Raw genomic sequence first — 72,089 nt, 5'->3', positions numbered from 1 at the left:
CACTGGTTCCATTTACTTTCTTCATACATGTGTATTTTATGTTGTTTTCTGTTAATGTACCTTTAGTTATCCTTCCTGACTTACTTTTACCTTCAGTTCAAAGGTACATGATTCTCCTCAGTTACCTCACTATGAAGGTAAGAGACTCCTCCTTGCAGCTGACTTACCTATGACTTCTCTAGCTGCTTCATCTGTAAAAGCTGAAGTCCCTCAGTTGTCTTTCCTGTGAATGTAAGGGTCAGCCCCCAGATTCAAGCCTACACCTCTACTCCTGCTTACCTATCAGCCACCCAACACAGATTAGTACAAGTATGTATTTTTTAAATGTTATTTAGAATAGGGACACTGAAAAATTGAGAGGGAAAGGGGAGACACAGAGACAGAAAGACAGAGACCTGCAATACTGCTTTGCCATGTGTAAAGCTTCCTCCCTGCAGGTTGGGGCTGGGGGCTTGAAACCAGGTCCTCGAGTACTATACTGTGTGTACTCAACCAGGTGCACCACTACCTGGTCCCTCTCCACAGGTTCTAAACAATCACCAAACTATCACAGGGTACCATTTCTCATTCTCTGACTAGTTCCCTAGACTTGTGCTTCATTCCAGCCTTCCAGATCTTTCTATGGCCTGATCCTTCCTTCACACAGTGGCATGTTTCCTTCCTACAGCCCTATGTGCCACTCTTATTCCAACTCTTCTATCATTGGCCCCCTAAATCACCTGATCCTGATGTCATATGTGTTCATTCCCAGGTAGATCTAATATAGCTCATCTTCAACCAGAGCTTTTTATAAGTTACAACAGTCATAGAGATTTGTAATAATAAATAAATAAATAAACAGGTTTGGCATTAACTTCTTCTGGCTTGTGTATCTCACTTAGCAGCACAGAGAAAAACAAGAAAGAAAGTAGTCCCTAGAGTCTCAAGGTCAGCTGCAATCAAGAATTCATTATAGCTGCAGCTGTTGTTAACACCACCAATGTTTCCTGGCTGAAACAGGCACTTCTTCATCTGGATAACTATGATAAAACCTCAATAACTACCAAGTGTATGACACATAAATTAGAATCTAACTTATATGGCGTATTGCACCAAAGTAAAAGACTCTGGGGCAGGGTGGGAGAATACAGGTCCAAGATGGATGACAGAGGACCTAACGGGGGTTGTATTGTTATATGGAAAACTGAGAAATGTTGTGCATGTACAAACTATTGTATTTACTGTCGAACATAAAACATTTATTTCCCAATAAAGAAATTTTAAAAAAGAATCTAACTTATAGTGACTGATAAAATATTGCTTAAAATTAAGTGGACTGATAAGTCAGTAAGCCTTCTAGTTTTATGGCAGAGTACATGATTTCAAAAGTGTCTCAGAACATAATTTCATATGAGCAAGAATACACCTATCTGAAAAATGGTAACTGACTGCAAACATAAGTCACTCGCTTTATAATTATGAAATGGTGAACTTCTCCTGTGTCAAAGCATCACTGTTATCAGGCTTTTCATATTTTCATTGCAACACACAAGAGTTAATAATTTCCCTAAAGAGGGGACTGTAACACAGACCAATTCAGAGGTTAAAAGAAAAACAACTGAACTGGCTATGTCCTATGGGCCCTGTGCCTTTTCTATGGCGTATCAGCAACCACACAGCCCAGAGGAAGAAATGTCTGGGTGTGGAAAGGCAGGCAAGAGGCACTGGGCGGCCCTATTCTCTTCTTCCCTATGGTTTCTCTCAGGTGAGATATGCTGAAAATATTTCCATGAGCCCAAGGGAAGAGTCTGCAGTAGCCTGTCAAAGGTCAAATGCTTCCTGGATAACTTCCTGCTTGGACTAGTTTCCGCTAATATCCTGATATGGGCTTGTGCCTGAAAACAGGAGGATGGCCCTAGTGCTACATAAGTAGATCATGGGGCCAGGAAGTGGCACACCCAGTTGAGCACACACATCACCATCACAAGGACCTGGTTTCAAGCCTCTGCTCCCCACCTGTTGGGAGGAAGCTTCATAACCAGCGAAACAGAGCTGCAGGTGTCTCCTTTTCTCTCTCCATCTCTCTTTCCCTTTCCTCTCAATTTTTCTCTACCCTATCAAATATCAGGAAAAAAGAAGAAAAAAAAACAAAAGGCCAGTGGAAGTGGTAGATTCGTCATACAGGGACCTAGCCCCAGCAACAACTCTGGTGGCAATAAGAAAATAAATAGACTTCCTGTTCCGGAGGCGGAGCTACGAGCAGCAGATCGCTTTCTCTCCTCTCCTCTCCCGGATCAACTAGGAATACCAAAGGAGACCACCCGGACCGAAACAAGACAGGACTAGAATGACCACAGAAACCCAGTAAATCACCCGTGAGTACAAACACGCGTGGCTGGTGACAGAGAGGAGAGAGGGGCCTAAGGAGAGATTAAGTGACTGCTAATAGTTCAACAGTTTATCAGTGGAGACACCACCTCCAGTCTGCTCCACAACAAGGGGACAGCTGAAGGGAGGAAAGGACTCCCCAGAGACTCACCAAGTGCAACTCTGAGTCTCTATTGCTACTACCCTCAGAATCTGGAGCAGCAACAGGGAGGGACACCAGGGGACAGAGATCTAACTGGGAAACTCAGGAGAAGACCTATACCTCGGTGGCATAGCTGAGGGGCTGTGAAAGTCTCTTTGCATAACCACTGGATTATCTCTGCCACACCCTGCTTTATCTCTTGGTCAGGAGTCAGTGATTAAGCTAAGAAGCCTATTGACAGTTTAAAAGCCCTCAGGCTCCCATAGCCTACAGGGAAGAAAAAAAAAAGAGGCTTTTACACCACTGAGCTCCAACTCAGGGATTGAAAAAACTGTTAACTTCCACCACGGTAAAACCTTTAATTAAATTACTTAGACACAAGTCAATCCAGGCAATAGTGATCAATAATTTGAAAAGTATTGATAAAGGGAACTCATAACATAGTATATAAAATGGTTAAAACAACAAGAAAAAATATTGGAGAATTGAACCAGGACAAGAGTCCAGCTAAAAGTCCTCCAGAGGGTGAAGCACAAAACAATGAGTTCAACAGCCAAACATTAGCTAAGGAAATAATAACAGGAGTGAGTAAAGAATTTGAAAAAATTGTAATCAGAAATGCAGGAACAACAAATGAGAATATGGAAGAAAATTCTAATTATCTCATGGTTATTAGAGAGCTGAAAGCTGAAATCGCTGAGCTAAGAAGGCAACTAGCTGAACCAGCTAAAACAGTATCAGAGCAGGGCAACAAAATAGATGAACTCCAGAAAGTAGTAGAGGGCAGACAGAATAGAATCTATGAGGCTGAAGACAGAATTAGCAAGATTGAGGATGAATTAGAGACAACTAAAAAAGAAGTAAGAGATCTCAAAAAGAGATTAAGAGATGCTGAAAACAACAACAGAGTCCTATGGGATGACTTCAAAAGAAACAATATACGCATTATTGGCTTACCAGAGGAAGAAAGAGAAGGAGAGGAAGAAAGCATTCTCCAGGCCATAATAGCTGAAAACTTCTCTAGTCTAGACAACACCAAAGACATAAAGATTCAAGAAACCCAGAGGGTCCCAAACAGAATTAACCCAGACGTAAAGACACCAAGACATGTCATACTTAGAATGGAAAGGAATAAGGATAAAGAAAGGATCATCAAGGCTGCAAGAGAAAAACAAAGAGTCACCTACAAAGGAAAACCCATAAGATTAGCAGCAGACTTCTCCATACAAACACTACAGTCCAGAAGAGAATGGCAAGATATCTATCGAGTGCTCAATGAGAAAGGCTTTCAGCCAAGAATACTATATCCTGCTAGACTGTCATTCAGACTAGATAGAAGCATCAAAACCTTCTCAGACAAGCAACAGTTGAAGGAAGCAACCATCACCATGCCTGCCCTGAAAGAAGTTCTGAAAGGTCTCCTATAAACAACCAGACCACCACAAATAGGACATATATCAAAACACTCTAAAACTCTACAAGAATGGCGTTAAAATATCTTCAATCTTTGATATCAATAAATGTCAATGGCCTGAATTCACCTATTAAAAGACACAGAGTAGGAAGATGGATCAGAAAACACAACCCAACAATATGCTGTCTACAGGAAACTCACCTAACTCAACAAGACAAACACAGACTGAAAGTGAAAGGATGGAAAACTATCATACAAGCCAATGGTCCACAAAAAAGGGCAGGAGCAACTATTCTCATATCTGACATGATAGACTTTAAAATAGATAAGATTAAAAAAGATAGGAATGGACACTACTTAATGCTCAGAGGATCAGTCAATCAAGAGGACTTAACAATTATTAATATCTATGCACCCAATGAGAAGCCATCTAAATACATCAAACTTCTACTGAAAGAGCTACAGCAATATATTAACAGTAACACAATCATAGTAGGGGACGTCAACACCCCACTATCTCAACTTGACAGATCATCAGGAAGAAACTCAGTAAAGACATAAGGGAGCTAAATGAAGAGATAAACTAGAACTATTGGACATTTTCAGAGTCATTCATCCTAAGAAACTGGAATACACATTTTACTCAAATCCACATGGATCATTTTCAAGGATAGACCATATGTTAGGCCACAAAGACAGCATCAGCCAATTCAAGAGCACTGAAATCATCCCAAGCATCTTCTCAGACCACAGTGGAATTAAACTAACACTTATCAACAAAAGATTAGTAACAGTCCCAAAATGTGGAAGCTCAACAGTACACTTCTTACCAACTTCTGGGTCAAAGAGGAAATCAAGGAAGAAATCAAAATGTTTCGAGAGTTCAATGAAAATGAAGACACAAGCTATCAAAATATTTGGGACACAGCTAAAGCATTCCTAAGAGGGAAGTTCATAGCTATACAAGCACACATTAGGAAACAAGAAAAGGCACAAATAAACAGCCTGACTGCACATCTTAAAGACCTAGAAGAACAACAAAGGAATCCTAAAGCAACCAGAAGGACAGAAATCACTAAAGTTAGGGCAGAAATAAATAACATTGAGAACAGGAAAACCATACAAAAGATCAACGAAAGTAAATGTTAGTTCTTCGAAAGAGTAAACAAAATCGACAAACCTTTAGCCAGACTCACAAAACAAAAAAGGGAGAAGACCCAAATAAATCGGATAGTAAATGAAAGAGGAGAAATCACAACAGACACTGCAGAAATTCAACATATCATGCGAGGCTTCTATGACCAACTATATGCCACCAAGCTAGAGAACCTGGAAGAAATGAATGATTTTCTAGATACCTACCAACTTCCAAAACTAAGTAAAGAGGAAGTGGATAACATGAACAGGCCCATCACAGCTAATGAAATTGAAACAGTTATCAAAAATCTTCCCAAAAATAAAAGTCCTGGACCAGATGGTTTTACAAATGAATTCTACAAAACTTTCAAAGAAGAACTAATACCTCTACATTTAAAAGTCTTCCAGAAGATTGAAGACACTGGAATACTCCCTGCCAGCTTCTATGAAGCCAACATCACCCTGATACCAAAAGCAGACAGGGACACAACCAAAAAAGAAAACTACAGACAAATATCTCTGATGAACATAGATGCGAAAATATTGAACAAAATTCTAGCAAACCAGATACAGCAGTATATCAAAAAGATTGTTCATCATGACCAAGTGGGGTTTATCCCAGGCATGCAAGGTTGGTTTAATATATGTAAATCAATCAATGTGATCCACCACATCAACAAAAGCAAGACCAAAAAACATGGGTCGTATCAATAGATGCAGAGAAAGCCTTTGACAAAATACAACATCCCTTTATGATCAAAACACTACAAAAAATGGGAATAGATGGAAAATTCCTGAAGATAGTGGAGTCTATATATAGCAAACCTACAGCCAACATCATACTCAATGGTGAAAAACTGGAAGCATTTCCTCTCAGATCAGGTACTAGACAGGGCTGCCCACTATCATCATTACTATTCAACATAGTGTTGGAAGTTCTTGCCATAGCAATCAGGCAGGAGCAAGGAATTAAAGGCATCCAGATTGGAAGAGAAGAAGTCAATCTGTCCTTATTTGCAGATGACATGATAGTATACATGGAAAAACCTAAGGAATCCAGCAAGAAGCTTTTGGAAATCATCAGGCAATACAGTAATGTGTCAGGCTATAAAATTAACATTCAAAAGTTAGTGGCATTCCTCTATGCAAACACTAAGTTAGAAGAAATTGAAATCCAGAAATCAGTTCCTTTTTCTATAGCAACAAAAACAATAAAATATCTAGGAGTAAATCTAACCAAAGAAGTGAAAGACTTGTATACTGAAAATTATGAGTCACTACTCAAAGAAATTGAAAAAGACACAAAGAAGTGGAAAGATATTCCATGTTCATGGGTTGGAAGAATTAACATCATCAAAATGAATATATTACCCAGAGCCATCTACAAATTTAATGCTATCCCCATCAAGATCCCAAGCACATTTTTTAGGAGAATAGAAAAAATGCTACAAATGTTTATCTGGAACCAGAAAAGACCTAGAATTGCCAAAACAATCTTGAGAAAAAAGAACAGAACCGGAGGCATCACACTCCCAGATCTCAAACTGTATTATAGGGCCATTGTCATCAAAACTGGAACATGAATAGACACACTGACCAGTGGAATAGAATTGAGAGCCCAGAAATGAGGCCCCGTACCTATGAACATCTAATCTTTGACAAAGGGGCCCAGACTATTACATGGGGAAAGCAGAGTCTCTTCAACAAATGGTGTTGGAAACAATGGGTTGACACATGCAGAAGAATGAAACTGAATCACTGTATTTCACCAAATACAAAAGTAAATTCCAAGTGGATCAAGGACTTGGATGTTAGACCACAAACTATCAGATACTTAGAGGAAAATATTGGCAGAACTTTTTTCCGCATAAATTTTAAAGACATTTTCAATGAAACGAATCCAATTACAAGGAAGACTAAGGCAAGTATAAACCTATGGGACTACATCAAATTACAAAGCTTCTTCACAGCAAAAGAAACCACTACCCAAACCAAGAGACCCCTCACAGAATGGGAGAAGATCTTTACATGCCATACATCAGATAAGAGTTTAATAACCAACATATATAAAGAGCTTGCCAGACTCAACAACAAGACAACAAATAACCCCATCCAAAAATGGGGGGAGGACTTGGACAGAATATTCACCACAGAAGAGATCCAAAAGGCCGAGAAACACATGAAAAATTGCTCCAAGTCTCTGATTGTCAGAGAAATGCAAATCAAGACAACAATGAGATATCACTTCACTCCTGTGAGAATGTCATACATCAGAAAAGGTAACAGCAGCAAATGCTGGAGAGGGTGTGGGGTCAAAGGAACCCTCCTACACTGCTGGTGGGAATGTCAATTGGTCCAACCTCTGTGGAGAACAGTCTGGAGAACTCTCAGAAGGCTAGAAATGGACCTACCCTATGACCCTGCAATTCCTCTCCTGGGGATATATCCTAAGGAACCCAACACACCCATCCAAAAAGATCTGTGTACACATATGTTCTTGGCAGCACAATTTGTAATAGCCAAAACCTGGAAGCAACCCAGGTGTCCAACAACAGATGAGTGGCTGAGCAAGTTGTGGTATATATACACAATGGAATACTACTCAGCTGTAAAAAATGGTGACTTCACCGTTTTCAGACGATCTTGGATGGACCTTGAAAAAATCATGTTGAGTGAAATAAGTCAGAAACAGAAGGATGAATATGGGATGATCTCACTCTCAGGCCGAAGTTGAAAAACAAGATTAGAAAAGAAAACACAAGTCAAACCTGAAATGAAATTGGAGTATTACAGCAAAGTAAAAGACTCTGGGGTGGGTGGGTGGGTGGGGAGAATACAGGTCCATGAAAGATGATGATGACATAGTGGGGGTTGTACTGTTAAATGGGAATCTGGGGAATGTTATGTATGTACAAACTATTGTATTTACTGTTGAATGTAAAACATTAATTCCCCAATAAAGAAATAAATTATTAAAAATAAATAAATAAATAAAAAATAAATAAATAAAAAATAAGAGAAGTGGGAGTCAGGTGGTAGCGCAGAGGGTTAAGCGCAGGTGGCACAAAGCGCAAGGACCAGTGTAAGGATCCTGGTTCAAGCCTCAGGCTCCCCACCTGCAGGGGGGTTGCTTCACAGGTGGTGAAGCAGGTCTGCAGGTGTCTATCTTTCTCTCCCTCTGTCTTCCCCACTCTCCATTTCTCTCTGTCTATCCAACAATGACGACATCAATAACAACAACAATTACAGCAATAAAACAAGGGCAACAAAAGGAAATAAATAATTTCTAAAAAATAAATAAAAATAAAAGAAGTAGATTACCAAAAATTTCCATTGAAACTCTTAGCATCCAGGACAAGGAGAGGGGTAAACAGGAGCTTAAAAAAAAAAAAAAAAAAAACCTAGAAAATACTTTAACTCTTTAGCTATTCATTCCATTTTTACAGCCGAAATTTATAAAATTTATAGTAAATCAGTTAATTTATTTTATAAATTACCTATGTCCCTACAACATTCAGCACAAAAAAAGCAGACTAACAAGGGAAATTTCTATCTGATACTGGGGAAGTACTGTGAATTTTGTTGGGCATCTTAACAATGGCATTGTGATTATGATTAGCAAAAAAGTGTCCTAGCTTAGAGTTGTATATTGAACCATACGAACATATGACATCAAAGAAAGGGAAAGAAAAAGCATAAGTAGCAAATTTTGCTAAGTTTTTAATCAAGGTGATGTGCTTGTTAAATGGGGTTTGTTGTTGTTGTTGCTAATTTTATTTTATTTTATTTTTTCTACCAGAGCACTGTTCAGCTCTGTCTTATGATAGTATGAGGGACTGAACTTGGGACTCTGGGGCCTCAGGCATAAAAAAAAACCTCTTTGCATAACAATTATACTACCTCCTCCATACCATAATAACAAATTCTTAAGCTACAAAATTTTACGCAAACCACATTCCAATTTGAGAGAAAGTGTGTGGATAAGAAAATACTACAAAGTTATGTGTCCTGGAGCTCCACCTCCCCAGATCCTTACTCCACTAGGGAAAGAGAAAGACAGGCTGAGAATATGGATCGACCTGTCAACACCCATGTTCAGTGGGGAAACAATTACAGAAGTCAGACATCCCACCTACTGCACCCCATAACAATCCTGGGTCCATACTCCCAGAGGGATAAAGAATAGGGAAACTATCAAGGGAGGGGATTGGATACAGAGTTCTGGTGGTGGGAATTATGTGGAGTTGTGCCCCTCTTATCCTATGATCTTGTCAATAGTTCCAATTTATAAATAAAAATTTTAAAAAATAAAACACTACAAAGTAAAACAAGCATTTATCTCTTGTTTGTGTGATGTCAGACACTTGTATTTTTTTCTTTGTAATTTAGAATTTTCCAACTCTAAAATAACCATTACATTTCAAATAAAATCTCTCTAAAATAGCCATTACTTTTCAAATAAAACAGACAGACTAGAAACATTACTGCACTAGATTTCAGAATATATAGAAGAGGTAATGCGAATATACATTTTTTTCTTTTCCCTTTGTTTTTCTTTACCAGAGCACTGCTCAGCTCTGGTTTATGGTAGTGTGGGGGATTTAACCTGAGATTTTGGTAGGTGAGCACTTTGCCCCTGGGCTATTTCTCCCTCCAACAGAACCTGGGATTTTGGAGCCTCAGGCATGAAAACCTGTATGCTATCTACCCTCACTTCATTTTTTGGTTCTTGTTCTTTTCTAAATACACCATTTTCTCACCACAGTGTTAAAGAGAACTGCAAAGATCAATTTTAAAATAACTCATATGTCAAAAAAGCTAAATACTAACTAGTTTTTAGAGCATAAAATTGGAAGACTGCTTATATCCACATAATCATGTACTTCTTTTAATAATGTTTTGGTTTTTTTAATTAAGCAGACACATTTCCCCAATGTATCTTTACTTAACATAATGTTCTCTCCAAAGCTTCTACTTACTTCTTTTTCAATATGTCAGCTTTTTACTATGGAGTCTTTATAGCTTCTCTTTTATATATCATTTTCTTTTCTTTTTATTTTTTAAACCATTAGAAAGTATTTAAAAATGATTTAAAAGATTACAAGATTTAGAAGTATAGTTCTACAGCAGTCCCACCACCAAAGTTCTGTGCCCACCCCTCAAAGATAATCACCATAGTTCTTCCAAGGTCTTAGATCACATATCACTTTCTACAACTGGTGACTATCTTAAGAACTAAGCTAAAACCTCACCAATGTATCCCAGAACCACACCTCTCCAGAGCCCTACCCCACTAGGAAAAGATAGAAATAGGCTAGGGGTATGGATCAACATGTCAATGTCCATGTCCAGCTGAAAAGCAATTATAGAAGCCAGACCTTCCACCTTCTGTACCCCATAAAGAATTTTGGTCCATACTCCCAGAGAAGGATAAAGAATAGGGAAGCTTCCAATGGGGAGGATGAGACACGAAACTCTGGTCAGAACTGTGTGGAATTGTTATCTTACTCTAACAATCTTGTTAATCATTACTAAATCACTAGTAAAAAAATTTTTTTAAAAAAGAATTATGCTAAAACCAGGTTTCTCTTCAACAAGGTGTGCCATGATAGTTATGTATTTATCCTATAGAAATAATTCTCCACCATAGGTGCTCAAATGTCTTTTGTGTCAATAGTCACCAGACATGTTGGAATTACTACACAATGCTTTCTTTTCCCCATCCTAGATAGGGAAAAACTATTTTGTATACATTAGGTTCTTCCTATTTTCTGAACTGCAGCATCCCTACCAGTAATAGCAATCTCTCCCCTTTCATGATTATTATTATTGACAGTTTATTTCCTCCTCTTTTTTTTTTTAATTTTATTGGTACTTTGACAATGCTTTTCAATAATATAAGACTGGAGGGGTATAATTCTGCACCATACCCACCAATGAAGTTTTGTAATTATCCCCTCAATATCCCAACAATATCCCAACAATAACCACCAGAGTTCTCACAAACTCTTAGAGACAGTTTGGTGGGTGGGTGGGGTTGTTTTAAACCAGAGAATAGCTCAGCTCTGGCTTAAGGTGATGCCAGGAATTAAACCTGGGAGTCTCAGAGAATTATTTTTGCATTACTATTTTACTGTCTCCCCAGACCCCACTTTTTTTTCCCCTCGAAATTCACGTATCTCAATTCCCTGTATTCCACACGAGTGAAAGAAACCATCTGGTAACTGCAAGAATTTCAGTTAGAATCTGTACACACACGGCAATTTCCAGCAAAGTGAAAAAGATGTAATGTCAATTACAAAGATTCCTTCTCCACCACTATGTTTATGCCTCAAATATTGTTCTTCTGAAAGAAAGCCAAAAGGAAGTTTACTTTGCACCTTCTTGTACTTTACTTGGCTGTAACCATTCCGGATTTTAGATTAAGTAAAAAAGTCTTTCCACAGATCTAAATAAAAAGGTCAGAAAGACTCAAGTTACTCAAGGTTCTGACATGGAAAAAGCACCAGTTTTCTGTAAGATCTAATTCTAAGGCTCCAATGAAGTTGGGACACCATTATGAAAGAGATCTGCATGGTTTGGGGTTTGGAAAACAGACTTTTGAAACCAGGAAGGAGGAAAGAATGAATGAGCCTAAGTTTGAAGGGTGCCTTGTGTCACCAAAACCTTGCTCACAGCTCAGCACCAATGTCAACACTATGGAAGAAGCCAGGCTGGCGCTGTGCACACGTGCGTGCGTGCGTGTTTGTGTGTATGTGTGTGTGTGTGTAATTAGGGCTTCACTACTCTAGGCCAACTTTTCATTAGAGAGAGAGATAGAGACCATAGCACTGAATGTAAAACATTAATTCCCCAATAAAGAAATTAAAGAAAAAGACGATAGCACGAAAGCTTTTCTCAGTGTGCCACAATACTGCCATATGAGGTTCAAATCCAGTTTATGGTTTGCATACATAAAAAAGCAGGCACCCTCCTAGGTAAGTTATCTTACCTGATCACTATCAATATTTTAGATCTGGGAAGGACTGTCCTTAACGATAGCTAAGTTTTTGGGTTTTTTGGTTTTTTTTTTTTCTAAACCTTTTTATTTTAAGAAAAGATTATTTACTTTGTGAAAGAGAAACCAGAGAATTGGTTTAGTATATGCAGAGCATGGGACTGAACCGAGGACCTCAGACATGTGAGTTCTGTGCTCTGCCACTGAGCCACTTATCAATGTATTCCTACCCCCTTTTAAATCAATCAATCCTCCTATAACAATCAAATAGACAAAACTAAGTAGAACTGAACTAGTTGGGGGAGGGCTGGGACCTGCCAGTTTGGTACTCCCTGCCCCCACCCCCATAAAACAGTGCTCCTAGCTGTAGTTTGAATATCAGTAACTCTGTAAACTGTATTCTTGTAGAGAAGACTACAAGAATACAGTGGTTGTCACCTTCTTCTGTGGGTGATAGGGTATGCCTCAAAAATAGCTCTCCCCCGCCTCCACAAAAATAAAAGGGGGGGTGGTGGTTAGGACACAGATCTAGAGGATTATATCTACTATAGTACTGCATGCACTATACGTACATAATTTGTTTTGTGCTGGGTGGTAGTGTGAACAAATAAAGCAGATTTCATGAGGCTTAGGGTAATTTCTCTACAGTATTTGTCATTTTGACATTACTTTTATAAAGAAATGTTTTTTTAAAGCAGAAGACTTTAACTTGTTCACTATAGATAAGAAAATGGGGCCAGAGCAAAACTTAGCAATCGCTAAGGATGTAGGCTGAAATAGCTTCTACCTCCAGAGAAGCAGCAGATTATAAAAACCAAATCTCTTAATTATCCTTGTAAAACTATGTTTCTGCTATGTGGTCATTCTCAAAATTACTAATTACTACTGGTTATAGGACAGATATGAAGATACATTTTGAATGAAAAAGTAGTAGAAGTAATTCAGCAAATGTTTACAGACCAGTTTACAACTACAAATCCTGTTCCAAGTGCTAGTAATACAGACAGCAAGGACATAGCTGCCCTTGAGGAACTGACAATAATACTGAAGAAGACATCAAAAATTATCCCTAGAAGTCAGAATGCGAAAGCATGGACTATCTAACACCACTGCCTTGGGATGCAGAAGAAATGAGCATTGTTCAGATAGGATATGTGTAAACCTACAGAGTGTACATCTCTTAAGCATGGAGCCACTGCCTGTCACAACTCCAAGGACAACCTTAGAAGGTGACCAGTGGGCCCCAGATCAGACTATGTACTTTTGCCATTTGGGGAGCTACTCTCTTCCCTGACCACGCTTTCTAGTCTCATTCCCAACTCTGACACCATCTCCCCACACAATACATTTAGGCCCACGTGCATGTTAGCTGTCAGGCTCAAGCAAGAATTAATAGACTTGATCCTTTTGGAATATACCTAAAATACCCTTCCTAACTTTCCCAAAATGGATAACCCAAATCTCATCTGCTATATATAAAAATTTGTTCTGCTTTATATCTTAATGCTTTTTCAGCCACCAAGTTGCAGATGCTACCATGATGCCAACCTGACTTCCCTGGGCAGACAACCTCACCTAAAAGTCTTGGAACCCCACCTCTCCAGAGCCCTGCCCCACTAGGAAAAGACACAAACAGGCTGGGAGTATGGGTCAGCCTGTTAATGCCCATGTCCAGTGGAGAAGCAATTAACAGAAGCCAGACTTTCCACCTTCTGTACCCCATAATGATCCTGAGTACATGCTCCCAGAGGGATAAAGAATAGGAATGCTCCCAATGGAGGGAGTGGGCTAGAGAACTCTGATGGTGGGAACTGTGTGGAATTGTATCCCTCTTATCCCAATGGACTTGTTGTTCATTATTAAAGAGAACTCTGATGGTGGGAACTGTGTGGAATTGTATCCCTCTTATCCCAACGGACTTGTTCATTATTAAATTTAAACAAAAAGAAGAAGGTGACCAATAGCAGACAAAACAAAGGCTGCTCCAAGACTCAGAGAAGGTGGATTACTTGGTGTGATAAGATATGGGGGGCTCTGAGGGAGAAGGGAGATGCAAGAAACATGACTAGACACTGAGGTCAGGGAGGGATGGGCTTCAATTAGGTCAGTATACAGTGAAACTGAGCTTAAATTCAGAAAAAGGAATCTAGCTGAAGTCTGGAAAGTGAAGGAAAGAGACAGGAGGAAAATTAAGACTTAAATTTGAGGAAAGTCTAGAATTGGCCCCAGAAATGGGAAGGAAACAGGGACTGAGATAGGAGATTCCACAGAGGCCTGACAACACATCTCTCAAATGGGCCCCCTAGTTTAAGGGAGTCTGCGTCAGAGCCTTAGTTACAAAACCAAAGACTTCAACAGCATCAGTGTCTCTCCCAGTGACTTCAGCATGTGTACCTTCACTCTCCCACGCCTGGAGTTGGTCTTGATCCCGGGTGGCACTGCCCAACACCTCACGGGGGACAGGTTCCATCCGTGCATCTACCTTCTCTTGCTGAGAAGACTGGTTAAATCCTTCAATGGCCTTTTGGAAAAAAGAATTCAGCTCCCCAAAGTTCATGGCCTGGAGCTCTGCATAGAGTTCTCCCTGCTGGGCTTCGTCCAGTTCATTCCAGAACTGCAGAAGGTGCTCCTGCCCAGCTTGGGACAATCTGAGAGTGAGATCATTGACATTCATAGTGCTCAGGTAGCCACACTTTGTGAAGATAGGGCTCTAAGTGTTGTACCAGGAAACCTGTAAGAGAAATGAAATAAACAACAGGTCAGAATCTAAACTCTATAGACTCAAGGTTTTCCTACTAAAAATAAAAATACATAAAAAACCCTTGAGGTTCAGGTCAATGTCTGCCTTTCCCTCACACTGTGTGTGACAGAATGATCATTTGCTCTTTTTCAGCCACCAGGTTCAAGATACCATGATGCCAACCTGACTTTCCTGGGCAGACAATCCCAACATATGTCCTGAAGCCCTGCCTTCCCAGAGCTCTGCCCCACTGGGAAAAGAGAGACATCTGGGAGTATGAATCAACCTACCAACACCCATGTTCTGGGAAGCCCTGCCTTCCCAGAGCTCTGCCCCACTGGGAAAAGAGAGACAGGCTGGGAGTATGAATCGACCTACCAACACCCATGTTCAGTGGGGAAGCAACTACAGAAGCCGGGCCTTCCACCTTCTACACCCCATAATGATCCTGGGTACATACACACAGAGGGATAAAGAATAGGAAACCTTTCAAGGGAGAGGGTGGAATACAGAGTTCTGGGGGTGGGGATTGGACCCTTCTTATCCTATGGTCTTGTCAATATTTCCATTTTATAAATAAACAAATAAAAGAATGATCATTTGCACTATATACCAGGCATTGTACTTGGTACTACTGTACCTATGTGATCTCATTTTATAACAATTCTGTGACATGGGCACTATATGTATGCATATATATACATATACATATACATATACATATACATATACATATACATATCATTGCTTTACAGCTCAGGAGAGCAAAGCACAGAGGCTGGGGCATGTATGAGTGGTCAGACTCCAGGACTAACTCCTTACTATACTGTCATTCCAGACTATTCTTCTGACCACTAAAATATTACAGCTTGATATTTCAGCTGATCTTCTTTCCTTGGCATTAGATGTCCAAATGTACTATCCATTGCGCCACACAGTCACATTCCTTTTCTCCTTAAAGATGAAAATAACTACTGTATTCAGAGCACAACAAAATTTAAGGAGGTAGAACCACCTATAGTCATAGGAAGTGCAATTTATTTCACAGCATTTTCTACAGGCAAGTAATAAAAGCATGCCCTGGGGCCAGGTAAAGGCACAATTGGTTGTGTGTACACTATCATGCACAAGGATCCAGGTTCAAGCCCCCAGTCCCCATCTGCAAGGAGGAAGTTTCCCAAGTGGTGAAGCTGTGCTTCACGTGTTTCCCCTCCTCCCTCCCCCTTCCCTCTCAGTTTGACTCCACCCCAAAATAAATAAATAAATACATAAAAGCATGTCTATTCTCCTAAGAATTGAACCCTAAAGGAATACCAGAAGAAAGAATACATACAGAACAAAATCAAAAGAGTAGGAGCAAGTCATAAAAGCCAAAAGTAAAAAGAAAAAGAAAGCAAACTGCAGAACTCTAAAAAATGCAATCAAAGAGTAGGAGCAAGTCATAAAAGCAAAAAAAGAAAAGAAAAAAAGAAAGCAAATTGCAGAACTCTAAAAAAAATGAGAGTGAGGAAACATTTCATTTACTGGCCAAAGAGAAGTAAATGCCAACACACATAATCCTGTGTAGAAAGAGCTCATAGGGAAGCATGATAGAGGTGAGCATCAAAGCAGATGATACAGATAAGATTAGGAAGCACAAGGTGCACTTGTGTGGAAGGTCCCGCTGGAAGAAAACTACAGGCTCAAGCAGAATGATGAACAATAGTGCAGGGGAGAGCTAACTCATGAAAAGCTTGGTTAAGGGCACCTAAATCAAGGATACCCTGCAAAGACAGTCACACTTAGTGCTAACATTTCACCTACAAGTGGCAGTACAACTGACTGTGTTACAGACCCTGTTGATTTAATCCTCAAGTGACTCCTTAGGTCCTGTTGTTGGGGTGACAGAAGACGACTTTGAAGCACAGAGATAACTCACCCAAGGCTCTAAACTGGCAAAGTGATAGAATTGGGGTTCAAATCAGTCAAACTGACTCCTAAATCCACACTCTCACCCATTAATTTAGACTAGCTCTCAGGAGCGAGTAGAAACACATTAGTCATAACTTTATTCAGAAATATGAACACTACTGGTGTTTTTCATTCTGACTCACTTTACAGAGATGAGCTCACAGAAAATAAGATGGAGAAAGGAAGAATATGCTCAAGTTAGCTAGGTGGAGAAATCTGTAGGTCAAGCACATACTTCATTTCAAAAGATATTCTTACTTCTTATTCTGCACTGGGCATGAGGAATCAAACATTTCTTAGAAATAAGTCTAACCCACATTCACTTAAAAACAATTTTAGGAAAGATATTACTTCATTTCAAAAGATATTCTTACTTCTTATTCTGCACTGGGCATGAGGAATCAAACATTTCTTAGAAATAATTCTAACCCACATTCACTTAAAAACAATTTTAGGAAAGATATTAGCATACAACAAAGACTTGCAACTCCCTTCTTGGTATATGTGTTTTCTTTATAATATACTCTCCAAAACAGAAGTGACAGGGACTGACCTCAAGAATCTTATAAAATCTATTTCAAATGAGATTCACACATATGATTGTTACGTTCTTGATTTTTGTTTTTGGTTTAGTTAGGTATCCCTCAGGGATGGAAAAACTTCAAGAGTCTGATGAAAGATACTGAGAAAGCACTCTTTACAAGTTACCAAAGATTACTATCCAAATGAAGGTCACTACAGGAAATGAAAAGGAACTAACTGGCTGTTCCAGTTGGCTATCAGCTAATATCCTCACCATTACACCTTGTTCTTTCTTCAGTCTTTTCAACCTACTGAAGTCCCACTCATTCTAAGAGGCCTGCCTTACATAATCTAACCTAACAGGAAATCTTTGCACATTTGGGAATGCAACAGAACTAATCTTTGGATCTTTTTCTTGAGCTAAGCTGCAGGTACTTTCACTCATTAAATGGAAATGCCAAAGTTTCTTCACAAAGTTCAAAGGCATAAGTGAAATCATTTTTACAACCTATGAGAAAAAGAGGCTCAAAGAGGTTAAGTAATTTTCCCAAGGTTGCACAATGTAGCAGATGGGAAAATAGGGATAATAACCCCAACTCTAATGCCCATGACCTTTCCATGGTATAGCGAAACCTCACATAAAGCAGAAAGGGTAAGTGACTTGCTTACTAGGTAATAATCCAACCTGCAATGTCATTGCAAAAGGCGATGGTGTGTGGTCCGGGAAGTGGCGCAGTGGTAAAGCTTTGGACTCACAAGCAAAAGGTCCCAAGTTCAATCCCTGGCAGCACATGTGCCAGAGTGATATCTGATTCTTTCTCTCTCTTCCTATCTTTCTCATAAATAAATAAAATCGTTAAAAAAAAAAAAAAAAAAAAAAGAAAAAGGAAGAAAGAAAAAAGGTGATGGTGGTGGTGACCAGCAATGGGTTCTGAGTCAGAATGACTGCTTCAGATCCCAGCTCCACTACTTTGTGACATGGAGTAAATGCCTGTTCTGTGCTCCAGCGCTCCTTCTCTTTAAAATAATCTATAAAGTCAGTGATCATCTCTAAGAGGAAGAGAATGAATGGATTCGTATAGTGAAAGCACTCAGAACAGTGGCTGGTGCAGACAGATATGTTATTAGCTCCCGCTAAATAGGAACGCTGTGTGTCTGACCACTGAGGCACAGTCCCAAGCTACAGCTGGACACGGCTCTGGAAGGTGACATGAAGTTTGCCAATGAAACAAGATGTACAAGAAAATCCAGTTAGTGGAAACAGTATGAGAATGGTTCAAGTAAATAAAGGTATTCAAGGAACAAGGACATTGTCTGGGTGTAGGCAGAAGATTGACCTTTTCTCTCTGCCATTGCACTTGCTGAATGAAAGCAGATGGGCCCACAACCGCCCTTCTCACCCATTTCTATAGACAGGTTACTGCTGAGTGTTTCCTTTCGTTTACTTCATTAAAGTAACACTGGTTGATAGCATCCTGTATGTTTCAGGTATCGAGCAACATCTGCATCTACTCCATTATGCTCACCGTCACCCAAACCTAGCTTCTGGTCATTAACATACAACTGAACCCTTATTATATGGAAAACTAACAACAGACAATTTAAGAAGGAAGACCATTCACATGCCATTTAATTTTTTTTTTCTTTTTTGCCTCCAGGGTTATCACTGGGGCTCGATGCCTGCACTAAAAATCCACTGCTCCTGGTGGCTGTTTTTTCCACTTTTTTTCTTTAATTGGATAGGACAAAGAGAAATTGAGAGGGGCAGGGAAGGTAGAAAGGGAGATAAAGAAAAATATCTGCTGACCTGTTTCACCTCGTGAAGCAACCCCCTCCCGGCAGGTGGGGAGCCGGCGGCTCAAACTGGGATCCTTGTGCAGGTCCTTGCACTTTGTACTATGTGCACTTAATCCGGTGTACCACCACCTGGCCCCCTCCCATGCCATTTAACAACCACAAACACAGTAAGCAATGAGTACTTACTATCAGCCAGGTGCTGATTTAGGTGATGAGAGACCCCTGAACAAACAACCCCGTATGCACTCCCATTCCAAGGAGGTCTAGAAGACTAGGGGCTGCTGGTATGCAGGTGGATTCCCAAGAATGCTGTGCAGGATTATGTGTGTGTCAAAGGCAAAGTAAGTGGAAGATAGGATTCAAGTAAAGATGACAACTAGTCAGTGATGGTGCCAGTGAGTAAGGGGGTGACACAAGGAGAGGAGCAGCTCTCGAGGCATGTGGACAGGGGGACGGAAACAATTATTTCACTCTAGGTCACGTTATGCTTGAGGAACCTAGAAGACATTCAAATAGAAATGCCAATTAGACAGCAAACAGCCCAGTGAAAGGTTATGCTGGAACTCACTGTAAAACACTTAAGGTGTTACAATCCAGGATGTGAAGTCCTATATCAAATGAGATTGCCTGGAGAGTACAGACAAGCACAAAAGCAGGACACTAAGCCCTCGACATTTATTGGGATACTAAGCATTTCTCACTTATATAGGTTTCAAGAGATATACTGTCACTATTTTTAGTTTTTTTTTTATGTCACTAAATGAATAACAGCTGAGAAGAAATGAGTTTATATTCAACTCTTTTCCAAGGAATGAGATTTTCCCTACAGTCTCATTTATGCTCTTGCCTTTGCCCAGATTTAAGGGAATATGCCATAGTGGGAAGACCAGCAAGAACCCAAGTAACAGAAGAAGCAGAAGCCCTCCTTCTAGAGAAGGTCCTATGAAATCATTTGATTCTGTGAAAATTCTTCACAAATAGAACAACCAGCCTTTCTCACACACCCTCAGAGGGTAGTCCCAAGTGAAGAGGGTATTTTATGGCTTAATGCACCTGCAAACATATGGATAGTGACATTTTAAAATCTTATTCAAGGTTTTCCTAAAAAGTCATCAGCTGCTTTAGAAAATAGAGCTATGATGACAAGATACAAAGGGCAAGCTTTGCTACCTGGACTAGATGACAAGTTTGACACGGCAGCAATGTTTGCTTACATATATTATACATGTTCACAGGGGTAGATAGCATAATGCAAAGAGATTCTCACATCTGAGGCTCCAAAGTCCCAGATTCAATCCCCCACACCACGATAAGCAAGAGCTGAGCAGTGCTCTGGTAAAAATAAATAAATACAAATGCATATATTATACATGTTCAGAACAACCATACTTGAGTGTCTAATTTATCAATGATCCTCTTGAGGGACCTATAACCACCTCTATGGCACACAGATCATTAACATTTTATGCTTTAATTCTGACAAGAGGTGCATAAATGCACATGTGTACATAGCAGTGAGACTTTCAAAACCAGTGTCTGGAAAAGCTGAAGACCTGCTCTCAAAATGACAGCTGAACTTGAAATATGCTCCTAGTCTAACAATTCCTTGAAAAACGATGCCAAGTCTTCACTTCATCTTAGAGCTTGAAGGAATCCTGTTAGGTAAGATAAGCTAGAAAGAGAAAAGTGATTATGGGATGATCTCACTCATGAACAGAAGTTGAGAAATAGGAACAGAAAAGGGAAAAACAAAGTAGAACTTGGACTGGTTTTGGTGTGTTGCACCAAAGCAAAAGACTGGGGGTGGGAGGAGGCCACTTTCAGTGCATGATGGTGGAGGAGGACCTAGGCTGGGATGAGCGTTTTGCAGAAAATTGAGAAATTTTACCCATGTATCAACATAGTTACTGTAAACCATTAATCTCCCTAAATTAAAAAAAAAAAAATTATGTCAAAATTGGGGAAAAAAAGAACTCCTGTTATCAAATATCCCTTTACTAGAATTTCAGTATATTAAAGAAATCCAGTACTTCCTCCTTCAATCCTGGTCTCCCCTCCTGTCTTTCTGCTCCCAAATTAATCAGTAAACCATATAAAGCTTCTGGAAATTTTTAGGGCTGAGACACAAGTGTTGGGCCTTCTAAATGTTTGGCAGCAGTCTACCAGGTCAGTCTTTGTCCTGGTTAAGTGAGCCAACTCACCACTAAGGAAGGAATAAAAACTATCTTCAGTAGTCTTAGCGAACCCTTTGATCCCCACCTGAAGTCCATCAATTCAAAGCGCCACAGAATGACATATCCCTGTTATCGCTGCCACCTGATTTCCATCTCATAAGGCACGTGCAATCAACCTGGTTAAGCACTCAAGCCCCTGGTCCCCACCTGCAGGGGAAACCTTCGTAAGTGATGAAGCAGGTGTCTCTGTCTCTTTCCCTCTCTATCTTCCCCTCTCCCCTCAATTTCTGTCTCTATACAATAATATTTAAAAAAAAAAAAAAACAAAAACAAAAACGCGTGCAACAAGCAGAGCACAGGGCAGGCCTGACTGGAGACACATGCTCAGCACAGCCCTCCAGTCCACCCTAATGCTTGACCAGGAGTCCCGGGGAAAAGCAGGAATGCTACCCTCCAGGGGCAAGTAGCTTCTGTGGGGCTATCACTCCCCCACCCACGCCCCATGAGAATGTCCTCGCCTTCTGGAGCGTATTCTCAGCACTCTTGTTCTCAGGGACTCCAGACCCCAGCTCACTCCCACGAAGTACTGGCCACCATCCTCACTGCATGAGCAACTCTGCTCACCTGGCTCCAAACTGAGCACCTGGAGCTCCCTACCCCTAAGCCAACCCACCCGCTCACACTCGCTCCCCTTCTCTCTCTCAGGTGAGGAAGTCCCTAGACTCCATCCAGGTGAGCCATGTCCCTAACCCCCATCCAGGTAAGGCGGGTGCCTCCTGTCCCTGCTTAGGTAAAGCAGCCCTCCACGCCCCCACTCTGCTGGGACCGGTCCCTGGTCCCCCACTCACTCAGGTGAGACAGGCCCCAGCCCCTGAAAGAGAGGCTCCCCGATGCCACCTTTCAGGCGGCCCCCGGCTCTGACAAAGCCCCGCCGGTGGCCCCCGACGCCCAGGAGCCCGCGGCGTGTGCGCGCGGCCCGTCCGCCGTCCGGAGCGGAGTGAGGGAGCGAGGGGGGCTGCGGCGGCGGCGGCGACAGCGGCCGCGGGCTGCTCACCTCCCTCAGCCACGGCGGCTCCCTCGGTGCGGTTTCTAAGAGGCGTCTGGTGCCCGCCCCAAATATATACCCTCATCCGGGGGTCGGGCGGTGGGGCGGGCCGGAGAGTAGCCGGGACAGCGCCGGTTCCCGCCACTCCGCCCCTCGGACGCTGCGGCGAGTGGCTGCCCGCGCGGGGAGGGGCCGGAACCGCCCGCCTCACGACACGTCAGCGCCCCCGGGCGACTAGCGGACGAGGGAAGGGCGCGCTTGCGTCACTCAGGTTCTGAGCCAATGGGGACGGCGTTGGGAATCCCGCAGGCAGGCGTCGCACCCCGCAGCACGCTCGCCTGATGGGGGGGGCGAAGGGAACCTCAGGGGCGGGGAATCTTCTTACATCACTCATTTTCTGGACCAATAGGGATGCGTCGGGAATCCAGCCGGCAGATGTTCTGCCCCGCCCCTTCAAAGGTGGCCGACATTACCTGAGGGGCTGAGTAGGTGGGCGCGGCCGCGTGCAGCGGTAGGCCTCTTGATCCCGATTCGAGCCAGGCCCCCACCGTGTTGAAGGAAGCTGTTGTACTGTGTTTTTTTTCTCTCTCTTTCCCTGTCACTCTGTCTAGAAAGAAAGAAAGAAAGAAAGAATGAATGAATAAATGAATTAATTAATTAATTAATTAAAGTGGGACAGTGGCTAGCTTCTTGGAGAAAGATAAAACCAGTTCCATGGTTCACACCATTCACAAAAGTAAATACATAAGAGATCTAATAAAGCTCGGAGTGCTGTAGAATCGCAAAGAAAAAAGATTTTAATGCGGACTGGTGAGACAGGTAAGGTGCATAGGTAGATATAGTTAGGTACATAGATTTTAGATAATATATAGATAGCATAGGAAGATAATAGTTTTGCAGCTAGATTAGTTTGTATTGGACTAGATCAGATTAGGTTAGATAAGGGGCAGGGAATCGTTTTTTCTCTCTAATGCCATGTGGACATGTATAACATCATTCCAGGCCCATACACAATTATCAAGCCATAGATGGTTCGTGGATCCAACATTTCCCCACCCCTGGATTAGATTGGTCAGTTGATAGGCCGGTAGTAGCTGTGAAATTTGGAATTGTCAACTTTACTCCCTGAACTTGTTTCCTCATCTGCATATTGCCACCATCCCCTCCCCACCCCCCAGTAGCTCTCTATTGGTCATCTGAGTTCTAGGCACCGGATATACTCTAGTGAAGAAAACAGAAGAATCCCTTGTACTCCTTGAACTTTACATTCATTTAAAATAAATAGAAGATAAATAGAATATAAATAGAAGACTGGCTTGGGAGGAGAACAGTGAATAAAGTTTTGGCTCTCAAGCACGAGGTCCGGAGTTCAGTCCCAGGTATTGCAAGTGCCAGACCAATGCTCTGGCTCTCTATACCCTCTTTTCTCACATTAATAAATTATATATATATACACACATATATATACATTATTTTTTAACCATAACTTGTTTTTTGAATTTTAAAATACTCAATTTTTTTTTGTATTTTTAGTTGGGGGATTAATGGTTTATAGTCAACAGTAAATACAGTTGTTGGTACATGTGTAAAATTTCTCAGTTTTTGCAAAACACTCTAAACCCCCACCTAGCCTAGGTCTTCCTCCACCATCATGTACTAAGCCCTGAAAGTACCTACTCCTCCCTCGCCTCCTTTGTCCCTTATTTTGGTGCAAGGCACCAAACACAGTTCAAATTCTGCTTTGTGTTTCCTTTTCTGTTCTTATTTCTCAATGTCTATGCATGGGATTATATATTTATTTTTTCTTACCAGAGCACTGCTCAGCTCTGACTTATGGTAGTGCAGGGGATTGGACTTCGGAGCCTCAGGCATGAGAGTCTGCATAACCAGTATGTTATTGACCCCTGCATTAATAAAATATTTTAAAAAACAATGAAGACTTCATAAGTGGTGAAGCAATGTTCCAAGTGTCTCTTTCTCCCTTCTCTATCTCCTCCTTCCCTATCAATTTCTCTCTGTCCATCTCTATCCAACAAATAAATAAAATATGTATTTTTGTTTGTTTTTGCCTCCCATGTTATTGTTGGAGGCTCAGTGTCTACACTACGAATCCACTACTCCTGGTAGCCATTTTTTCTTTCTTTCTTTCTTCCTTTCTTTTTTCTTTTATTGGATAGGACAGAGAGAAATTGAGAGAGGAGGGGAAGACAAAGAGGGAGAAAGATAAACACCTGCAGCCCTGCTTCACTACTTCTGAAGCGGCCCCCCTACAGGTGGGGAGCCTTGGGCTTGAACCTGGATCCTTGAGCAGGTCCCTGTGCTTGGCATTATGTGTGCTTAACCCAGTGTACCACCACCTGCTCCCCTAAAATATATTTTAAAAAGAATTAAGAATGGGGGCTGGAGGACAGCATATTGGTTATTTCACGCCTGAGGATTTAAGATCACAGGTTCAATCCCCAGCACCACCATAAGCCAGGGTTGAGCAGTGCTCTTTTTACTTAAAAATAATAATAATAGTAATTAAGAATATACTTTTAAAAAATAAAATAGGAGACATGACCAAAACATAAAAGTATTTCTAGGGGGCTAAGTGGTAGTGCAGTAGGTTAAGCACACATGGTTTAAAGTACAAAGACTGGTGCAAGGATCCTGGCTTAAGCCCCCAGCTCCCCACCTGCAGGGGGGGTCTCTTTACTGGCGGTGAAGCAAGTCTGCAGGTGTCTATCTTTCTCTCCCCCTCTCTGTCTTCCCATCCTCTCTCAATTTTTCTCTGTCCTATCCAACAACAATTACAGCAATAGCAACAACAATAATAATAATGATAAACAACAAGGTCAACCAAAGGGAACAAATAGCCTCCAGGAGCAGTGAAAAAAAAGTATTTCTAAACACATATTATATATTATGGACATAGATACCTATTTGTGTGCACTACTACCCTGGGGCCATAGCCGAGGAAGTTTCTGGTATGGAGGTGACATTTGTTTTAAAGTACAAAGAAATTACATGCACTCTACTACTGAGAAATCTCAGTTCAAATTTTTCTACTATAAATTTTTTATATATTTATTTATTTATTCCCTTTTGTTGCCCTTGTTTTATTATTGTTGTAGTTATTATTGTTGTTGTTGTTGTTATTGATGTCGTTGGATAGGACAGAGAGAAATGGAGTGAAGAGGGGAAGACAGAGATGAGGAGCAAGACAGACACCTGTAGATCTGCTTCACCACCTGTGAAAAGATCACCCAGCAGGTGGGGAGCCAGGGGTTCGAATCAGGATCCTTACGGCGGTTCTTGTGCTTTGCTCCATGTGCGCTTAACCCACTGCGCTACCACCCGACTCCCTACTATAAATTTTTGCCAAAGAGTGAGAGGCACCATAGCACTGCACAATCATTCATGGAGCTCTACCTGTCTGTCCTTGGTGCCCTCATGTACTGCTGAGGATAAAACCCAGGATCTCAGTTATAAGAGTTGAAGGCTCTATCCTATCTACCATCGCCCAGGTCCTGAAGGGAACAATTTTGGACATTATCTTTCTGGTGAATCTTCAGGTGGTAGTGATGGTGAGTAGGTGACTGACAGTAACATTTCCAGCACAATGAGCATACATAGGGCTTTTCTCCTATGTGGATTCTCTCATGAGCCTGAATTGGTTTTATTTGTGATAGACATTCTGTGTTACTACAAGAGAAAGACCTCACTCTTACTCTTACATGAATCTTGTCATAGTCACATAAGTCTGATGATTGGAAGAAGTCTTTGTGACACTGGACACACACACACAAAAATGTGCTCTCATTATTGTGCCTTCTCAGATGGGCTTTTATTTATTTTTTTATTTATAAAAAGGAAACACTGACAAAACCATAGGAAAAGAAGGGTACAACTCCACACAATTCCACCACCAGAACTCCATATCCCATCATCCTCTCCTTGATAGCTTTCTTTAACCCTGTGGGAGCATGGACCCAAGGTCATTGTGGGATGCAGAAGGTCTGTCTGGCTTCTGTAAATGCTTCCCCGCTGAACATGGGCCTTGATAGGTCAATCCAAACTCCCAGCCTGCCTCTCTCTTTCCCTAGTGGGTTCTAGGGTTATGGGGAATCAGAGCTCCAGGACATACTGGGGGGGTTGTCTGTCCAGGGATGTCTGGTTGGCATCATGCTAGCATCTGGAACGTGGCGGCTGAAAAGAGAGCTAACATAGAATGCCAAACAAATTGAGAGTTGGGAGGGGGGCCTTCATTTTGTAGATAGCTAGTAGGCATATTTTAGTTATATTCCAAAGGGCCTGTGGCTATATTAGTTTTTTTTTTTTTTTTCTTTTTTTCCCTGAGCCTGAAATCTCATGTGCAGGTAGATCCAAGTTATTGTCTGGGGAGATGATGTCATGGCTGGAAAAAGGACCAGAAAGCTGGATCAGGGAAGAGAGTGGCTCCCAAATATGGGAAAGGTGTATAAATATTGTTGACTGTAAACCCCACTCATCTGATGTGATCTGGGGCCCATATTCAGCTTAGGAGCCTATGTGACCTCTGCATCCCTGTAGATCTGAGCTCACATTCTGTGGTCATGAGCAGGAACATGCCAAGCTGCCCCAATATCAGGACCCATCTTCCTCAGATGTAGCATAGAGTATGTTGTCCAGCCTCCCTTTGGAGGATGGAACATTCTCTACTGTTGTTGATCCAAGTTGATCAGATGGGCTTTTAACTAATAATAATACCTAAAGGTCTTGAGGAACTGCTTACATTTGGATGGTATGGAGATTCTGCACATTTTTCTTGGTTTTTTTTTTTTTTCTGGCTGCCAGAAACACAACACTGTGTAGAGTTTTTGCAGCTCCTTCTTTTCATGAGTCAGTGCTGTCTTGACATAAACTGAGCTATGTTCTGGAAAACTCAGAGAGCCCCCTCTCTCTCTCTCAAACAGTGGGTCCTTGACTGACATTTTCTAATACAGGATCACCCCTGGATGTGTCACCTTGAAATGTGGTTCTGAGATCAAAAGCTACTCTTAAGAGAAACTCTCATGCTCTAGGGATTCCATCTCTGTGATTTGTTTATCTCTAGAAATTTGTCTCAACAACTGCTAGATACTTCAAAACTGCAAGCTCCATTTCAGTTGAAATTTAAAACAGCTGCTCCCAAGCTAAGTGCCACGCTCTCTGGGCTGGGTTCAACTACAGTGTTTTCCTTAATGGTTTATAGTACTGATGTTGACACATCAGTATAATTTCTTATTTCCCCAGGATAGGAGCCTCTCACCCCCAATGTATGTCTCTTTCCACCATCATGTACCAAGACTCAACATCCTCTCCAGCCCCTCCCTTCTTCTTTCCCAGAGTCTTTTGCTTTGGTGCAATATAATACTGCAATGTTTTGCAGGCTTTCAATTAAAAAAAAAAAGTCTACTACAAAGTAGCCATTCAATCAATGTTAGGTGAATACATCAAAAAGAAAAGCAAAAAGGGTGGGGAAATAGGACAGTGATTATGCATGAGGAGACTCCATCTCAGTTCCCATATTGAACAGTACTCAGGTTTTTAAAAAGAGGAAGAAGTAAGGAAAGTTGAGAGCAAGGATCTAGGATATAACTTAGTAGTAGAAAACAGTGTATAACCTGAGGAAACAAGTTTGATTCCCAGCATCACATGTGCAAAAATGATATTCTGGTTCTCTCTCAAAAATAAACAAACCTTCATTAAGAAAAAAATTAAAAAGATGAGAGAAAATAGAGTAGTCTTCAGGAATCATGGTAGAATTCCAAAGAGTTGGGAGTTGGGCAGTTAAGCGCATATGGCGCAAAGCGCAAGGACTGGTATAAGGATCCCAGTTCAAGCCTCTGGCTCTCCACTGGCAGGGGAGTCACTTCGCAGGTGGTGAAGCAGGTCTGCAGGTGTCTGTCTTTCTCTCCCCGTTTGCCTCCCCCCCCCATTTCTCTCTGTCCTATCCAACAATGACGATATCAATAACAACAACAATAATAACTACAACATAAAAAAAACAACAAGGGCAACAAAAGGGAATAAATAAATATATATATTTTTAAATAATTTCAAAGAATTGATTTAAATGAGCCTGAATTGCAGGGGTAGATGGCCAGACTATCAACTCTGGCATTTGCAGTACCAGAGATCAGAACTTAGGACCTTGAACCTGGAAGTCTAGAGCTTTACTGCAGTGTCACCTCCTAGGCAACTGGTTTTTATCTTTCAGGGATTATGAGGTTATGGTAATTTTGAATTTTGGGGTTTGTTTGCTTGCTTGCTTTTTTCATAACCAGATTTCCACTACCCTAGGCTGATTTTTTTTTTTCAACTGGAAAGAGGTGAGGAGAAGAGGGAAGTGCAGTGCAGGGGAAGGGAGGGGAGGAAAAATACCACAGCACCAAAAGTTCCTCCAGTGCGGTGGGATCAGGCTTGAGGCTGAATCTCACACATGGCAATACCTGCTCACAGCTCCCAGAAAACATTTTCTTTTAGTTTTTTTTTTCTCTTTTTTATTACATAGGACAGAGAGAAATTGGGAATGGGGAGATTTAAAGAAGGGAGAAAGAGAGGGAGGGAGAGAGAAAGACCTGAAGTACTCTTTCACTGCTCTTGAAGCTTCCCCCTCACAGGTGGGGAACAGAGGCTCTATCCTAGGTCCTTCCACATGGTAACATGTGCACTCAAATGGGTGCACCACTGCCTTGCCCCCAGGTAGCTAGCTTCTAATCTATGTTTTTTCTGGGCTGGGCGGTGGTGCACCTGGTTGAGCATACATGTTACAATGCACAACGACCTGGGTTTGAGCCCCCAGCCCCCACCTGCAGAGGGAAAGCTTTGCAAGTGGTGAAGCAGTGTTGCAGATGTCTCTCTGTCTCTTTCCCTTTCTATATCTGGCTGTCTCTATCCAATAAATAAATAAAGATGATAATTTTTCATCTTAAATTTTTTCTTTTAAAATGTTTGTCTATGAGAGACAGACAGACAGACAGCATCACTCTTGCACATGTGATGAAACCTGGGGCCTCACACTTCCAAGTCCAGCGATTTACACAATGGACCATCTCCAGGGCCATTTTGCTTCTGTTTCTTAATTTCCTATTATGCCTTTGGGTACCAATTCTTTGATCTCTGAACAAAATGAGCTAAATCAAACAATCCTTAGCTAACAGCATGGCCAAGTGTTAAAGGGACCCTGAATTATCACAATAAATCAGACAGCAACTGCCATCTTCCTTGGAAATCTATGGGAGCCAGAGGTCAGAAGGTCTGGTTCTGGGAAGTGGCCATACCCCAACCCCCCTGACTCGCTGAAGGATCAGGGGTACAAGGATTTGAGACAATACCTTCATATTCCACCAAGGGGTTCATAAAAAACAACTGGTCCATTACACTGGCTCCAGAAGAACAATTTAGGAAGTTAGAAAAATAAAGTCATCTTGTTTGCTTGCTTCAACATTGAGTTCATGGCAGAACATGAGACATTTCATCTGATTCACTCTGCTTTGCAGAGAGTTCCTAAGGTATCAGCTGTAATCTCCCCTCATGGACACAGTGTATAAAAATCTCTACACCAGGACCCAATCTTTGGACCTGTTTGTCAGAACCATCTGGGAACCAGTCCCAGTTTTGAGTTTCTCCTGGATGCAAGTCCTCAGAGTCTTTAATAACTCACCTACAATTCTTAGTTTTATTGGCTTTTGCTTAATGAGATCTAAGGGCTAGGTACTGGTGTACCCAGTAGCATACACATTACTATGCTTGAGGACCCAGGTCCATGTTCCCAGTCCTCAACTGCAGGGAGGGAGCTTTGTGAGTTGTGGAGCTGTGCTGCAGGTGTCTTTTCATATCTCTGCACCCAGCCTCAGTAATCTTCTTCTAGCATTTGCCCTTCTTCCGTAGCCAGTTAAATGGCTTTGAAAGTGACTGGGATCCATGTGGATTCAGTCGGCTAGGAAGGATCGTCAGTTTCCCCAGTGAATGGGTACTCACGGGATGCACCACGAGAAGGTCGATCCAATGCACCCCAAGCCTCAGTAATAATACCTGGTAGCAGAAAAAAAAAAAAAAAGAACAAAAGAAAGACGTGACTTGCCCACACCATAATAAAATCCTGTTGAATTTAGAGTCCTATGCACCTTTGTAATACTGCATACCCACATCCTTGTATTGGTCCCCACCCCCACCCCCCCACGTGCACACCTTGGTCATTTCATCCTGTTGTTTTTGTACTTCCTAGATTATAGGAAAAGTTCAGAGCATCTGTGCATTGCACTCCCCAAAAATGCCATTTAAAATGAGTGTACTGGTTATTTCACAATATTTCAAAATACATGCTGAACTACAGAATGTCTCAAGTGTGGGTGTGGTGGTGAGCTGTGAAGTATGACCTGTCTCCTGGGAGAATGAAGCCCTCCTGTCCCAGGAAACTGTCAACAGGAAGGTCCCAGCCCTTATTCCTCCACCATCTGTGTGTTTGTCACAGAACCAGTGATCTCAAGAGTACTTGAGCCTGACCAGGCACCAGCCTCGATCTGGGCCACCCTCTTGTGGTGAGTTCTATGTGACTACTGGGAAATAACCTCACTCCTGCAGGTCAGAGCCAACCTGGCACTCTGGTATTCAGACAACAAAGGAAGACTTTTTTTAAAATCAGATCACTGCTTAGCTCTGGTTGATGGTGGTAGAGGGAACTGAACCTGGAACTTTGGAACCTCAGACATGAGAGTCTCTTTGCATAACCATTATGCTATCTACCCTTGGCCCTGGAGGACACTTCTGTATGGCTTCAGTGATGCCACTTGCTGTTGGGGGCCATCTAGGTGGGCCCCCAAATTAAAAAAAATAACGGTGGGGTTGGCTGGTGATACCCATGGTAGAGAACATGTTACCATGCACAAGGACCAGGGTTCAAGCCCCTGGTCCCCACCTACAGGGAGGAAACTTCAGTAACAGTGATGCATTGCTATATCTCTCTCTTTCTCTCTTTCTTTTTATTGTCACCAGGGTTATTGCTAGGGGTTGGTGCTGGTGCTATGAATCCACCAATTCTGGTGACCATTTTTTCCTTTTTTTTTTTTTCTTTTTCTGTTATTCTTGATAGGACAAAGAGAAATTGAGAGAAGAGGGGGAGAGAGACAGAGAGGGAGAGAGATAGATACCTGTTTCACCACTCATGCAGGCACCAAGCTCCAGATATAACCCTGGTGGCAGTAAAAAATAAAAAAGAGAAAAAGGAATTAGCTACCTATTGTTATTTAAGAGTTTTCTAGATATAATTAACTATTCTAATCATCAAAGACCACAAATTTCCATAATACACATGTCTAAGTATATTTTCTAGTTTGTTTGTGTATATGAGAAGAAAGGACAATGAGAACCAGAACATCATTCTGGTACATGTGATGCCAGGACTAACTTGGGGACCTCATGCTCCCAAGTCTAACACCCTAATTCTTTTTTATTTTTCACTTTTCTTTTTTATTTTATTTATAAAAAGGAAACACTGACAAAACCATAGTATAAGAGGGGCACAATTCCACACAATTCCCACCACGAGAACTCTGTATCCCATTCCTTCCCTTGATAGCTTTCCTATTCTTTTTTTAAATATTTATTTATTTTGTTTTGTTGCCCTTGTTGTTTTTTTTAACTGTTGTAGTTATTATTGTTGTTGTTATTGATGTTGTCATTGTTAGATAGGACAGAGAGAAATAGAGAAAGGAGGGGAAGACAAAGAAGGGGAGAGATAGACACCCGCAGACCTGCTTCACTGCCTGTGAAGTGACTCCCCTGCAGGTGGGGAGCCAGGGGCTTGAACCCGGATCCTTATGCAGGTCAGTGCACTTTACTCCATGTGTGCTTAACCCGCTGCACTACCACCCGACTCCCCATAGCTTTCTTATTCTTTAACCCTCTGTTCTTATGCTATCTCCAGGATGCTGTATGCTCTTCTCTTAAAGCTGAGCACTGATGCTTGGGTCAAGTTCCCTGCCATCTTCCTTACTGCATATCTCAGATGGGGGCAGCTATGCAGTGATGCTGTCTCTAGTGCACAGTTCCTCAGAAGCAGGTTGGCATGACATCCTATGCCACAATGATCCACACTGGAACCAGAACTGCAGCATATTTTATTCCTGCTCCCTACCTGCCTAGTTAATGGTTGAGCTGCACATTTGCTTGACCAGATGACTTTTTAGAGCATGGCAAAACATCTCTCATTATCCCGCTTCTCAGTCTTATAGTAAGGGCAGTACACGTAGATTTCTTTTCTTTTCTTTCCTTTCCTTTTTTTTTTTTCTTTTTATTGCCACCAGAGTTATCACTAGGGTTAGGTGTGTGCATGACAAATCCACTGCTCCTGGTAGCCATTTCTTCCTCTTTACCCCCCTCCTCCTTCCTTCCTTTTTTATTTTATTTGATAGAACAGATAGAAATTGAGAGGGGAGGGAGGGACAGAGAAAGAAAATGGCACACAACTACAGACCAGCTTCAATACTCATAAAGCATCCCCCCCTTCAGGTGGAGGGAGGGTGCTTGAACCCAGGTCCTCCATATTTATAACATGTGCACTTAACCAGGTACACCAACACCCAGCCCCCATGCTTAGATTGGTTTCTTTCTTTTCTTTCTTTCTTTCTTTCTTTCTTTCTTTTCTTTTCTTTCTTTCTTTTTGCCTCCAGGGTTCTTTCTGGAGCTCAGTGCCTGCACCATGAATTCATTGCTCCTGGAGGCCATTTCCCCCACTTTTGTTTGCCCTTGTTGTTGTAGCCTTGTTGTGGTTATTAGTTATTGTTGATGTCATTCGTTGTTGGATAGGACAGAGAGAAATGGAGACAGGAGGGGAAAACAGAAGGGGAGAGAAAGATAGACACCTGCAGACCTGCTTCACAGCCTGTGAAGCGACTCCCCTGAAGGTGGGGAGCCGGGGGCTCGAACCGGGATCTTTATGCTGGTCCTTGTGTTACGCATGCTCAACCTGCTGTGCTACCACCTGACCCCCTTTTTCTTTCTTTCTTCTCCATTCCTTCCTTTTGCCTCCAGGGTTATCACTGGTACTTGGTGCCTGCACTACAAAGCCACTGCTCCTGGCAGCCATTTTCTTCTTCTCTTTCCTCCTCCTCATCTTGTTTTTTTTGTTTGTTTGTTATTGGATAGGACAGAGATATTGAGAGAGGAAGGGGAGATACAGAGGGAGAGAGAAAGACACCTGCAGACCTGTTTCACCTGTTTCACTACTTGTTGTCCCCGCTGCAGGTGGAGAGCTGGGGCCTGGAACCAGATCCTTGCACAGGTCCTTGCACTGAGTACTATGTGCGCTTAACTGGTTGCACCTCCCCTGCCCCATGCTCGGGTTTATTATGCTTCTAGAGGAATTGTACACACGTGGCACATCAGTTGCCATTGTTGTAAATCTCTCCTCTAATCTCCTGAACCTTATTAAAATTTATTGATTTTTTAAAATATTTTATTTATTTATTTTGGATAGGGACAGAAAGAAATTGAGAGGGAGGGAGGAGATACCTACAGCTTCACCATTCATGAGGCTTCTTCCCTGCAGGTGGGGACTGGGGACTTGAGCACAGGTTCTTGCATATGGCAACATGTGTACTCAACCAGATGTGCCACTGCCCAGTTCCAATATTTATATATTAACGGTAGGGGGGGGGAGGTAGGGAGAGAAAGAACCAGAATATTGCCCTGGCATGTTTTTGAAAAGATTTATTTAATTATTAATGAGAGAGACTGTCGTTTTCGACGGGTTATGTTGTTTTCTCCGGGCTGGCTTCACGGGCGGGTAACAGATGACCCGGGACTCATGGCTGGGTTGTAGGCAGTATCTCTTTATTCATGCAGGACGCAGCATAATCTAAGACGAGCTAAGTTAAACTCAAAGTACAGTACTCTAAAACTCACAATGCTGTCTTTATATATACTTGCCAAGTAGGGTGGAAACAGGGTGTGACATAGAGAGGGTGGAGAGAAAAGTGACTGGTGACAATCAGTGTGACAAGGAGAGGATCAGGGTGTGACAAGGAGGGGGGTGGAGCAAAAACATATCATGAAACAGTGGGGATTGAACCAATGCCCTGGAGGGAGGTGCTTGTTAACAGCGGTTATATAAATAGAATGAAGTGGTTATGTAAATAGAATAGTGTTAAGCAGGGGGGATTTAAACCAAATGAAACAGAAGGGGTCTCATGCATACCAACAAGAGACAAATAAGCGAAGTATCACTATGGAACATGCCATGGATTGAACTTGGGACCTTATGCTTGAGAGTCTAAGGCTTTATCCACTGTACCATCTCCCAGGCTGTGGGATTAGTATTTTTTAAAGTATTTAAAGAAACTGATGCAGATTAAGAGCTATTTGTCTGCTTTAGAGAGAGAGAGAGAGAGAGAGAGAGAGAGAAAAGACTATTTACTGAGTTTTACTTGTCGAGTATCAGGCACTGGGATCAGACAACTGGTACAGACAGACCTAAAGGACTCTCTCACAACCCGTTTTCTGGATACTCTCCCTTCATGTGGGTGGGACTTGAAACTATTTTCCTGATGGAATCTGGAAGCATGTTGGAAAATTCACTCCTGTGTATACAGTAGGCTGTAAGACAACAGTGGCAGGTGTCACTCTCATGATCAGCTGACCCTTGGTGAGATTTCTTGCAAAGTGTCAAGGAGCCCCATCCAGCAAAAATGAAAACATACACCTAGGGTTTGCAAGGTTGTAGCCTCAAGGAAATAAATTCTGCCAAGAGTCCAAAGTGAGCCTACAAGGAGATTCTACCCACAGGAGCCTCCAATGAGAACTCAGTGAAAATAGCATAGCAAACTGCTGAGAAGCAGAAAATGCAGCTAATATTAAAAATAGGATTGTGCAAGAGTAGGGATGGAGGATAATATAAAAGGAAAAGAAAGTCATCCAAAGGGCTGTCACATAGCAGTTCCTAACAACATTCTGATGTTTTCCTTTTCCCAGTGTACTTTTAACCAACTCCACCCTCCTACCTCAGAGGAGTGGGAGGGATGGACAGCCTCTGAAATCCTGTAGTCCACCACAGCCCATCTCACTGAGCTCACTTCTCAACCATGGATTTTAGAAGGCACATCCTGGGTTGCTCATGAGCCCATGACCTTTTGGGCATTTCTTGGAAATAACTCCTGTCTGCATTTGCCTAGGCTCTAAAGTTGCTTTTAGAGGAGATTCTGAGTCAACCCCTTACAGAAAAGAATCAATCAAGTTGCACTATAGTCAGCTCACACAGCAGCCTGAATGCATGAATGAAAAAACTGTAAGCAGGTCATCCAAGAATAAATTCTTTTGATTAAAATGAACAGGAACATTCTTTTCTCCCAGTCACCAGAATCACTCATTACATCATGACAGAATTCTCTTGATATCTGTTTTTCAGAGACTAGTATGATCTTTGTAATTTCTTTTTTCCAGAGCATGTACAGTGTCTCAGCATGTACAATTTTACCACTCTGGTGAGGTTTTGTTTGTTTGTTTGTTTTTAAATAAAAAGGAAACATTGACAAAACCATAGGATGAGAGGGATACAACTCCATACAGTTCCCATCACCAGATCTCTGTATCCCATCCCCTCCTTGATAGCTTGCCTGTTCTTTAACCCTTGGAAGTATGGACCCAAGATCACTGTGGGATGCAGAAGGTGGAAGGTCCGTCTGGCTTCTGTAATTGCTTCCCCACTGAGCATGGGCCTTGACAGGTCGATCCATACTTCCAGCCTGCCTTTCTCTTTCCCTAGTGGGCAGGGTTCTGGGGAATCAGAGCTCCCGGACACATTGGTGAGGTTGTCTGTTCAGGGATGTCTGGTTGGCATCATGCTAGCATGTGGAACCTGAAAAGAGAGTTAACATAGAATGCCAAACAAATTGTTGACTAATCGTGAACCTAAAGGCTGGTATAGTGCAGATGGAGAGTTAGGGAGGGGTCTCCATTTTGTAGATAGCTAGTAGGCATATTTTAGTTATATTCCAAAGGGCCTGTGGCTATACTAGTTTTTTTTTTTTCTTTTTTCCCGAGCCTGAAATCTGATATGCAGGTGGATCCAAGTTATTGTCTGGGGAGATGATGTCATGGCTGGAAAAAGGACCAGAAAGCTGGATCAGGGAAGAGAGTGGCTCCCAAATATGGGAAAGGTGTATAAATATTGTTGACTGTAAACCCCACTCATCTGATGTGATCTGGGGCCCATATTCAGCTTAGGAGTCTATGTGACCTCTGCATCCCTGTAGATCTGAGCTCACATTCTGTGGTCATGAGTAGGAACCTTCCAAGCTGCCCCGACTTCAGGACCCATCTTCCTCAGATGTAGCATAGAGTATGTTGTCCAGCCTCCCTTTGGAGGATGGAACATTCTCTACTGTTGTTGATCCAAGTTGAGGGCAAGGTCCTAAGGGGGCCCACAAAGGGGTCTATTTTGTTGTTCCTGATAGACATGACCAGTAACAATGGAGAGAGGGATTTATTCGAGGTCTAGGCCCATCATGTCTATATGGGAATCTCAGGACTCCCTGACTAGGGCCTCAGCTGACGGGGTAGCCTGATAGTGACTAAAGAGTAACTGTTAAAGTATGCCAGTCTCTTGCACTCTAGTGAGCTTTTACATTCAAAAAGACAGACAGAGAGAGACAGAGAGAGAGGTGCCATTGCTCCTTCTATGTGGTGGTGCTAGGGCTCAAACCTGGGCCTCACATATGGCAAGACACATATCTGGTGGGGTTGATTTATCTGTTACTGAATATACTTCCCTATGAGTATTGATTTCATTAGTCTCTATCTTATTTAATTTTTTGCTTAAAATATCAAAGGATAAAGAATAAAGTGCTTTTAAATCATGCCTTGCCAGGCTTAAGAACTTTCTGGAGGTCGGGAGCAAACAGCATAATGGTTATGCCAAAAATCTCTCATACCTGAAGTTCCAAAGTCCAAGGATGAATCCTCTGCACCACCATAAGCCAGAGCTGAGAAGTTTTTCGATCTCTCTGTATCTATCTCTCATTAAAATAAAACAAAATGAGGGCTGGATGGAGGCACAGTGTGTTAAGTGCACATGGCGCGAAGCACTAGGACCAAAGACCAGCATAAAGAAACTGGTTTGAGCAGCTGGTACCCCATCAGCAGGGGGGTCCCCTTCTCTGTCTTCCCCTTCTCTCTCAATTTCTCTCTGTCCTATTGAACAACAGCAGCAACAACAACAATGATAAACAAGGACAGGGAGTCTGGTGGTAGCAAAGAGGGTTAAACACACGAAGCTCAAGGACCTGCGTAAGGATCCAGGTTTGAGTCCCTGGCTCCCCGCCAGTAGGGGGGGTTCGCCTCACAAGCAGTGAAGCAGGTCTGCAGGTGTCTATCTTTCTCTCCCCCTTTCTGTCTTCCCCTCCTCTCTCCATTTCTCTCTGTCCTATCCAACAACAATGGCATCATCAACAACAATAACTACAACAATAAAAGAACAAGGGCAACAAAAGGGAATAAATATTTTTTTAAAATCTAAAAAATAAAAAAGATAAACAAGGGCAACAAATCCAGGAGCAGTGGCTTCGTAGTACAGGCACTGAGCCCCAGCAATAACCCTAGAGGCAAAAAAAAAAAAAAAAAAAAAAGAAAGAAAGAAAGAAAAGAAACTCAGAATTTTCTGGAAAACAAAAACAAAAACAAATGTGGCCTGGAAGATTGTATAGTGGTTAGAGCATCAGACTTGAAAGCATGAGGTCCCAAGTTTGATACCCAGCACTGTATGTGCTAGAGTAATACTCTGTCTCTCATTCTCCTTATGTTCATTAAGTTTTAAAAAATATTTTATTGATAAAGAAAGAGAGAAATTGAAAGGGAATAGGGAGTTAGAGGGAGAAAGAAGGAGAGACGCCTACAATACTGCTTTACAGCCAGTACTGCTTTACAGAAGTCTTTCCTTCTTGCATGTGGGAACTAGGGATTTGAACCTGGATCCTTATGCATGATAACGTTCAACTGGGTGTGCCACTGCCTGGCCTTTTTTTTTTTTTTTTTATCTTTCTGGAAAGATTAATAATGGTAACAGCAGGAAGAAAGAAGAAACAAGACAAAACACCTTAATCACTGTTTCTGGATCCACTCTCCTTCATATATTTTTCACACTTGAGTTAGGGCGGTGGAATAATGTTGGGTCTCTCTCTCTCTAGTTTTTTTTTTAACTTTATGCCTTTTGTTTTATAAATTTTATTTGTTTATTATTGGCTAGAGACAGAGAGAAATTGAGAGAGGAAGGGGAGATAGAGAAGGAAAGAAACAGAGAGACACCTGCAGCTCTACTTCACCACTCGTGAAGCTTTCCCCTTACAGGTGGGGACCAGAGGCTTGAACCTGGGTCCTTGCACACTGTTAATGTGTGTGCCTAACTAGGTGTGCCACCACCTGGCCTTCTTTTTAATTTCTTTATTGGGGGATTAATGGTTTACAATTGACAGTAAAATCCAATAGTTGGTACATGTGTAACATTTCCCAGTTCTCCACATAACAATTCAAACCCTACTAGGTCCTCCTCTGTCATCATGTTCCAGGACCTGAACCCTTCCCCCCACCTCAGAGTCTTTTACTTTGGTGCAATACACCAACACCAGTCCAAATTCTGCTTATTGTTTTCCCTTCTGATCTTGTTTTTCAACTTCTGTGAGTGAGATTATCCCATATTTATCCTTTTATTTCTGACTTATTTCACTTAACATGATTTCTTCAAGATCCATCTAAGGTGAGGTGAAGAAGGTGAAGTCACCATTTTTAATAGCTGAGTAGTATTCCATTGTGTATATATACCACAATTTACTCAGTCACTCATGTGTTGTTGGACTAGGTGTCTCTTGCTCTCTATCTCAAAAGCCTTCCCTCAAAGAGAGAGGCAGACTGGGAGTATGGACCGACCAGTCAACGCCCATGTTCAGCGGGGAAGCAATTACAGAAGCCAGACCTTCTACCTTCTGCAACCCACAATGACCCTGGGTCCATGCTCCCAGAGGGATAGAGAGTGGGAAAGCTATTGGGGGAGGGGGTGGGATATGGAGATTGGGTGGTGGGTATTGTGTGGAGTTGTACCCCTCCTACCCTATGGTTTTGTTAATTAATCCTTTCTTAAATAAAAAATAATAATAATTTAAAAAAAAGATAGATGTACTTTTAATTATATATATATAAAAAAAAAGAAAAACAGGTAAGCTGAAAATAAATAATTCCTTTTTAGTATAGCAGCTACTGTGATTCTTTAAAAAAAAAAAAAAAAAAAAGCCTTCCCTCTCAGCTTGCCAAGTCTATTAGTCATCTAGGCATTGAGATAATTCTTGATGCAAATAGTTATTCTTGGGGGGGGGCTGTCATCAAAGGTCGGGGTGCCAGTATGCCAGGCTAGCTTCACGGTCGGGAGACAGAGACCAGGGACGCAAGGCTGAGCGGAGAAGCTGTATTTTTTTTATTCACGAGCAAACGGTTCAAAAAACTAATCTAATCTAATCACCACACAAATCTGTCCTGCCTCTTTCTCCTCAGGCGGCGGGCAGGAACTCAGGAAGTACCTAGGGTAGGGGGTGGGGAGAAGGAAGAAGCTCAAAACTAGCAAGGCCTAAACCAAATCTCCCGGAGGTGGGGGGGGAGTGAGAACAAACCAATGTAACAGAATGATCATGTAAATAGACCACAACATCAAGCAATGTAACAGAAGAGATCCCAGAAGCAGAACCAGAAGCATACCTATCCAGCAACAACATCAATAACAACAATAATAACTAAAACAATAAAACAACAAGGGCAACAAAAGGGAATAAATAAATATAAAAAAGACTAAAAAATTACTTAAAAAAACCAACAACAAAAACTGTTCCTTAACTCACTGCCATCTATGTCACTTGTGATGCTAGCCAATGCTGCAGTGTCACCAGCTCTCAACAGATATTTCTCCCTGATGCCTAATGACAGGCATCACGGTTGACTTTCTAATCTTTTCCTGAAAACACAGGGACAGATGAATAGGAATCTTTGATAGCAGAATTCCCGCAGGTCTAACCCATAAAAATGGTGCTGAGGACACCATTGTGAAGCGCCAAGGGTTGGGGGGGCTGGACAGCCCAGACCACCTGGAGCTGATTGGAGTACTTCCAGGTTCTTTCTTGGCAATAAAGAAAGCCAAGGCTGAGGCCCTTGATAAGGTAGGATGGAACCATGTCTGATAGAAGGTTAAAGATGAACACTGCCCATCCTTACACACCACATGGAAGGAGCTCCTTCAGACTCACTCTGTACTCTCACTCATTCATTCCAGGGAATAGCAGCCAATTGACTGTTGAATTGAGAGCTAAGAACTGGGCATGCCAACTCTTCTGTGTTTGTTTCTGCTTGCTTTCTGCACATGTCAAGCATTTCTTCAACTCGAAGCATTTCAGCAACTCGGCACTGGCAGCTGACCTGTCCCACTCTAAAGGGGCACCAAGAACACTTGCTACAGTCACAGTAAACCTGAACTGAACACTCCAGTGACACTAGCTGCCTGATCTCACTGGCCTGACTCCTTTATCTCAGTAAGTACAGGGCTTGGCTCAGAGACAGCAGACAACCCTTTTTATTTTAGCTTCCTCATTCTCTAGCAGAAATGAAGTGGTATGCCTATTATAACATATGTCCTTTAGTTGTAAGGTCAATAGGACATAGCTGTCATGCTTACAGACCCCAAAGACAATAGAGAAAACCAGAAAGGTGTTATTCAATGGGAAGATATTCCAATAGCATTGCAATTGCAGGCTCACTGGTATGTCAAGGAAGGAGTTGGGATGAGCCAGTACCTGGGGTCACAGGTTTATATAACACTGGTATGTGGGCTGGTTCTGCAGAGTTGTTTGCCAAGTGAAAATACACAGAGTTGGAGGAAGTACTCTGGGTAGAAATTGGAACACCAGGTCCAAAGTCCATTGCAGAATCAGGAAGGAGAGGGCAGGGCATATGGAGAAGAGTTTGGCAAATACTGGAAGCACTGGCATACTTGATAAACACACACACACAAACACAGATGGCCGGCTCTACCACAGTCCTTCGATACAGAGGGGACTGATGTCTGGGAATCCATATTTTCAGTCAATTCCCTTCTCCCCCTTCCATCCCAAGGTAATTTTTTTTTTTTTTAATCAGGAGACTGGGAGGGAAACATTGCCTACGCTTGAAGAAACAGTGAAGAGCTCCAAGAAGTTGAGAAAATTATCAGAATATACACCTGATGACAGAGTAGAATTAGAAGATAGGGAGATCATTATACTTGTAACTTTTTTTTCCTCTTTATTTGATAGAGACAGCCAGATAGCGAGAGGAGACAGAAAGGAAGAGAGACAGAGAGACACCTGCAGACTTGCTTCACCACTTGTGAAGCTTTCCCACTGCAGGTGGGGGGTAGGGGGCCCTTGTGCATTGTAACATGTGGGATCAACCAGATGCACCACCACCCAGCCCCGATGAGATTGTTATACTTGTTTATCCAAGAAGGCATGAGGGTATAAGTGATGCCACCACAATGGGTAAGAAACTGAAGTTCTGAATTTAAGAGAAACAAAAAGAAGTGAGTGGGTGGGACTGAAATGGCCTTCTCCATCAAGGAGTACACAGCAACTTTCATCCAGTGAAGGTCAATACCTAGTTCCAGCTCACTGGTGTTGAATGAGCAGTCCAATACTCTGTGCCAACTGGATATTTTCTTCTGCTAGGCGACTGAGTCTACAGAAGTCCGTTTTTTAACTCTGACTGAAATTTTAACTCTCACCCTCTGGGGAGGTATATCAGAACCTTGGATGGAGTTCTCTATTCTGAAAGTGGTGGCAATGATAGTAGCAGCAGAAAAGGAGGACTGAGAGGGAGTGGGGTCACTAATAAATTGGCATACCCCTCCCCCCCAAAAAAAAGCAGATTGGGTTGAACAAAGTGCCAGCAACTTCCCATGTCTGGTTCCTACCTCTGTATGAGACCTGCATGTTCAGTTACCCTCACATCCCACAAACTCAACTGTCTTTATGATAAATTCTGGTATTGGTGTATTGGATTCAATCAATGCTGTTTACTGTTACATGCAAAAACAGGATCTTGGACATGAAGATCTAAAGACAGAACGCCCAAGAAAGCACACTTAGTAGGAGGCTTGAGATCAAGAGAATGGCTAAGGGCCAGTGAAATAACACACCTGGCTAGTGTGCTACTTTGCCATGTGCACCACCTAGGCCCAACCACACCAAAGGAAGCTTCAGTGCTGTGGTCTCTTTCTCTATGTCTCCACAAAAATGAAAAATAAATAGGTAGAGAAAATGGTTGAGATAAATGTTTGTCTATTTCACAGGTTAGTTGAAAGAGAAAGATTCTGGTCACCTAGAGATCAGGATGAAGGAGAAAAGAGATACAAACTCTACCTACACTATAATGATTCAAGAGGGAATTGAAAGACTTGAGTCTTCTCATAACTTTTCTTTTAAAGATTTGCTTAGAGAACCAGAGCAATACTCTGGCCTATGCAGAGTTGAGGATTCAACCCAGGGCTGCACTGAGCTACCTCCCTTGCTATGAATCTTGCTATTTCTGAGGAAACAGAAATAATCCTTTGGTTGTCATGGCTAAAACCAGAATTTCCTCCTTTAAAATTAAGTGTGATTACAGTACTTAAACAGAATGGAGACTGTAAGAAATGAGTAATGGCCACATGCAAGCTGACATGTGTTTATTTCACATGAGTAAGCCTCACTAAGCCGGGTCTGCCTTTTCCTCCCAGGTAAAACTACCAGTGGGCAGCTCTGATTATCTATTTGCCACTTCACAGAATTAAGAACTCCAGGCTGTGAGACATACAGCTTTACTGAAGAGATGGAGATAATTTCTTACTTCAGCTACCAACAAAGGCTAGAGTACACACTGAATCAGACTTTGCCACACCCCTAAAATCATCCGGACCCTGGGATTCTGTCTAGGATGCTTTCCAAACATGTGTGAGACATTATTTGTCATGGAACTTTGTGCAGTGAGAAATCCATTTAATTTTATTAAACGATCTCTAGCACATCTGTCATTTACAACAGTTCTTTGGATTCTACTTGCTTCTTCTTTCTTTTTTTTATTGTGGGAGGGGGAGGGTTCATCTCTTTTAAGCTTTATTTATCTAGCAGCCCAATAGGTGGCACAGTGGCTAGAATTAGTGGGCCTGGAAGCATGAAGTCCCAAATTTGATTCCTGGCATTTCAAGTGCCAGAGTAATGCTTTCTCTCCAATAAATCTCATTTTTTAAATTTATTGATTGATAAATCTTATTGTATGTTCTGTTCTCTTATCAACAATAAATCTTAATTTTTTGTTGATGAGAGAGGTGGGAGACACATAAAAAGAACCAGAGCATCAGTCTGGTCCATGTGATGCCGGGGATCAAGCTTGGGACCTCCCACTTGCAGGTCTATAGCCACTTCACCACCTCCCTAGGCTATCCTTTTCCTCTAGAGTTATACATCCCATTAAAACACTTTCCTAAAGTCTAGGTCCTTACAGATGTCTTTCTCAACATGATTCTCCTGCCCCCAAAATCCCTATTAGGTGATACAGAAAAACAAGGAAAAAACATACTTTGTTTTTGCAGGGTTTCTTTCGGCATGGAATTTACTAGAAAAGATGCAAGTGTAAACAGCATTAGGCCAGTCAGAAGATAGTTCACCTGATAGGGTGCATGTCTTGGTCCAAGCTCCAATACACATACCACAGCTCTGGTGGAATATCTGGTGCTGTGGTGTCTCTCCCTCTCAATTTCTCTAACTGAAATAAAAAGAATGAAAACACCAGTCCAAGAGCAGCAAAATGACACTGCCAAATATCAGACAACAAAAACAGCATTTAAAAAGTCCAAATCCTATAACTACTAGGAATTAATGTTATTAAATGTTCAAGGTATATATTCTTGAAGATAGCTTTTTTTTTTTTTTGTATGTTTACTACTTTGTAAGGTACTGCTCTTCTCTGCAGTCATAACTGAGAGAACTTCATCCTAGGGACTTTACATATTGATGGCTGTTTTTTTTAATAAATTTTTAAAAATTTTTCCTGTGTTTGATAGGACACAGAAATTGAGAGGGGAAGCAGAGGAAGCTTCACCTCTCATGAAGCTTCTTCCCTGTGGGTGGGGACTGAGGACTTAAAGTTGGTCCTAGTACATGGTAACATGTACACCATTGCCCAGCTCTATCAATAGCTATGTATCATTACTGCTAGGCCTATTTTCCCATTTGGTTCTCATTAAACACACATGCAACTGTAGTTAGAAATTAAGTCACCTGATTAAAGCTATCTAACTTGATAGAGTCAGGGATAGTATATATCTCTGAACTATGAATTCTGATTTTTTTCATAAAACAAGTCTGCTTCTACAGTATCAAGAACACTTATTGAAAATGCAAAATTGGGGAGTCGGGCGATAGCATAGCAGCTTAAGTACATGTGGTGAAAAGCGCAGGGGTGTAAGGATCCTGGTTTGAGCCCCTGGCTCCCCACCTGCAGGGGAGTCGCTTCATAGGCTGTGAAGCAAATCTGCAGGTGTCTATCTTTCTCTCCCCCTCTGTCTTCCCCTCCTCTCTCCATTTCTCTCTGTCCTATCCAAGGATAGCAACAACAACAACAACAATAATAACCACAACAATGATAAAACAACAAGGGCAACAAAAGGGGAAAACTGGTCTTGAGGAACAGTGGATTCGTGGTGCCGGCACCGAGGCCCGGCAATAAGCCTGGAGGCAAAAAAAAAAAAAAAAAAAAAAAAAAAAGATACAAAATTGATAGAGCATGGGCCTGACCATACATAGGCCCCAGATTCACGTCCTGGAAGAGAGAGCACCAAGGCATCAGGAGAAGCTCCATGGATGGTATAACAGTGCAGTGGTGTGTCTCTCTGAAATAAAAAGGACAAAGACGTCAGCCTAGGATGGAAGTGTGTGGGTACAATGCTATGGGGCCACCCTTCCCAAAACCTCTCATATAAAATTACATTTTGATATTGTCAATGTGATGCACTATTTCTAGAGATGAAAAATTGCATTGTTTACAAGTAAATGGCCAAATCTACATAGTGAAATTAAACCACAAAATAATTATACTTACATATTTTCTAAATTTGAAAATTTGTACTAACTATAAAGAGGTGAAATAAAAAAGCAATTTCTTTTATTTTTTAAGCTTTATTTTATCACCCTTACTAAACACACATTAGAAAGCATATCAACAGTGCATCTTAAGATAAAGTCAGTTTACAACAAAACTGAACAAGGCAATCATGTTTACAGAAAATGTTTTTTTTTTAAAAAAACAAAAAAAGACACGCAATACAGTCCATTGAAAAGCAGTATCTGCACTTTTTAGATATATAGGAAAAATGGTAACAGTTCTTTGCTACTCGCAAGAAAAAAAAAGAAATTTTTAAAAGATCAATACAGAAATCAGAAACTCAGGGACTTGAGATAAGAACTTCTTGGTACTGAAATACATCTACACTTATAGTCCCACTTAGTTCTTGACACACACACACACACACACACCAGCAGAACAGAGGACCACAGTGCCAAGAAATGCCAAGACCAATGTGCTACTGAAACATGTGGCAGAGGTGGTGCAGATGATCCCTTGTTCTAGAGTTCTGAGGTGAAGGGAAGCAACAGGAGAGAAGAATCCTTGTGACTGGCTTTGGTTTAAGTGACTTTTCACATCTGTTCACATCTGACTTACTTCTTGATAAGAAGCGCAGCAATTACACCTCACCGAGGGGCAAAAACAAAACAAAACAAAACAAACAAAAAACAGCAGTAGATTTAACCTTCACAACCAAAGCCTTCCAGTGTTGATCCAGGAGGCCTTGAACTGTTAACAACCTAGTGATCATAGCTGAATTTATGAAAGTAAGTGAAAGATAACAAAGGTAGAACCTTCCACTTCAGATCTGACACTGTTTGGATATAAAGGAATGTTCAGTCATTAAAAGGAATTTATTATTTTTTTTTCTAATAACAATTAAGGAGGAATAAATCATGTTGGGAAAGATAGGACAGCTTCACACTGTCCAGAGCAAGTATTCTACAGAGAAGCAGCTTCACTTTTCTTTACATAATTAGCACATACTTACATAAGGTGCTTAAACTGTGGCCAGTGCAACCTACCGCCACCTACTGTACCCATTGTGCAAAGGGAGCTACAGAGAGGTCCACCCAGTTTCTTTTTGATCCTTGATTGGCATGAGTGTTACTGTATAGGAAAACACTGAAGATGGGGCTCAAATATTTATGTTTAAAAAATGAATATGGACATTTCATCTGGCTTCAGACATGCAAGATGATTTTCTGAGGCAACATGGAAGACTAATGTGTGGAGAGGGCAATCTATCTACACTGTCAGTACCAAAGCTGGATTTTCAAAATTAAATGTCAATTTTAGAACACAAACTAAGTGCAAGGTTACCAACACCAGGACAGAAGCCACTTCTATTTTTATCTATTTTTATTACTCATCTTTCTCTTAAGTCTCAGGGGTTTCTGACAGCCCATGCTAATAAAGGCAGTACAGTGACAGATCATTCGAGGGACTGGGAAGGTTGTAGTCTCTACATGCCTGAGAGATGCACGGTTTTCAGCACCTCACAACATTGGCTCTTACACCCTCACTGTCCTAATGTGAGGGGAGGTATACAATGGGAGGGCAATTCTATCCTGGGAGATAAAGGTAACTACAAATCATTATCTTGCTATCAATCAAAAACTCAGGATAACAACCAGTTCTGATGTATACAGAAATTTCCCCAAGAGAAACAACAAAGATTAACAACTCCAGTTTGCCATCTGCCCCCCCCCAACCAAGAAAAATAAATAAATAAAAAATGTAACTTATCTTTTCCTGTATGGGGAATTAATGGTCATAGGAGGCAAATAAGACAGAATGCTTCTCTTTGCCTCTGAATCAAAACACTATGAACCTGGGTCATAAAATATGTGTGGCTTTGCAGAAAGCCAATCAGGCTTTGTTTGTTTTTGTTTTTTGAGACTGTGGCAGCTACTCAGTTTAATGGGAATTAACACCCAGGCTTTCATTTGGTAACTTTTCTCATACATTTTGACCTTTGTTGCACCACAAACATGATTATCAGGATTACAACTCTCTGAAAGACACAAATGAAGCAAGTTTAAAACATCAGTCCCTATGAGCAGTGTAAGGAAGGATGAAAGTGCTTACTGTAGGAAATAGATAAAATTCATGTGGGGAGATCAAAGGTTGTATAACTACATTATTTTAAATACTTATTTATTATTGAACAGAGACAGAGAGAAATTGAGAGGGGAGGGGGAGATATAAAGGGAAAGAGACAGAGAGAAAGCTGCAGACCTGCTTCACCGCTCGTGAAGCTTTCTCTCTGCAGGTGGGGACCAGGGGCTTGAGCCTGGTCCTTGCACACTGTAATGTGTGTGCTTAACCAGGTGTGTCACCACCTGGTCCCACATAACTATACTTCTTATATGCTCAAGATCATTTCAGTGATCACTTATAAAATAAACACTCTCCTATATGCCCTCTAGTTTATATATTTCTTTCATAGCCCATTTTTCCTATAAAATTGCAGCAAAAACAGTTAAAGCTGTACCTACCTTCTTCTTAAATATCTATGGTACCTGTCAACTGCACGCTGCTATATAAATCAATTGGTCAACCATCAACATAAAAGACAGTGACAAACAGTGGTGTGATTGGAGGGGAGGCCAAGATAGTAAACGTGTTCTATCCAGTGATAGCAGGGAAAAAAGAAGTTAACCCAAAACAAAACTACTTCAAACAGCAAAATATCCATGTTCTCCTATAACTAAGAAAATATAAGGTATAAAAACAAGAGGCTCAGATGAGTTCTATACTATGGAGCTTCAACAAATCACATTCACTACACAAACTAGTAACACTAACTTGACAAGACTACCTTGTCTAAGTAACAGTGATTTATGGAGCACCTTCAGAGCAAAGGGAAATTCTTGAGCTACTTGTGACTGAGGGCTGGGCTTTATGGGATCATACTTGACAAGAAAGCAATCACATCAAGAAGTTAAAGATCTAAGATTTAGACAAAATCTAGTATTACAAATGGAACAGGATCCAAGGAAGAATTAAAATTCTACCAGGTGATTCTGGCCTTTCATCAAATTTACTGTGTGTGTGTGTGGGGGGGGATAAAATACAGTTTACACGTACAAGAAAAGGTAAATCAAGGACACTGTGGGCTTTTATGCTATACAACTCAACCCAAGTTGTTACTAAGAGAAGACAGAGGTGCAATGATCATCATCATCTAGAAGCTTTCATCCAAATGAGCTTTCCAGCTCATTTACTTTCCAGGAAACACAAGGCACTTGCTTAAATCTTTGACTTTCTACATATCGCTAGCTCAAAATCACAACATGATTCTCATCTATACCCTGGCCTAATAAAGCCACCCTTTATTAGGAACATACCCTTACATTCAAGTCTGGATTGAACACATGGTTACTAGATCTCTCCCCACATGGAAACCATAATGTGGTTTCTATGCAATCCTGTGATGCTATTTGTTAAATCACAAAGAGTAAAACTTAATGCTGCAAAGTCAAACTGATGGTGAACATAACACAGGACAGGTCTGATTTAGTAAAATTAGAAAATAAGCCCTCAGATGAAAACAGTGCCTGGATGTTAGTGACCCGCAATTGATGACTAAACACCAGTGAGCCAGGAAACAGTCTGTAGGTGCTCTAACTCCAGCTAATCTAGTCCAAAGAAAGGAGCACAGCCTTTGCAGGCTGATGTTGGGGTATTGACAGAAAAAACCGTCTGCCCACGGATACTCTGCGGCTGCCTCTCATGGCAACACGACCCTGCACATCACCAGTGATAAGTCAGCTCAAAGGCTAAGTATCAGGACAGTCACAAGAATCTGGAAGGCAAAGGAAATAAGAACTCAGACTTTCTTTGAAGGTAAATTCAACACAACTCAGCACTAATCAACAGCTAGAGCACTAGAAAGAAGGCAAGGCTTGTCTCTATGAAAACAGAGAGGAGCAGCAAGATTCTACTGGCTACTCTTCCACAGCCATGGTTTGGCTCAAGGCAAAGCTGACAGGGTATTTCTCTAAAGAGAAATGGTTTCCCATGGACACATAAGATTTCCAGTGAGGATAAGTGCAATCTCCGACTGCAAAAGGCTAACTGCTGCATCCTCCTTTGCAATGAGGCAAACAGTACTTCTAGCCATTGCTGTTTCTCTTATCTAGGTATCCAGCTTTCTGGTTCTCCTCTCCACAGACTCAAGTTCTGAAAGTGGTTAACTAATTATGTTTCAAACAGAACCTAAAACCTCGTACTGAATCATCAGTGTGTATATGTCTTCAGGGAGGAAAAAGTGTACCATGCCCACCAAGAAACACCAAGGAACAAGAGGGGAGAAAGCACAGATGCTAACAGAGGGCAAGAACTACCTGAGATACAATCTGCCCAAAGGACTCAGGGCAAACGAAGTGAGATGAACCCTTACCCTACCTCTCAAAAAGCAAGTTCCTAGGTTTTTGATAACTTCAAAGAATCAAAATCCTTCAGTAAACCATGAAAACTGATTTTTTTTTTTTTAATAATAAGGTTAAACTTCTGATAGTATCAGAGGAGGGAAGGCAGCTTTGAAAACACCATCTTTGGTAGTCATGGGCTAAGAGATAGGAAATTACGATTTCAATCAGAGGAGGCAGCTTTTCTCAATTTCTGGGGCTGTAACAGAGAATGCTTAATTCAGTGTGTGGCTGTTTAGCTTCATCAATTACTCCCTCAAAATCGAATTCATCTAGTACATCTTCAGTAATGAAATTCTACAGTGTTAAACACTACACACATACAGTGAAGACATAAGCAACATGAGCAAAGAATGCTATGGAATTTGGCATTAGAATGTTAGCAGCATACTGCCTCGCTAAGCTGGAAGGCTTACCTGCAGTTTACCTTGTAAGGGTTTTTCTTTTTGGTGGCAGGAGAGAAATGAGAAAGGTGTGTGTGCTCACCAAGAACACTTGCCCTAAAGAAGTACTCCTCTGTATTCTGGTTCACTGATGTGTGCAAGGACATGGTGTTTTCACTCACCATGGAAGTGACCTGTCCATGCAAACATTCATATCTTAAGGAAGCTTAGGTCTCTCTAGCACTGGGTTAACACTGCACTAACAATACAGTAACTATTAACGAGAGTCCTGAGTAATTTGATAGCTGCAATTAGTCAAAATGCCAAGCAGTAATGGTTTGAATAGTGCACAATAACTCATCCTCTAAAATGTAAATTCTTCATGAGGCTCTCACTAAGCTGTCAGGCACACAGGAAAGGCTACAAGGAGGCTTCCAGCAGGGAAAGAAAAGACTTTTCCTTAAGAAATAAATAAATAAATAAAACCTCATTTAGGCAAGGAAACAAGAAAAAGCTCAGGGCCTGCACATGCCTTTTTTTTTTTTTTTTTTTTTTTTTTGTGATCAGTGCTTTATAAAGGTTTCCTATGTTTGAGTCCTTTAAGACAATCTACCACAAAGAGGCAGGAATTCTTAGTTCCAAGTCCTGGAATCACATGAACTGTCTATGTCCCAGAACTCACACCTGCCAGCCTGCAACTAACCCTTTTAAGTGTCTTCCTTTCTACTTCCACCTTATTACAGCTAGACCCTTCATGATTTCCTGTAATCAAAAGCCAGCCCATTTGGGACATTGCTGCCTTGCTACAGCAGAGGAAAGAGGTAGAGGACAGGGGAACAGAAAAGAAGGTCAGGAGAGGGGCTGGGAAGTGATGCACCCAGCTGAGCACACACATTACTATGCACAAGGACTCAGGTTTGAGCATCCACTCTCCACCTTAAAGGGGAAACGCTTCACAATTTCACAAGTAGTGAAGCAGGCCTGCAGGTATCTATCTTTCTATTTCCTCCTCCTTTCTCAATTTCTCTCTGTCATATCAAATAAAAATAGAAAGAAAAGAAAAAAAGCCATTAGGAGCAGTGGATTCATAGGGCTGGCACCAGGGTCAGCAATAACCCTGGTGGCAATAAAAAGAAAAAGGTCGGGAGAGAAAGAAGAGAGAATTCTTGATTATCTTCTTTCTCTGCCTATTTGTATTCTTCCCCCTTCACTGAAATCTCTCTCCCTTTCAACCCGTTTCAATCTTCTATCATAGTAGGCAAAACTGTCTTGAGACATCTTAGTGTGGGAGAGTTGGTACAAAAAAGACAAGCTAAAACAGGGCCGAAAATAGATTGAAGGATGGGTTGATTGATGAATAGCAAAACCTTTTCTCTACTCCAATCACTTTAGACAGTCTCACTGTAGCCCAGACTATACTCATTTGTCCTGGGCTTCTGAGGAATGAACTATTCTCTTATTTATGTACTAGCAGACAGATGGATTCATAGACAACTACATTCTAAAACTTACAAACATGAAACAGAGAGGGAAGAGTTGGGTACAAACTGTATTACTCATAAGAGTCACAGTATAAAGTACACTGACTCAGATTTTCTCTTTCATACCAGCACACTCACCCAAGCATACACACTAGACATAAAAATTGTGCAAGATCAAGCATCAGCTTTCTATTTTTAAAAGCCTTAATTAAAAAAAAAATGTAGATAGGCTCACTGCAGTTTCTTTAAAGGGATACTCAGTACTACAGTACTGCTTAAAAAAAAAAAAATCAATTTAACTCAGTGTTTAGGACACAGCAAGTGAGTACTACCTGACAAGACTAACAGCACTGAGAGCATCCAGTTCCCACTGAGTTACATCCACAAGGAAGGACCAGCTGACAATACCTAGGACAGCTCTGTGAGTGGTGTCACCACGCCAACAAATCTGTTAATAATATTCAATACAACCAGATTATGGTTCATCCTTACTTTGTGATCATGGGAAATAAGTTAATATCTGGCTAGGTTACATACTGAGGAGTGGCACTGGCCCAACCACACGATGGAATTGCCCCTCAGTGTACAGTGGGAGTGGAACCTGCTCAGTGTTGAGTGTGAGTGGTGCAGTCAGTTGGTGCCTGCACAAGAGCTGCATATTAGGAAGAGAACATCAACATACAAAGCGCCTCCCTGAAAACAGCAAGGAGTGCTTCAGCATTCAGATATGGAATACAAGACTCCAGGAATGGAGGAGGAGGAAGAGGAAAGAGTCCTTGGGTTACAAATTAAAGCAGAGTTTGATACAGGTATCCCCTCTTGTAGGCACTCAGCGGATAGAATGTAGCCACGACAAATTTCCCATCAAACATCCTTCCGGTCAGTAACTTCTGGGCTGCTTTGGAATCGCCAGCATTCGCATATTCAACAAAGACCTGCAAGACGACAGAGAACAAAGCAACTTCATTTCTGTCACAGTTGTCCTAAACTGGAATTATTTATTATATCTTTTTTGTCAGAGCACTGCTCAGCTCTGGTTTCCGGTGGTAAGAGGGACTGAACCTGGTAATTTCTGTACTTCAGGCATGGGAATCTTTCTGCATCACCATTATGTTATCTTCCCAGCCCTCTAGAGTGGATCTTCTCCAACTAAAGTGTATATATCATTCAGGGACCATGTTAACATGCAGATTCAGATTTGGCAGGTATGAGGTGGGGCCTGAGTTTCTGCTTTCCCCCTTTTTCTCTATCACCAATGGGGCTTTGCTGCTCTGGGTCAACTTTTTCACATGGAGACGGGGGGGGGGGGGGGGTGGCAAAGCAGGTGTACTCCCTGGTGAGCTATCTCACTGGCCCAAGTTTCTATTTCTGTACACAAATAGATGCCTGGTGGCTAGTCAAGCTGCAAATTGGTGGACCACATTTTTGCATAGCAAGGCCGAAAAGACAACTTTATAACTCAATTTAATTCTGGAAACTCCACCAAAGACAAGTGAGTAGAAAATGCACAGCCTCTTTTCAAGTTCACAGCACAGTGCTGAATGACACTGGATACTTGCAGGAGGCAGGATGGACAGTCTGTTTCTTAACAATACTTAAAATACTTTTATGGTAAAATACTGATCAAGAAGCTACAACTATTAAAATAACTGGGCTGAGGAGATGCAAAAAAATCTCATGCCTGATGCTCTGAGGTCCCAGGTGCAATCCCCAGTACCACCACAAGCCAGAGCTCGGTAATACTCTGGTCTCTTCGTCTTACTCTGTATATCTCTTTCATTAAAGTAATAAAATGTATTCTCTTAAGGACTATGTTATCTGTTAAATTATAAATATTGAAACCCAGTGTCAAATTTGGGAGCAGAAGGGTTCTCTTGTTGATCTCCTCAAAGGCAAAGAGAAAGGTCAGAGTATAATTATTGCTGTGCCACCTAAATGGAAGTCTAGCATCAGAAACTATGATCAAGTCACTCAATTCAGGGACATCTTTTAAACTATACCACGTAATAAGATACACTTAATTTCTGCATTAACACATCAAGTTGAGTTCACAGGGTTAGCTGAGCAAGGCCCTGGGTTCAAACCCCTAACCCCCAGCAGCGGCAGTAGCTTCACTAGTGGCGAAACAGTACCACTGTTATGGCGGTGAGTTACCCTTGGGAAGAGAAACAAGTAATACTCCAGGAAATGTGAGAATACATTCATTAATAATGCTAATGAGACCAGGTTTGGCTAGCGCCTGAAGGGCCTAGACTCAGTTCTTTTATAAGGCAGAGTAAGGACTAGGAGCAAGGGGAGGCAGAGGGAAGCAGGAAGCCAGTTTACAAAAAGCAAAAATGCCAGGTTAGAGACTTCCTTTAATCACAATGCAGTTCCCTCTTGGAATGAGGGAGGCTGCAGAATTTTTATGGTGTGTCAGGTTAATATATACTATCTGGTGTGACAGAGGTGACCCTTCTTCAAAGTCTTTGATTGTGGAACCAGACAGGCCTGGGGCTTAACCATCAGTGTGACTAATTCTATCCTCCTTATGCATCTGGTTTCTCTATAGAAATTAACTCTTTCTTTGCCTATTTACCACAGGTATCTCTTTCTCCCCCACTCTCTTCCCTTCCCTCCCAATTTCTCTCTGTCTAATCAAATAAAAGGAAGTAAATAGAGAAAGGGGAAGGGAGGAATGCTGTCAGTAGCAATGGATTATGCAGGCAATGAGCCCAGCAATACCCTTGATGGCATTTTTTAATTTAATTTTTTATTTTTTATTAAAAGATAGATGTAAGGATAATATTTTTTTAGAAATTGTCAAAAGAAAAAAAAAAGATCTGTAGGGTTGCCAAATAGCCCATTTGGTAGTGTGCTGCTCTGCCATGTATACAACCCAAGTTCAATTTATCTGTGTCTATCTTAAAAAAAATACATATATATAGACATGCAGCTCAGGAGCTGGCACAGTGGACAGTGCTAAGACTCTTAAGCATGAGGTGGCTGAATCTGATCCCCCCCTACTGTATGTGCCAGAGTGATACTTTGTTTTTCCTCTCTCTCTTTCTCATAAATAAGGAATTCTTAAAAAAAAAAAAAAAAAAAATCCTGTAGAAAAAGGAGGATGTTTAACACTGGAGAATCTCTTTTTCCAGAGCACCTGAATTCCCAGCTGGAACAGGTAAAAGATATAGCCTGACATTTAATACTCTCTTGTTATTCATCTAAAGTTAAAATTGTTCAAGCCCTAGCACTACATGGGGGAAGTATGACACTGGTATCTTGCCAAATATCTCTTCAAATAAAAAAGCAGCTAAGAGCAATGAAATGGCACATTTGCAAGGCCCTCGCTCTTCAATAAATAAAGCAGAAATTATGGGGTGATGAAATGGGATAAACTGATTTGTACTCAACTCTGGTTGCTGTCCAGTTTTCAAACTGGTTGTGAGCATCCATCCAGGACATTCAGACTTTCAAAGGAAGCCAGAAGACAGATTTACAGAAATCAGTATCCAAACCATCAGCAGTTCATGTACCTTTTACTAATGTGGGAGCTACTATACAGATGCAGACAGGTTATCCTCCATCAACCCTGTCACATGAGCCCTTCTTCCATTTGACAAATTAAAATTATTCTGCAAGGTATAAAGGCCTCCAGGGAGGAAGTGATAATTCCAAATATGGTTATTTTTTAAAAAAATATGAAATCTTCCATTAAATAAAGCAGTGCACTATCCAAGTGAGCTATTTTGCAGGCCCTATAATCTTTTTTTGAAAATTTAATATAATTTTTTTACTAATGATATGATGATTTATAAGACTATAATATTACAGGGTAAAGCACTACTATATTATACTCACCATATAATCTTTATAGATAGCATTATTCTTGCAGCCCAGTAGTGAGCATAAAACAAAGACTCAATAAATATTATTTGATCAAATGGATAGTAATGATGCCTACAGTGTGTTCCTGACATTGCCTTTTCACTAAGACTTCAGTAAAATTTCTTTCATTATTTTTCAGTTGTCATAAATGTTCGAAATGTTAGACTATAAGCTAATAATCCTCAGGTCAGCTACATAGCTCACCTGGGAAAGGTGACTGCTTTGTCATGTGTGAGACCTAGGTATGAGTCCAGCCCCACTGCTCTGGAGGAAGCTTCAGTGCCATATCATTCCGTTTTTTTCCTCTTTCACTCTCAGCTCCTCCTTTCCCTCACCATATAAATATGGATGAAAAAGGTGACCTAGAGAGGTGAAGCCCCCATGATGACAACAAATAACAACAATCCATTCCCACCTTCTGCACCCCAAAAAGAATTTTAGTCCATACTCCCAGAAGGATAAACAATAGGGATGGGACACAGAACTATGGTGGTGGAAACTATATGGAATTACACCCCTATTATAGTTATACCTCTTATGATCTTATAGATCAATATTACTAATAAATAATGAACCATTAAAAAAGGAAAATAGTAATAACAATAATAACCACCAGAGGCCATCTGACCATGTTGATAAACATTTGTGGTTATCATCATTTAGGAGGGAAATAGAGGAAGGCAACCCTGGAACAGAGGCCAGGAAGGTGGCTAAATATCCACAAATTACATGACAGCTTCCCCAAGAGAATTCTCCAGCACAAATGATGTTGAGATTGTGGAGAACCACTCAGACTGGGCAAGATCTCCTTCCCAAAAGATAACATCTTACCATCTTTGTTATGTGGTATAATTGACAACTGGAAGACGCTTTGAAGAGGGTTAAACCGGGAACAGCTGCTGGCTATGATAACATCACCCCAGAACTCATTCTTAACCTGGGCCCCGCAGCAAAGAAGTGGCTCGCTTCATTCCTGTCCCACATCTTGGAATCTGAGTCGCTATGCCCAAAGTTTGGCGTCGTGCGAAGATTATAGTGGTTTTGAAACCAAAGAAAGACCCAACACTGGCCGCCAGCTATAGACCAATTTCTCTCCTCTCCGTGTGTTACAAACTCCTTGAGAGGCTGCTTCTGTCACGTATTTCTCATCTTACAGAGAAATTCCTATCACCCGCCCAGGCTGGTTTCCGCCCAGGAAGATCTACCTGCAAACAAGCCCTGGCCCTCTCAACTTACATTGAAAATGGATTCCAGAGGAATTTAAAGACAGGTGCTGTCTTTGTTGATCTCACAGCAGCCTATGACACGGTCTGGCACCGTGGTCTCCTGGTCAAGATCTCAAGATGCCTGCCTCCATGGGTGGCTAACACTATATCGTTTCTTCTCCAAAACAGAAGATTCCGGGTACATCTGGGTGATGGAGACTTGTCTCAAGTGGCCTCCCCCAGGGCTCTGTTCTGGCTCCTACGCTATTTAATATTTACATCAATGACCTCCCAGAAACTTCTTCAAGGAAGTTCATCTACGCCGATGACATCTGCTGTGCAACTCAGGCATCAAAGTTCGACATCCTTGAGGAAACACTCACGAAAGACATGTCTCTGATATCTGATTACTGTAAAAAATGGCGACTAATTCCTAGCACTGCAAAAACGGTATCATCTGTTTTCCATCTACACCATGCCTCGGCCTCGCGTGAGCTTAATGTGCAGCTTGGCGATACGAGAATCCGGCATGAAGCCCAGCCAGTCTATCTTGGCGTTACTCTAGATCGCACTCTGTCATTTCACAAACATCTCAAAAAACTGCAGCAAAGGTGGGTGCGAGGAATAACATCATTGCAAGACTGGCCAGCTCCTCATGGGGCGCGAGCGCTTCCACACTACGATCATCCTCTCTGGCATTATGCTATTCCACTGCAGAATACTGTGCCCCAGTATGGTTCCGTAGCCCCCATATCCACTTGGTCAATTCCAAATTATATTCCTCCATGAGGATAATTTCTGGAACCATCCGTTCCACCCCAGTTCCATGGCTGCCAGTTCTTAGCAACATCGCCCCGCCAGATATTCGTCGGGATGCGGCATCATCTAAGTTCATTTCCCACATCTACGCTCGACCGGACCTGCCAATATACGCGGATATCTTCGCCCACCCTGTCCAACACTTGACGTCTCGTCACCCAATCTAGTCCCCTACATCTACACTGAACTTCTCTGTTCCAGTCTCTTGGAAACAGAGCTGGCAGTCAGCTGAGGTAAAGAACAAATACCTCATCACAGACCCCTGCAAGCGTCAACCCGGCTTTGACCTAGCACGTTATGATTGGGCCCTCCTCAATCGCTATCGAACAGGCCATGGCCAGTGCGCCCGCTATGTTCCATCGCTGGGGAGCCAGAGACGACTCGAACTGCCCCTGCGGCTACAGACAGACTATGACCCACATAGTCAATGACTGCCACCTCTCCAGATTCAAAGGAGGTCTCGAAACTTTACATCAGGCTCAACCTGATGCTGTTGACTGGCTACGGAAGAAGGGCAAATGCTAGAAGAAGAATTGACAACTGTAGTGTTTATAAAGAAAACTCTGTAATCACAGTTCTAGCTTAAATCTAGAAAAAAATATATATTACCAGTGATGCAGAAATTAGAATTCCCATGGCAGGATTCTCTGCATAGTATATGTTCCATTTTTAAATTGTCCTTGCTCATCCCATTACAACCAGGATCTAACCTAATTTTTTTTTCTTTATTTTTTTCTTTTTTCTTTTTCTTTCACCACAGCACTACTCAGCTCTGGCTTATGGTGGTGCAGGGGATTCAATCTGGGACTTTGGAGCCTCAGGCATGAGTCTGTTTGCATAATCATTAAGCTATCTACTCCCGACCCCCCACCCCTAAATGGCTCACCTCTTTCTTTTCTTTTCTTTTCTTCTTTTCTTTTCTTTCTTTCTTTTCCTTCCTTTTTTAAAAATTATTATTTTCCCTTTTGTTGCCCTTTTTTTTTTTTTTTTTCTCCAGGGTTATTGCTGAGCTCGTTGCCTGCACCATGAATCCACCGCTCCTGGAGGCCATTTTTCCCCCTTTTTGTTGCCCTAGTTGTTGCAGCCTTGTTGCGGTTATTATTGCCATTGTTGACGTTGCTTTGTTGTTGGATAGGACAGAGAGAAATGGAGAGAGGAGGGGAAGACAGAGAGAGAGGGGAGAGAAAGACACCTGCAGACCTGCTTCACCGCCTGTGAAGCGACTCCCCTGCAGGTGGGGAGCCGGGGCTCGAACCGGGATCCTTACGCCGGTCCCTGCGCTTTGCGCCACGTGCGCTTAACCCACTGAGCCACCGCCCGACTCCCCCTTGTTTTTTTTTAATTGTTGTAGTTATTATTGTTGTTGATGTCATTGTTGTTGGATAGGACAGAGAGAAATCGAGAGATGGGGAGACAGAGAGAGGGGGAGAGAAAGACAGACACCTGCAGACCTGCTTCACCACCTGTGAAACGACTCCCCTGCAGGTGGGGAGCCGGGGGCTCAAACTAGGAACCTTCCACCAGTCCTTGCACTTTGCGCTATGTGAGCTTAACCCACTGCGCTACTGCCCGACTCCCCCTTTCTTCCTTTTACATATATTTTTATTTAATCTTTCAATGAGAAAGAGACATATAAAGAAAAAGATCAGAGCACTGCTCAGCTCAGGCTTATGCTGCTGCTGGGGACTGAACCTAGAACTTTGGAGCCTCAGGCATGAGAGTCTTTGCTTAACTATAATGCTGTCTCTCCAACCCCCTAAATGTTTTTCTAACTTCAAACTAAGGCAGAATTGGGTAAAAATATTTCTGATCTATTAGTAGTATATGATTTGGTTGATGTCCCTGTGAACAATGACTGGGGTAAATTAATACTTTCAAAGGTCAAACAGCTGGGGCTGGGTGGTGGCACACTTGGTTATGTGCACATGTTACCATGTGCAAGGACCTGGGCTCAAGCCCCCGAGCCCCCACTTGCAGAGGGAAAGCTTTGCAAGTGGTGAAGCAGTGCTCTAGGCATCTTTCTGTCTTTCTCTCCCTCTCTGTCATACTTCACTTTCAATTTCTGTCTGTCCTAGCAAACTAAATAAAAGTTAAGAAAGAAAAAAAAAGTGGTCAGAAAAATCCAAAAGCTAATAGATTTTTAAAACTGCAACCATATCATACAAGATTTAGAAAAACACTTGGGAGGTGGTGCAGTGGATGAGGGACTGACCTCTCCAGCATGAAGTCCTGTGTTGGATCTCCAGCATTGCATTCCCATAGATAAATAAATAAATAAATATTTAAAAATAAAAGAAACAATGGAATTGCATTAACCCCTGGGAATAACAATTTTTTATATAGCATTCTAGAGTACTACACCATTTTGTACAGAATTTGACTAAGTTCTCAATCATTCTGAAATGAAAGAAGCATTAACTTACTTGTCCTCTTCCAGGATTCTCCTTTGGAACAAGCAGAGACACCACTGGTCCATATTTCTGACACTCCTCTTTCACATCTTCTACAACATCTAGTTATCAAAATGCGTCAGCAGTAATCACACTGATGTAATTAGCAAACACTATCACAACCCAGGGACTACTCCATTCTGGATGTAGTCTTTTATGTAGTTTATATTTCAGTGTTACTATTGCTTTGATAAAATCAAATACTCAAAAGACTGCAAACATGTGTCTCTGTTTTCAAGCTCTTTAATCGACTGCTCTTCAATAAATATCCCAATACTCTCTGAGCATGACACATTTTCTTTCAGCTCTACACCTCACCTCAGCCACTTAACTTTTAACTCATCAATTCCATATATAAACCAGCAACTCTACAGAGAGGCAATCACAGATACTCTGATTGGGTAAGTACCCTCATACCTGCCTCAGCTTATTGCCAAACCTACCTTCAGTCAAAACTTATTGCTTGCTTGTATAAATTGTCAGTCTAATAAAGTCTGGATATAATCCTACAGTGGCAAGCATATAGTCAATGGAAGTAAATTATAAAAAGCATTAAAAGCAAAGAATAGTGGCTAGGGAAGTGGCACAGTGACGGTAGTGCTGTATTTACAAGCATAAGGTCCTATATTTGATTCTTAACATTACATGTGTCAAAGCGATGCTTTAGTTTTCTCTCTTTCTTCCACTTCCTTTTCTCTTCTGTAATAAAATAAATCTTTTCAAAGAATGAAAAACATAGCTAAAAATGGGAATTAAGTGGTCCGGGAGGTGGCGCAGTGGATAAAGCATCAGACTCACATCCATGAGGTCCTGAGTTCAATCCCCGGCAGCACATGTACCAGAGTGACATCTCTTTCTTTCTCTGCCTCCTCCTATCTTTCTCAGTAAATAAATAAATTAAATAATAATAAATAAATAAATTTTAAAAAGGGAATTAAATATATGTAACAGAACTAGAAGGTAAAAGCTGATACAATGTACATGAGTCAAAAGGACTTTAGGACTTGTCTTAGTTGCTTGAGTTGTCAGAATAAAATGCCATCAGTTGAGTAACTTAAAAACACGCTGCTTTCCCACACTTTTGAAGGCTGACATTCCAACAATCAGGATCCAAGCAACTTCCACGACTGACTGAAAACTGATGACTTAGTGTCTCATACCGTAACAGAACACACTCTACTCTTTCCTGTCCCTTTTTTAAAAAAATATTTATTATCTTTACTATTTATTGGAGAGAGACAGAGGTACAGAGACAGAGAGACACCTGCAGACCTGCTTCACCACTCTCAAAGCTTTCCCCCTGCAGGTGAGTAGCAGAGGCTTGAACCTGGGTCTTTGCACCTTATAACATGTGCGCTCAACCAGCCTGTCCCTCTTTTTATGATGGTATTCATTAAGTTTGTTTTGAGGAGCCCACTCTCCTAACTTAGTCTAACTTTTCTTTTTTTCAATTTATTTTCCTCTTTTGTTGCCCTTGTTGTTTATCGTTGTTATTATTATTGTTGTTGGATAGGACAGAGAGAAATTGAAAGAGGAGGGGAAGACAAAGAAGGGGAGAGAAAGACAGACACCAGCAGACCTGCTTCACCACTTGTGAAGCGACCCCCCCTACAGGTGGGGGGAGGGGGGCTTGAACTGGGATCCTTACACCAGTCCTTGCGCTTCGCACCATGTGCGCTTAACCCGCTGCTCTACTGCCTGGCCCCAACTTTTCTAAAGGCTCCACCTCTGATATCATTATAATGGAGATGAGGCATTGCCATACACATTTTGAAGATACACATTCAGTCTACAGCAGGAAATTAAATAATACTTTTGAGATTCTATCATTCACTATCCTCACTGTATAAACTAGCAAGGTCTGAGAACCTTATAACTCAACGTGCCACTCCAAGCCTCATTAAAAAAGACACATGCAAATGTGTTTTTGGAAGCTCTGACCTTCATATTCCTCTTCATTCTCAAGATAGTCATCATCCAGCACATTTAGCAATCTCAGCACTGGAGTGGGAAGCATCACCAGGTCTTCAATATGAGGGGCTGCAAAGTCCATCGTAACAGGGTTAAATACAAACTCCCCCAGATAAGCAGCAGGCAAAGGGGCATGGGAACCTAAATTAGCTGTGATGAATTATTTGATTGTCTAGCGATCATGAAATGAATCAGACTATTCACAACTCACCAAATGGAATGCTGAAGAACGGGCTGCACAGAGCCATTTCGGCAGGAATTCTTCTGCTCGGATCATCGTGAAGCATGCTGCAACACAAAATTGGTGTCTATACTGTGTGACCTTCTGAAAATGCAGTCCTTAGAGATAACCTAAATGGTCAGCACAGTATGGGCACGATTTACTAACTGTACCCAAAATATAAATGTTATTTATGAATAGATCCCTTAGTAACTTGGTACAAGTAGAGAACTCTGGAAGAGTTGGTAAAGCTCTATTTTTTTCACCCAAAACAGGTGGATGCAAGAATACTCTACTTATGGGAAGTGAGCCTGTCTAGACTTCTATAGCAGGACTGGCAAAATAGCTCACATGGGTACTGTGATGCATTACATGTATGAGACCCAGGTTTGAGCCCAGCCCTCACTGCACTGAAGAAAACTTCAAGTGAGCCTGTCTAGACTTCTATAGCAGGACTGGCAAAATAGCTCACATGGGTACTGTGATGCATTACATGTATGAGACCCAGGTTTGAGCCCAGCCCTCACTGCACTGAAGAAAACTTCAGTGCTATTGTGTTTCTCTGTCTCTACCTAAAAAAAAAAAATACCTAAAGTAAGATTTTTATTTCTGATCACCTTTATTTATTTTTATTGTCACCAGGGTTATCACTGGGGCTCATTGCTGGCACTATGAAGCCACCTGCTCCCAGCAACCATCTTCCCCCCCCCTTTTTTTTAAGATTTTATTTTTCTTTATATATTTTTATTTATTATTGGATAGGGACAGAGAGAAATTAAGAGGGGAGGCTAGAGCTAGAGAGGGAAAGAGACAGAGAGACACCTGTAGCCCTGCTTCACCACTTGTGAATCTTTCTCCCTGCAGGTGGCGACTGGAGGCTTGAACCTGGGTCCTCTGCACTGTAATGTAAGCATTTAAGCAGGTGCACCACCTTCTCCCTCTTTCTGTTATATGATAGGACAAAAAAAAAATTTTTTTTTTGAAAGAGGAGGGGAAATAGAAAGAAAATAGACACCTGCAGCTTCACTGTTTGTGTAGTGCATTCCCTGCAGGTGGGGAGTGGGTGCTCAAACTCAGGTCCTTGCACATTGTATGTGTACTTAACCAGGTAAGCCACTGCCTCCTCCCTAGCCCCCCCCCATCATTTTTACATGATTAAGCAAAACAGAAACCCATTCATTAAGAGTTAATAAGGGCGGGGTAAATGGTCATGAAAAGAGACTCTCATGCCTGAGGCTCCAAAGTCCCAGGTTCAATCCCCTGCACCACCATAAACCAGAGCTGAGCAGTGATCTGGTTTAGAGACAGAGAGTGAGAGAGCGAGAATTAACACAACAAACACTAAAGATACAGCAGAAGTATGCAAAGCAAGTTTAAACAGTGCATGCAATGTACCTTTTGATAAGGTCTCTTAGGTGATAGGCTGGAATTGCGGCATTCACCACTGCTTTACTGGCAAATATGTGATCAATAATAGCAGAACTGTTTGCCTAGAAGGAGAAAAGTCTTCATTTGGTTAGTCTATAAAGCACATAGATCACACAGATTGGCAGGTAAAAATGAAAGAGCACACTCTCTTCTGAGAACTCAGAGTCTTAGTGGAGATCACATACACAATTCTAAGTGGCAGGCTGATGAAATAGCTCACTTGGATAGTATGCTGCTTTGCCACGTGTGCCACCTAGTTTCAGTTGGGTCCCACCACATTAAAGAAAGTTTGTTTGTTTGTTTGGTTTTTTGGGGGGAGGGCAAGCAGTAGTGCAATGGGTTAAGCGCACATGGCGTAAAGCACATGATCCCACGTAAGGATTCCGGTTCAAGCCCCAGCTCTCCACCTGCAAGGGGGTTGCTTCACAAGTGGTGAAGCAGATATGCAGGTGTCTCTCTCTCTCCCCTTCTCTGTCTTCCAGTCCTCTCTCGATTTCTCTCTGTTCTATCAACAACAATAATAACAATGATAAACAACAAGGCCAACAAAAGGGAAAATAGCCTCCAGGAGCAGTGGATTAGTAATGCAGGCACCAGGTCCCAGCAACAGTAATCCTGAAGGCAAAAAAAAAAAAAAAAAAGAAGAAGAAGAAAGTTTTGGGGTTGTGGTCTCTTTCATTCTCTTTCTCCCTCTCTCTAAATATATGTACAAATATGACTAGAAAGGAATATTTCTCTGTTTATAGCACTGTGCCTAGTACCCTATGAACAATTACCATATGAATAAATAAAATACCAAGTAACCACATAAAACTATGGTTTAAACCAGATGAGTCACAGAATCTTAGCCATGAATCTTCAATTGATCTTCAGAAAAGAAAAAAAGATGAAAAAGAAGGAAGGAAAGCAAAGGAAGAAAGAAGGACAGTACTTAAAAATTGCATTTGTCACTTTGCTCACACTCTAAATCCTTATGGAACATAATATTTCTCCCTGAGCACTGAGAAGCCTGATCACAGCAAAACAAACAAACAAACAAACAAAAACTATGATGTCATTATTGCCAATAAAGCTTACTGAACATATAACCAACCACAGGCCATATACTATAATAATAATTATAATAAGCATAATTCCTTTTTCAACTTCAACATTCATTTTTTTAATTAAAAATTTTTTTTCTTTATTTATTGGTTAGAGACAGCCAGAAAGTGAAAGGGAAAGGGGTGACAGAGAAGACAGACAGAGAGACACCCAACATTGTTTCGCCACTCTTAAAGTTTTCTCCCTACAGGTGGGGACCAGGGGCTCGAACCTGGGTCCTTGTGCACTGTAACATGTGCATTCAACCAGGTGTACCACCACCCAGCCCCTTCAATATTATTGAGACCTGCTATTACTCTCATTTTACAGAATGTGAACCATGCCTTAGTAAAGCTAAGTATCTTGATGAAGGCAAATCATGAGCGCTACTAGTTTGACTTCACCCACCCTCATACTTGGCAATTCTACCTCCATTACAAGTATAAAATTTAAAATAATGATGTTTTTATCTAAAGGGGAACATTGGAGATTCAGCTAGTATACATCATGCTTCCAAACTTCAGGCAGAAGCTATCACTATGACCTAGTTCTGACTGGCTCAAGGAGATGTCGTTCAAAAGGTTCAAAGTTAATGCAAGTATTTGACATGTATGTATTTTTTTGATAGCACTAAAGAAAGAATACTGCCTCTTGACTGTCTAGAGGGACAATGATATAGCCTAGGAGGTGGCATCATGGATATAGTATTGGACTCTCAAGCATGAGATCCTGAGTTTGATCTCAGGCATTACATGCAGCAGAGTGAAGCTCTGAGTCTCTCTAATTAAATAAAGCATAGGGGGTCGGGCGGTAGCGCAGCAGGTTAAGCATAGGCGGTACAAAGTGCAAGGACCTGCGTAAGGATCCCGGTTCAAGCTCTGGCTCTCCACCTGCAGGAGAGTCACTTCACAGGCGGTGAAGCAGGTCTGCAGGTGTCTCTCCCCCTCTCTGTCTTCCCTTCCTCTCTCCATTCCTCTCTGTCCTATCCAACATTGACAACATCAACAACTACAACAACAATAAAACAACAAGGGCAACAAAAGGGAAAATAAATAAAAATCAAAAAAAAGCATGATAGTGGTCTTACTTGCATGCATTTTTTGGGTTTCTTTGTGTGTGTGTGGAGTGTGTATGTATGTGTGTGTGTCAAATTTGAGTACTAAGTGTACCTACAAAGCTATTAAAGTATTCCTCCCAGGGGCCGGCTGGTGGTGCACCTAGTTGAGCACACGTTACAATGCACAAGGACCCAGGTTCAAGCCCCTAGAACCCCCACCAGCAGAAGCAAAGCTTTGGAAGTGGTGAAGCAGGGGTTCAGGGATCTGTCTCTCTCCTTTTCTATCACTCCCTTCCCTCTTGATTTCTGGCTATCTCTATCCAATAAATATTAAAAAATGCTTTTTAAAAAAGGTATTCCTTCTAGCAAGTATTACACCAGCGATTGATGATTTGGTTTTAAGAAGACAACCCAGCATGGTGTAACAGCCATACACTCACTATGCATGAAATGCTTTTTAAAAAGTTTGTTATTTCAATATTAAACCTGTAATAATGTATAAGTACTATATCACTGGGCCAGCAAAACAGCTCACTTAGTAGTGTGCTACCTTGGCATATGTGCAACCTAGGTTTGAGCCTGGCTCCCACAGCATTGAAGTCTATGCTGTGGTCTCGTTCACTCTCTCTCCACCTCTCTGCCCCTATCTAAAAACAAACAAACAAAAGCAAAGAATAATTATTTACTGAACCTCTAACCTAAAGGACAATAACCTAATGAAACAATATTGACGTCCTACAATGCCTCTGAAAATATAATATAGTTGGTTCCTAACTTAGGGCCATACACAAAATTCATTCCTATGTCAAGAGTTTTGAAACTCATGGGAGAACCCATACTCGCACAGAAACAATGTCACGAGCAATATTCACTTTAATAGGGACAGTTCACATATGAAATACAAATGATAATGAAGCAATGCAGGACTAAACAAAACATTAAGCGTTGAGTAGAAGGAAGAGATTTTGAGACCTAGGTGGGGAATATCCAGTTGTATAATCTGGACCAAGGGTTTTCACATATCTGTGCTTACCATTTTTTTGTTTGTAAAATAATAACCAAAATCCACTTTAACATTTATAGAATGGTTAAAATTCAGTGACATTGTGCATTAAGCTAAAAAGTATTATGTGAGTTTATTATAGAGCAAACTTATAGAAAACTCCTATACTAGCAGTATTTTATTTATTTATTTATTGGAGAGACAGAAATTGAGAGGGCGGGGGAGAGATAGAGAGACAGAGACACCTGCATCACTGCCAGTAAAGCCTCCCCCCCTACAGGTGGGGACTGGGAGTTAAACCTGGGTCCTCGTGCATATTAGTATGTACATTCAGCCAGGTCCACCACCACCTGGCCCAGCAGTATTTTAGACAGTTTAAGTTACCAAGAAAAAGAAAGTACTTTTACTTCTTTGGGAAAATGCATTCATTCAAACATTACTACAAGCCAGGCTCTATATAAAAAATACAGTTCTAACTATGGAATTGAGTAGAGGCATTTCAGGTATCAGAAAAGCAGAACGAAGGGGATTACAAGGTGGGGAAGATAGCATAATGATTATGCAAAAAGATTCTCATGCCCGAGGCTCTGAAGTCCCAGGTTCAGTTCCTTGCACCACCATAAGCCAGAACTGAGCAGTGCTCTGGTAAAAAACAAATAAACATTTAAAAAGAGAATTGTAGTGACCCCAACAGGAGTTTGGGACTATTAGCATACGAATGACATCAGCCTTTGTCACACAAAGAAGAGAATGTATAAAAGCACAGGACTTTGAACAGGTTGCTCTCTTTGACTGCTGCTTCTTCTCCTGGTCAGAAGCATCTCAGCGGAGATGTGCCAGGTATCTGCCATGGCTTCTCCTGGGAACTGACCACGTGTGACTCTGCTAGCTGGTAAACATTTAGACCCCTCTACAGCCAAGAGCAACCTTTACCAGAGCTGATAACTTTTTATCTTATGAGACTAAATTTTTGATAACTATACTCAGACTTTATGGACCTAGCATACTCTTAACCCAGGATGGTAAGTGTTTATTTTGCCTTTTACCTGTTTCACCTGAATAAACCTTGTATTGTTTAAACCTGTTCCCAGCTCCCCGCTGTGAATCCTTTTTTTTTACATGCAGCACCCCCCACTAACCCCCTTTTTAAGATAAATAACAACAAAGAATTACAGAAGACATAATTAGAGTGCTTTAAATTGAGTGCTCTTCATTTAGAATAAGCAGAACACCAGTGCAGTTTACCTTCCATTCCTGAGATCGAACTGTATGTTTCAGTTTCATTCCTGAGAACATTTCCAGTAAAATGATTCCTAGGCTCCACAGATCAACAGCTGAGGTACATTCTGTGTCACTCTGCAGGCCAGCCTGGGCCAAGCAATTCTGTAGTTCTGCTTCTGGAGCCCGATACCCGTCTGTCTGGATATACTTCACATCCTAAAGAAGAAAAGCAAAATTACATCTAATAAAAATGCTACTCCCCATGCTTTCCCACAATGTACTGATTTCTCTATATGTGTGCTCAGCCATCATCAATCTAAACACCAAGACTGTCTTGTCCTTGGCACCATCATTACCCTTTGGTTCATGAACCAAAGTTCTTATAGGCAAGCTGGACATTTTCCAGGTAGCTACTAGTTTCAATAGTTGCTGGGCACTGCTGATAAGTAAGGATGCTCTGCAGAGAGCTGATAGGCCAGGAGTTGCTAGAACTGTCAGGTGATCCACCAGGAGGAGTTAAAGAGTCCCAATACTGACGGGACCATTAGCAGTTATTTAACAACTAATCCAATATTCAAAGGGTCAAAAAGCATCCTATTTAAGTAAACTGCTATTATCAAGTCCAGAGTCTCTCTGAATTCCACAGCTTCCCCTACATAACCCCCTGGTCAAAGTATAGAGGCAGTGATTTCTTTTATTCACCTTATCCCCAAACATTTCAGTATTTTAGAAACCCCGAAGTCTCTACCTAAAGCATCCACTATTTACAAATGTGTGGCTTAGGGCCAGAGAGAAGGTTCATCATGCAGGGGATGTGCCTTGTCATAAGCTCAACTCTCAAGATCACATTGAGGTGTTACAGCACTGGAGGAAGCTCCAGGGTGTAGGTATCTCATATTCTGTCTCTTTCTCTCTCTAAATGAAAATTCAGCCTAGTACAGTGAAGTGAGATCATGCATGCATGAAGCCCTAGCTGAATAAAATTAAAATATTTGTCTTATACCATGGCAGGGGGATTCCTTACCTGATTGCCTTCTTTGAAGCTAAGTCCAAAGTCAATGAGTTTAAAACATTCATTCTCAGCACTCCACAGTATGTTCCGTGGCTTGAGGTCTGCATGGACATAGCCCTCATGATGAAGGAAAGCAAGGGCCTCCAGAACATCTCTGGCACAATGCTGTATCATCCACATGGAACAGCCCTGGTGACTGGAATACAGGAGCAATTCCGACACACTGACATCCAGGAGTTCAAGCAAAAGACAGCGTGATGGCACGTTGGGAGATAAGTGGATTGTAAAGACTCCATACAAAGTCACTAAGGCAGAAATCAGAAGCAGAGAAGTTACTACCACAGGAGACAATTCTGCAGTACAATTTAAGGCTGACTCTGATGTGGACACAAGATTACATTGTAATTTACTTTTCTCATAAGAGTTTATGAGCAGCTGGGTTGTTTTAATAAAATGAAACAATTCTCACAATGATTACTACTCAAAGATATTAAATATGTTACAAAAAAGAATACTGCTTAACCAAGTGCTCAGTGTTGAATATGTGTTGAGGGTCCCAACCAAAAAAAGACCAAAAGTTAAAACCCAAATATTAAATACTTTTTTAAAAAAACTGCCATGAGCTTGATGCCTGCAGGATGAATCCATTGCTCCTAGAGGCCATTTTTTAATTCCTCCCTTTCTTTCATAGGACAGAAAAAGACTGAGAGGGGGAGGGCAGAGAAAGAGAAAGAAAGACTTGCATCACTACTTAATTGCTTGTGATGCGTCCCCTCTTCAGTAGGAAGTGGAGGCTTGAAGCCAGACCCTTTCACACAGTAAAGTGTGCACTCAACTCAGTGCACCACCACCCAGCCCCCAAAATATTAAGTACTCTTAAGACAATTTGTCATCATGTGCAAAGACAAAATGGGAGATTCGTTCTTGTAACAAAAACAGTACTCTACAGCCAAAAACATAGAGAGTAAGAGTTTCACAATGATTTTTTTTTCCCCCCAAAGCACTACTCAGCTCTGGTTTATGAAGGTGCAGGGAATTGAATCAGGGACCTTTGGTTTCTCAGGCATGGAAGTCTTTTTTGCATAACCATTACTCTACCTTCTCAGATCCTCACTATGACGGTTTAACCTAATCTTGCAAAATTTCAACAGGTCCTTCGGCTTAAAAAACAAGAAACAGGGAGTCAGGCAGTAGAGCAGCGGGTTAAGCACAAGTGGTACAAAGCGCAAGGACCGGCATAAGGATCCCAGTTTGAGCCCCTGGCTCCCCACCTGCAGGGGAGTCACTTCACAAGCGGTGAAGCAGGCCTGCAGGTGTCTTATCTTTCTCTCCCCTCTCTGTCTTCCTCTTTTCTCTCCATTTCTCTCCGTCCTACCTAACAACGACAACAACAACAATAACTACAACAATAAAACAAAGGCAACAAAAGGGAATAAATATTTTTAAAAAACAAGAAACATCTCTTAAATACGAGTTATTTATATACTATTTAGCAAACTTAAAAAAATTAAAAGGCCACACTAACGTTAAGCAATTGTATAATCATAAGACAAAAAGCTCATCCTTCAAAGAAAGTACAAACTGACCAGGAGTTTCATTAGCTAGAGCTGTAATTAAGCCTTCCATTGGTGTACAAATGTGCACTGTTCCCACAGACCCTTCACCAGTACAATCACCACACAACTTATGTTCTGAATACCAGAAACACGAAGTTAGCTTATCACCAGGTTAAGAGTGCCAAGTGTCCCTAATGTTCACACTTCTATAAGGACTGCGTCGTACTCCTGAATCACTTCTCCCCAAACCACAACAAACATGTCATCATCTAGCATCTCTATGTAACTAGCGTGGATGCCACAAATCCTAGAAATAGTTCCACCACCCCACCCCCCACTGGTATGGAAAGAGGCAACATTTTCCTTACAAGGTGTACGACAGCCCAGGAAATAGCTGGTGCTAACGGGAGCAGCGCTCTCATCCCAGAGCAGAGGCCAGGCAAGCCGCTGCGCCTCTACCGTCAGGCGGTGGGCAAGGCGGACCCCAACCCCGGGTGCTGCGGGCCGGGACAGAGAGGGAGTGGATGGGGGTGGTTGGAAGGGGTCGGGGAAGGCGGTGTTACCGATGTTCCGGTGACCCTGCAGCTGCTCCAGCGCCGCTCGTTCTTTGCGGAAACCATACTCGGCGGCCGACGCGGCGGCCCCTGTGGTGCCCGGCGGCAGGAACTGCTTGAGGGCGCCGGGGGGCGAGCCGGGGGTGCCGCAGCAGCGCACCCGGTACACCGAAGCCGAGGAGCCGCTGCCCAGGCGGCTCTGAACCTGCCACAGCCGCCCAAAGGCTTCCAGGAAGCGCGGCGGCTCTGCGCCCCACGCGCAGGCCGACCCCGCCATCCGTGCGGGCCGAGGGCACCGACGCCCGGCTGACGAGACGCCCGGGAAGGCGGCGCGGCCCGCGGTCACATCCCCGCCTGCAGGACCTGCGGCTTTGCAGGGACCGGCCCGCAGCCGCAGCGCAGACAGGACTCAAGCGGCCATGACACCGGAAGTCCTCTGCAGCTGGGTTCCAGGGGCCGGAAATGGCAGGCCCGCCAACCAACGCAGATAGAGGAGGCGGGGCTTAGAATTAAGGGTTCAGAGCCGGCGGTGTCCGTAGTCTGCATTCGGCTACTAGGGGGTTCGTGTGGACTTGCGAAAAACGAGTCTGGACGACCCTGCAGTCCTTATGCAAGTGTGAAACTTAGGGACACTTGCTGCTATCACCTTGGTAAGACGTGTGCTTCATGCATCAGATATTTTAGAGCGTAAACTATATAATGATTATGCTGGTGAAGGGTCCGAAAACTGTAGATATTATCATGACACCAGTGGAGAGCTTAATGATAGCTATAGCTAATGAAGAAATGCCTGGAAGCAGAATCAATTTATGTTTAGTTTGCAGAATGGCCTTTTCATATTCAGTACTTTCGGGGTTTCATTCTTCCGAGCCCAGTGCTAACCGCTTCC

General features: G+C 41.8%; 2 protein-coding genes across 4 annotated transcripts in view; both read right to left on the bottom strand.

Moving 5' to 3' along the window:
- The window catches only part of UAP1 (UDP-N-acetylglucosamine pyrophosphorylase 1), a 30,047-nt gene extending 7,570 nt beyond the window's left edge, over positions 1 to 22,477 (bottom strand). The window contains exons 1-2 of one of the 3 annotated variants that reach the window (XM_060184380.1): positions 22,295 to 22,477; positions 14,452 to 14,788 (exon numbers count right to left, since the gene is read on the bottom strand). In XM_060184380.1, coding sequence (XP_060040363.1) covers positions 14,452 to 14,731 — 280 coding nt within the window. In that variant the 5' untranslated portion in view covers positions 14,732 to 14,788; positions 22,295 to 22,477. The other 2 variants (XM_060184381.1, XM_060184382.1) reach the window with 2 other exon arrangements.
- A 24,318-nt stretch (positions 22,478 to 46,795) lies between these two features.
- UHMK1 (U2AF homology motif kinase 1) lies at positions 46,796 to 71,705 on the bottom strand. Its single transcript, XM_007533300.3, has 8 exons — positions 71,210 to 71,705; positions 69,103 to 69,395; positions 68,103 to 68,294; positions 63,682 to 63,776; positions 62,278 to 62,354; positions 62,037 to 62,135; positions 60,069 to 60,157; positions 46,796 to 52,686 (listed from the first exon to the last, which is right to left on the bottom strand). The coding sequence occupies exons 1-8, from the start codon at positions 71,475 to 71,477 to the stop codon at positions 52,540 to 52,542; spliced, it is 1,260 nt and encodes a 419-aa protein (XP_007533362.1). The 5' UTR covers positions 71,478 to 71,705; the 3' UTR covers positions 46,796 to 52,539.
- Between the last annotated feature and the right edge of the window lie 384 nt (positions 71,706 to 72,089).

This window comes from Erinaceus europaeus, unplaced genomic scaffold (assembly GCF_950295315.1).
Source record: "Erinaceus europaeus unplaced genomic scaffold, mEriEur2.1 scaffold_533, whole genome shotgun sequence".
NCBI lineage: Eukaryota > Metazoa > Chordata > Mammalia > Eulipotyphla > Erinaceidae > Erinaceus > Erinaceus europaeus.
This window is presented reverse-complemented; position numbering and strand designations above follow the sequence as displayed.

Excerpts from the sequence above, each read along its gene's own strand:
- UHMK1 (XM_007533300.3), bottom strand. The coding sequence starts at position 71,477 with ATGGCGGGGTCGGCCTGCGCGTGGGGCGCAGAGCCGCCGCGCTTCCTG. Across the intron at positions 62,355-63,681 it reads CTAAGAGACCTTATCAAAAG|CATGCTTCACGATGATCCGA; the intron begins GTACATTGCATG and ends TTTGTGTTGCAG. Across the intron at positions 60,158-62,036 it reads GAATGAAGAGGAATATGAAG|ATGTTGTAGAAGATGTGAAA; the intron begins GTCAGAGCTTCC and ends TTTGATAACTAG.